The 72,089-nt window shown below is 43.2% G+C and overlaps 1 protein-coding gene across 2 annotated transcripts; it reads right to left on the bottom strand.

Moving 5' to 3' along the window:
• Window positions 1–33,173: 33,173 nt before the first annotated feature.
• Window positions 33,174–35,829, bottom strand: LOC127300885 (uncharacterized). Of its 2 annotated transcripts, none has more exons than XM_051331092.2 (7): window positions 35,699–35,829; window positions 35,274–35,377; window positions 35,145–35,186; window positions 34,419–34,589; window positions 34,152–34,325; window positions 33,691–33,903; window positions 33,174–33,597 (listed from the first exon to the last, which is right to left on the bottom strand). In XM_051331092.2, the coding sequence occupies exons 1-7, from the start codon at window positions 35,712–35,714 to the stop codon at window positions 33,313–33,315; spliced, it is 1,005 nt and encodes a 334-aa protein (XP_051187052.1). In that variant the 5' UTR covers window positions 35,715–35,829; the 3' UTR covers window positions 33,174–33,312. The 2 variants fall into 2 exon arrangements, with proteins under 2 accessions (XP_051187052.1, XP_051187046.1); XM_051331086.2 differs by having other exon boundaries at window positions 35,615–35,826.
• Window positions 35,830–72,089: the final 36,260 nt, after the last annotated feature.

Below are 72,089 nucleotides of genomic sequence, written 5' to 3'. Positions count from 1 at the left end.
GTTCCTTGTTCACACTAAGCTACTGACTGGTTTGTTCAAAAAAGAGAAGAAGCTGAAGAGCTTCAATATCTTCTTTGATGTCCCCATCAGGACTCACTTGTGTTACATTGCAAATTCATATGCACGCAATTGCCTTTGGCAGTCGCATCCATATGTGTTACGCAATCTAGCTCAATCTTTTTGAGCTTGACATTGTGGTCCATATCTTGAGAATCTATCGACTTTACCTTGGTGGCAACTGTTGAAAATTTCTAATTGGACATGATAAGTCTGAAATATCTTTACACCTAACCTAAGCTGAATCTCAAGCGGCAATGATGGTTGGTGTTTCTCAAGGATTTTTGGGATAGGTCTCTTTGTAAATCCGGAAAGATTGATGTCGTGGTTAACACAATTAGTCGGAAGACCTAATGCCAAGATTCTTGAAGTAACAAGAATAACCACTCTCCATAAGGATCTTGTGCGACTTATTCTAGGAGTTGCCCTTATGATGTCTTTTCAATTCCGAAGTCTGACCTTCACTTGATGACCTATTGAAGGCTGGTCAATAGCCTAATATTGGTGTCTAGAACATCAAGGAGAATATTACAAACAAAGTTGTTAAATGTCTCTCGGTCAATCCCTCGAAATCATTTCTCCGGTGACAACAACTTTGTTCGGAGAAATTCCACTCCCCGCTAATCCTTGTTACTTCCCTATCCAGTACCCTTCCCTTTCCGTTGGTTAGTACCTGAAGTTCCAATCAATTCACATGTTGTGTGAATTCGTCAGCCATCTAGGCCCAGTCTTTTGAGTAGACAACAACAGTTTCATGTACCCATGCCAGAAAAGTGACTATGATTCTTAAATTCAAAGTAGCTCTGGTTGGTAATCTTCTATGCTTCTACGAGTCACCCTCTCTAAGAGTGCCTCGTCATGGTATCAAAGGCAGTTGAACTCCTCGCTACCTTGTCCCTTTCTAATCTTGTCAAGCGTGGAGCAATTGTCTACCAAAATTTGAAACTTCTTTTGTCTCCTCCGTTACCTTGATGTGTTTCATGTTTGTTAGCTCAAGAGTTGTTTTTAAACACTCCTTCCATGAGTTGACCATGCGATACTCGATCTTCTAGAGATCTTTCAGTCTAGAGTTATTCCCTCTTTCCTTTAGGTGTAGTTGAGAAACAACCTCAAGGGAGGAAAAATGAAGCGCTTCATTCATGGTGTTGTGGGTCAACTTCTTCATGGTGTCGTGGATCAACTTCTTCAACAAAGAAGATCATCGTGGTATCGACAATCTCGTTGAAGACCGGTGTAACCATTGTTACCTTCTCTTTTCCTACCTTAGGAATCTCGGGGACGAGATTCTTGTAAGGGGGGTAGAGTTGTAACATCCCTGTTTTGCCAAACCTAATTAGGAAGTTGTTTGTGCATTCATGAGCATCATTTAGAATGCATTAAGAAAAATTTGCATTTTAAAATGAAGTGGAAACCCTAACAATATGCAAATCTTCCTCTATTTTGAAATGGTTTCAAATGCTTTGAAAACTTTAAAACCAATGTGGGGAATATCCCAAAATGGTTTAGGAAAGACCCTTAATTTTCCCCTAAAGTTTTGACTTATTTCAACCATGAGAAGGTTGCAAAATGGACAAATAGTTTTGAGATGGTGCTGTTTTTAATATTTCCTGGTTTTTCCCAAAAGCCAGGGGGCTTTGTGCAAGATGCACTTTGTCTTCTACCTCTGCCAGGCAGACACCTGCGTGTCCAGCGCAGGGAGGCCGACGTCGGCCACCTCCTGCTGGCCGCCGCTGAATGAGGAGAGCACCCCGACCTCGCACGCCTCTCTCACCCCTATCCTCTCTCACGCGCGCCCCTCTCTCTGGCTCTTCTGCGCGCGCGGCCCAAACCCTAGTCGGCCAGACCTCGCCGTCGCCGCCGTTGCCGGCCACCCCGCGCCCCTCCGAGACGCTCCCGAGCTCCGCCGTGACGCCCTCGTCCTTCCCCGCCAACCAGAGCAGGCCGAGGCGCCCGGAATCGCGCCAATCGGACGGAGCCCGAGCCGCCGGCCACCGCACCTCGCCGCCGATTCCGGCCTCCCCCGCGCTCGCCGTCACCTCCAGAGGCACCAGGGTGAGCAGATGGTTCTCCCCATGCCCTTAACCCGCTCCAGATCGCTCTCTAGCGCCGCCGCCACGCGAACCTGCGAGCTTGGCCGCCGGCCATCGCCGTCGTGGTCGCTCCGGCGACCATTGGTGGGCGGCGCCGCCACCAAAAGGTCCAGCGCGACGCCCTGCGTCATTTGCCCCCGCTCCCTCGCCCTAATTCGGGCTCAATCGGCCGATTGCTGCAACATCTGCGAGCTCAAGGTCGTGCTGACGTCAGCATGACGTCAGCATGACGCAATAAAGTTTTTTCTATTTTCTGTTTATTTCAGTAATTGGTAAATAATTCATATTAAATCAGAAAAATATAAAATTATATATCAAATTGATCAGGAAAACATTTTCTATTTGTTTATACATGTTTCATACATGATTGAACCCATTAAATGTGGAGCTTAGTAGAAAACCCTAATACACCTCTCTCATATGTCGGGGTTCGATGCCGGAACCCCTTTAATCTGATGATGCACCTAGGGTTTACTCCATTCCATTAATGTGACATATCATTCATACTTGTATGCGCATTGCATCGATGCCATGTGTTGATTGTTATTTCTCTCTTTCTAGTATTTGCTTCTTCGCGATCGATAGAGCATGAGGATGAGACGACGAAGATCAACAACATTGATGATAAATTCCTATCCTCCGACGAACAAATCAAGTACAATATTATCGAAGATCCACTTCGGTTTGTTAGGGACAAAGGCAAGCCCTAGCCTGGTTCATACAAGTTTTACAAATGCTTTTACTCTGGTTCCTACATATTGCATACGGTTCAACTGTCTTTTATCGATAGGTAGAGTTACCCTATCTATTGCATGTTTCACCCTTGTAGCCTCAAATACATGATCCACTACTCCTAGCATAACTAGGTTTGGCATGTGTGCGTCGCGAGAGCCTTTATCTCTTTATGCTTAGCCATGCTTAGTTTGTTACGCTACTACTCCGGTCTTCAGACTGGAGCCTTACAATCAAATGAATCTAGTATGACAGGTTGACGTGGTAAGTGTAGAGATGTTGATAAACATGATTAAAGGCTCAGACGAGAGGCCACATTGGGATGTGGTGGGTTGTTTCGTTTCTGCCGACCCTAGGAACCGAGTTCTCGCCTCTTGAACCAAGACTGAGCGTACAACCACGCGAGGCCCTATTATGGTACCCTCTCGACTCACTAACTTGCCTAGTAGATTCCATGAGTCACATAGTTTGCGCGTTATTTGGACATATGCATCAAAAATGTTTGTGAAAAGGTGCATAGCATACAGGTAGGTAAGCGTGGCCGTGGTGGCTGGGGTTAGAGTCCCTGGGGAAACCCACCTCGCCTCACATCGTTAAGGACCGACTTCGGGACTTGACCCGTTACGGCGGAACAATCCTTAGCGCGTGACTCATGGTCTCGGCGACAGCAAGGTAAAGGTCGTGGTCAGCCACCCTCTGCCGGCTTTCCATGGAAGAGAGCTTATGATCTGGCATTAAGAGTCGGCTGGTGCGTGTGGGTAAAGTTGTGCACCCCTGCAGGGTTATGAATCTTTTCGAAAAGCCGTGTCCACGGTTACGGACGACTTGGGAACGGACGTGGAGATCATAGAGAACTTTAACCTAATCGTAAAACTTGGCAATCAATGTGTGTTTACGGATACCTTCTCCGGGTGTTGAGGGGGTGTTCCGAGGATAGTGGTTCGAGACGATGAAGATTGGTGGATACAATATGATGATCAGTAAATCTAGAGATATCGCTCTCTCTTATTCCTTTTTAAAGGTTCTGAGTAGTCGAGCTTCTTCTCCCTCTTGTCTTACAAAGGAAAATTGGCTTTACGCAAAAGAAGCTCCACATAAAGCCCGCATACCCGCTTTGCTAAAAGGTTGTACTAAGTCTTGCTGAGTCCTTGTACTCAGCTTTGCATGCTTTTGTTTCAGACGAAGTCGCTCCAACAGATGGTGGTTTCTAAGTCGACATCGACGAGTAGCTTGGGGTTCCCAGGTGGCAGCCTGGAATCTATGGGCTGGGACGTCGCTGTTATGCTCCTGGCCTCTTAGGACTTTTTGATATCTTGCTATGTCTAATAGCGTAACTTCGCTTCTGTTGATTGATGTATGTTAGGTCAGTGACCTCTGCTTGTAATGCTTTGGTTCTTCGCTCAGTTATGAGCTTGTATTACTTTTTGAGTCGTAGAGTCACTGTTGTGTTACCGATTCTCTCACTGTAGTCTCTCGAGCTCTAGGTTAGGCTTATGTCAGACGAAGATCTGGTATTTGTCTAACCCTGATCCCGGGGGTGCCACATAGGTGACCCTCCTGCAGAAACTGAAACCGATGAAGTAAAAGCTGTTTACGCGACTCGGAAAGCTCGGTACTCTCAAGTTCAGTGTGCCATCCTGTGCAGTCTGGAATCCGATCTTCAAAAACATTTTGAGCACCACGATCCTCATGAGTTGATGAATGAGCTGAAAGCTATATTTGAGACTCATGCGGCCGTGGAATGCTATGAAGCATCGAAACATTTCTTCAGCTGTATGATGGAAGAAGGCAGCTCCGTTAGTGAGCACATGCTCGCCATGACCGGGCATGCAAAGAAACTCAGTGACTTGGGAATAGTGATTCCTAATAGACTGGGGATTAATCGTGTCCTTCAATCACTGCCACCAAGTTACAAGAACTTTGTGATGAACTACAATATGCAGAACATGAACAAGGAGTTACCTGAACTCTTTGGCATGCTAAAAGCTGCTGAGATTGAGATCAAAAAAGAGCACCAAGTGTTGATGGTCAACAAGACCACCAGTTTCAAGAAACAGGGCAAGTCTAAGGGAAAATTCAAGAAGGATGGCAAGAAAGCTGCCACGCCTCCTATGAAACCTAAGAACGGCCCTAAGCCTGATGCTGAGTGCTATTACTGCAAGGAGAAGGGACACTGGAAGCGTAATTGCTCCAAGTATCTCGCTGATCTGAAGAGCGGCCTTGTCAAGAAAAATAAAGAAGGTATATCTGATATACATGTTATAGATGTTTATCTCACTGTTTCTCGTTCTAGTACCTGGGTATTTGATACTGGTTCGGTTGCTCATATTTGTAACTCAAAACAGGAACTAAAGAATAAACGAAGACTACTGAAAGATGAAGTGACGATGCGCGTTGGAAATGGATCCAAAGTCGATGTGATCGCTGTCGGCACACTTCCTCTACATCTACCTTCGGGATTAGTTTTAAGCCTAAATAATTGTTATTTTGTACCCGCGTTGAGCATGAACATTATATCTAGATCTTGTTTAATGCAAGACGGTTATTCATTCAAGTCTGAGAATAATGGTTGTTCTATTTTTATGAATAATATCTTTTATGGTCGAGCACCTGAAAAGAATGGCTTATTTCTGTTAGATCTCGATAGTAGTGATACGCATATACATAACATTAATGCTAAGCGAATTAAATTGAATGATAATTCTACTTATATGTGGCACTGTCGTCTTGGTCATATTGGAGTGAAACGCATGAAGAAACTCCATACCGATGGATTACTTGAATCACTTGACTTTGAGTCACTTGATAGATGCGAAGCATGTCTAATGGGAAAAATGACTAAGACTCCATTTTCTGGTATGATGGAGCGAGCTACTGACTTATTGGAAATCATACATACCGATGTGTGCGGACCAATGAGTGTAGCATCGCGCGGTGGTTATCGTTATGTTCTAATCTTCACAGATGATCTGAGTAGATATGGGTATATCTATTTCATGAAACATAAATCCGAAACTTTCGAGAAGTTTAAGGAATTCCAAAGTGAAGTAGAAAATCAACGTAACAAGAAGATTAAATTTCTACGATCTGATCGTGCAGGTGAATATCTGAGTTATGAGTTTGGCATGCATTTAAAGAAATGCGGAATACTTTCACAATTGACACCACCGGGAACACCACAATGAAACGGTGTGTCCGAACGTCGTAATCGAACTCTCTTAGATATGGTTCGTTCTATGATGTCTCTTACTGATTTGCCGTTATCATTTTGGAGTTATGCATTAGAGACAGCCGCATTCACTTTAAATAGAGCACCATCAAAATCCGTAGAAACGACACCGTATGAATTATGGTTTAATAAGAAACCTAAGCTGCCGTTCCTTAAAGTTTGGGGTTGCGAAGCCTATGTAAAGAAGTTACAACTGGACAAGCTAGAACCCAAAGCGGAGAAATGCGTCTTCATAGGATACCCTAAGGAAACTATAGGGTACACTTTCTATCACAAATCCGAAGGCAAAATCTTTGTTGCTAAGAACGGAACCTTTCTTGAGAAAGAATTTCTCACTAAAGAAGTGACTGGAAGAAAAGTAGAACTCGATGAGATTGATGAATCTATACTCGTTGATCGAGTAGCGCAGTCGGAAGTTGTACCTGTACCGCCTACATCGGCAACAGAGGAAGCTAATGATAATGATCATGAAACTTCGAACGAGGAAACTACTGAACCTCGCAGATCGACAAGGGAACGTGCCACTCCTGATTGGTATGATCCTTGTCTAAATGTCATGATTGTGGATAACAATGATGAGGACCCTGCGATGTATGAAGAAGCGATGATGAGCCCAGATTCCAACAAATGGCAAGAAGCCATGAAATCCGAAATGGGATCCATGTATGATAACAAAGTATGGACTTTGGTAGACTTACCTGATAGCCGAAAGGCTGTCGAGAATAAATGGATCTTCAAGAGAAAAACAGATGCTGATGGTAATATTACTGTCTATAAAGCTCGACTTGTCGCAAAGGGTTTCCGAAAAATTCAAGGAGTTGACTATGATGAGACTTTCTCACCTGTAGCGAAGCTAAAATCTGTGAGGATTTTGTTAGCAATAGCTGCATTTTTCGATTATGAGATTTGGCAGATGGATGTCAAAACGGCGTTCCTTAATGGAGACATTGAGGAAGAGTTGTATATGGTACAACCCAAAGGTTTTGTCGATCCTAAAAATGCTGACAAAGTATGCAAACTTCAGCGTTCAATCTATGGACTGAAGCAAGCATCAAGAAGTTGGAACCAACGCTTTGATAAGGTGATCAAAGACTTCGGGTTTATACAGCATCATGAAGAGGCCTGTATTTACAAGAAAGTGAGTGGGAGCTCTGTAGCATTCCTGATATTATATGTAGATGACATATTATTGATTGGGAATGATATAGAACTATTAAGCAGTGTAAAAGGTTATTTGAATAATAGTTTTTCAATGAAAGACCTTGGTGAAGCATCATATATATTAGGCATCAAGATTTATAGAGATAGATCAAGACGCCTAATAGGGCTATCACAGAGTACATACCTGGATAAGATTCTAAAGAAGTTTAGAATGGACGAAAGTAAGAAAGGGTTCTTACCTATGTTACCAGGCAAGGTCTTGAGTAAGACTCAAGGACCGGCTATGGTAGAAGAAAGAGAAAGGATGAGTAATATCCCCTATGCCTCGGCAGTAGGATCTATCATGTATGCCATGCTATGTACTAGACCAGATATAGCGCATGCTGTTAGTTTGACTAGCAGATATCAAAGTGATCCAGGAATGGAACACTCGACAGTGGTCAAGAATATCCTGAAGTACATGAAAAGAACTAAGGATATGTTTCTTTGTTATGGAGGTAACCAAGAGCTCGTTGTAAATGGTTACACCGATGCAAGTTGGAACACTGATCCTGATGACTCTAAGTCACAGTCTGGGTACATGTTTATATTGAATGGTGTTGCAGTAAGCTGGGCAAGCTCGAAGCAGTGCACGGTGGCGAAGTCTTCAACGGAATCAGAGTACATAGCGGCTTCAGAGGCTTCATCAGAAGCGGTATGGATGAAGAGGTTCATTGTAGAGCTCGGTGTGGTTCCTAGTGCATTGGACCCATTAATAATTTACTGTGATAACATGGGTGCCATCGCCAATGCACAAGAGCCAAGGTCACACAAGAGGCTGAAGAATATCAAGCTGCGTTACCACTCGATTCGCGAATACATCGAAGATGGATAAATAAAGATTTGCAAAGTACACACTGATCTGAATGTAGCAGATCCGTTGACTAAAGCTCTCTCCCTAGGGCAAAGCATGACCAACACCAGAATGCCATGGGTGTTAGGTATATTACAATGTAATCTAGATTATTGACTCTAGTGCAAGTGGGAGACTGAAGGAGATATGCCCAAGAGGCAATAATAAAAGTGGTTATTATATATCTTTATGTTTATGATAAATGTTTATATGTCATGCTATAATTGTATTAACCGAAACATTAGTACATGTGTGATATGTAAACAACAAAGAGTCCCTAGTATGCCTCTTAACTAGCTTGTTGATTAATGGATGATTAGTTTCATAATCATGAACATTGGATGTTATTAATAACAAGGTTATATCATTGTATGAATGATGTAATGGACACACCCAATTAAGCGTAGCATAAGATCACGTCATTAAGTTATTTGCTATAAGCTTTCGATACATAGTTACCTAGTCCTTATGACCATGAGATCATGTAAATCACTTATACCGGAAAGGTACTTTGATTACACCAAACGCCACTGCGTAAATGGGTGGTTATAAAGGTGGGATTAAGTATCCGGAAAGTATGAGTTGAGGCATATGGATCAACAAGGGATTTGTTCATCCCGATGACGGATAGATATACTTTGGGCCCTCTCGGTGGAATGTCGTCTAATGTCTTGCAAGCATATGAATAAGTTCATAAGAGACCACATACCACGGTACGAGTAAAGAGTACTTGTCAGGAGACGAGGTTGAACAAGGTATGAAGTGATACCGATGATCAAACCTCGGACAAGTAAAATATCGCGTGACAAAGGGAATTGGTATCGTATGTGAATGGTTCATTCGATCACTAAAGTCATCGTTGAATATGTGGGAGCCATTATGGATCTCCAGATCCCGCTATTGGTTATTGGTCGGAGTGAGTACTCAACCATGTCCGCATAGTTCGTGAACCGTAGGGTGACACACTTAAAGTTGGATGTTGAAATGGTAGAACTTGAATATGGAATGGAGTTCGAATATTTGTTCGGAGTCCCGGATGAGATCCCGGACATCACGAGGAGTTCCGGAATGGTCCGGAGAATAAGATTCATATATAGGAAGTCATTTTATGAGATTTAAAATGATCCGGAAGGTTCTATGGAAGGTTCTAGAAGGTTCTAGAAAAGTCCGGAAGAAACCACTATGGAAGCCGGAGTCCCAAAGGGACTCCACCTCCATGGCCGGCCAACCCTAGAGGGGGAGGAGTCCCAAGTGGACTCCCCCTATGGGGGCCGGCCACCCCCCCACATGGAAGGGGGGAATCCCACCCCAAGTGGGATTCCCACCTTGGGTAGGTTTCCCTATCACATGGAAGGTTTTGGGTTCGGGTCTTATTCGGAGACTTGTAGTCCAACACTTGGGGCTTCCACCTATATAATGAGGGCCAAGGGGAGGGGGCCGGCCACCCCAAACAACCACCAAGGTGGCCGCACCCCTTAGTGGCCGGTGCCCCCCTCTCCACAAACCCTAGCCGCCCCGCTCCTCCACTTCCCGCACGCTTAGCGAAGCTCCGCCGGATTTCTCCACCACCACCGACACAACGCCGTCGTGCTATCGGATTCAAGAGGAGCTACTACTTCCGTTGCCCGCTGGAACGGGGAGGTGGACGTCGTCTTCATCAACAACCAAACGTGTGACCGAGTACGGAGGTGCTGCCCGTTCGTGGCACTGTGATCAAGATCTTCTACGCGCTTTTGCAAGCGGCAAGTGAACGTCTACCGCAGCAACAAGAGCCTCATCATGTAGGCTTTGGAATCTCTTCAAGGGTGAGACTCGATAATCCCCTCGTTGCTACCGTCTTCTAGATTGCATCTTGGCTTGGATTGCGTGTTCGCGGTAGGAAATTTTTTGTTTTCTATGCAACGTTATCCTACACAGGGTGCCTGTCCAAGGTGATAGACCGGACGTCGCTGACATGATGCCTTCTGAGCGCCGGTGAAAGGAGCGCCATGACCATGCTAGCTCCAGCTCCTCTAAGCACCCACATCATGGTGTCTCACGGTTCTTCTCTGGCTTATGGCAGATGTGCAAGAATACCAATGATGTTGCACATCAAAGTCTTGTTATGAACCAAGAGACGAGAAGGCGCCAAAATGAGTTCATGGCTGCTAGGAATGCACCTGTTCCTCCTCCTGGTCCTGAGTTGGAGCCCATTCATGCACCTAACTGGGAGATGCCTCCCATCTCTGATCAGATGTTCCAGAACTTCGATCCCACCTTGTACGCTTTTGGTGGTCCTCCTCCTAGGCCGGCCCGTGCTCCTATTGATGATGATGCTGACGAGGATGAAGGTGATGCGGATGCGCGTGATGATGGCGAGAGCTCCTATTCCATTGGGCATGAGTTCTCTTGATGGGTACGCTAGCATCTCTCCTCTTTTCTTCGCCTTTTTGGTGTTCCGATGCCAAAGGGGGAGAAGAGAGTAGAGTCTAGGATTCACGGGTGTTTCTTTGGATGTCACAAGCCATGGGTGTTGCTTTATTTGATTCTTATATGGCGTGTGCTTATTTGCTTTTATCGTTCCAAGAACCATTTGCTATTTTTAAGTGATTCGTGTATGGACATGTACCTATATGCTTAAACTCTATTATGTGTGCTACTCTATGTTAGGATGATTATGTGTGCTATGCTTATATATCTTGATATGCACATCTCCATACCATGCTTGTTTCCTAAAGATATTGGGGGAGCTTCTCATGATCCACAAGTGTTGCACTTTGCATTCAAACGCAAATTCTCCAAGTGCACACTTTATGGGGGAGCCGTCTCAGTATCTTATATGGAATCAAGGTTTAAAGCTTATCATAATATCTATATATGACTCTAGCTCGGTTTGTCATCGTATACCAAAAAGGGGGAGATTGTAAGGGTATTTTACCCTTATCCATTATTTTGGTAACTATGACACCGTGCTTGTGTATTTGGACTAATACATGTCTACAAGATGATTCTCAGGTATTAGCCAAAGAGGTATAATGGTGTATCAATGGAACAAGAAGGCAACGGGAGACCCCCCCCCCCACTTCGACGAAAAATCAACGGGGTTTTTCCAGAACCTGGTCGGTCCCAGAAACGGTCAGACCGGCCCTGGCACCGGACGGCCCGGAGCAGACCGGACCTAGCGCCTGTGCCATCCGGGAAGGATCCAGTAAAGACTGGGCGAGCACCCGGTCAGCGTCCGGTCACCAGCCCGGTTTGGACCGGCCAATCCGGTCCATGGCCCGGTCGGACCGGGTTCCAGACCGGCCGCACCGGTGCACAACCGGACTTTGCGCTTGTGCCATCCGGGCTCCATCCAGTAAGCTTCAGCAGCCCATCCGGTCGAGACCCGGTCCCAGCTCCGGTTGAAACCGGATGGTCCGGTCACTGGCCCGGTCTGACCGGACTATGCACCGGGCAGTCCGGCACCAAATCCGGTCGACCGGGTTCCTCGAAGAAATTGATGACGTGTCAAGTGAGCAACGGCCAGATTTCGAAGAACACTATAAATACCCCTTCTCCTACCTTGGAAGGGGTAGGCACTACACTACAAGCTGTTCTTGAGCTCTCTCTCTCATACTCCATTGCTAGAAACACCAAAAGCCTCAGATCTCCCTCCTCCTCCACCCAAACTCAAATCCCTCCGGGGAAACGTTAGAGGAGGACCCGATCTACTGTTCTACCAAGCCAAATCTCATTCCCCCTTGTATTCATCGAGAAGCTTGCTTCCTAGGGTTCCTTGGAAACCCTAGGTGGGCAAGAGGAGTCCGGAAGCATCCGGGCTGTGGATTTGCTCCGGGCAAGATTGTGAAGGTTTGGAGGCTACCTCAAAGTCTACCACAAGTGAGTGAGCTATTCCTTCGTGGGATAGGCTCCGGAGAATAGGGTGAGCCTTCTTGGCGTGGGGAATCCTTCGTGGGACCTCCACCCCTCCAAACGTGACGTACCTTCTTGCAAAGGAAGGGAACACAGGAATACATCCTCGTCTCCGCGTGCTATCAGTTATCTCTAACCGAACTCCTTACTTGTGATTTAACTACCTGTGAGAGCCTTCGTGCTCGAGTTAGTTGTATCCTCATATAGGTTGTTTCACCTAGTTTGCATTTAGGCTCACCTTCATATTCCGCAAAGCCTAATATTGCAAAGAAAGAATTAAAATCTGTAGAAACCTATTCACACCCCCCCTCTAGGTTTACCATCTCTATACTTTCAAATTGTTTCTGCAAAAATATGGTATGGTCACTTTGAGTGATCATGGTCTAGTTTAAATAAAGGACTATATGGCTAGTTTAGTTAAGTGATATTGTCCAAAACTATTATGCAAATTATATGAAGTGTTTTACTTAATTTAAATCTTGTCCCAAGTACTTTCATATGAAGTTTGGACCACTGGTAAAATTACTCTCGCATGAAATACTTGGTGATATTAAATCATAATTAGCATTGTTAAATAGTATGAGGTATTCTACCTCATTTAAATCATTTTCCCAAATGATGATGATGAATGGTTGACTTAGGTCAACATGATTTCATGCATGATGGTTTGAGGAAATTAAATCTTAAGAAGATTCAATGAGAGGAAATTATTTCCTCAAACACTAAATGGAAACTATCATTTACATATGTAATGAGAGGAAATTATTTTCCTCAAGAAAGAAACCAATGCACCTAATTGTGTGATGTGTGTGATTAGAACAGTTTGTGTGAAGTCATCTTGTGCTTAGTATAGCTCTTGAACCTTGTTGAGTGATTATACCTCGTATTCAAATTTAGACGCTAGCACCGGAGAATACCAGGAAGAGGAAGGAGTCTACCAAGAGGAGGAAGAGGAGAACTTTGACCACTACCAAGGCAAGCTAATATTCTTGCAAAGTGCAAAGCCCCTTTGGGGCAAGGCACCATTAGTCTTACCTTTCTTACCACAATCCTATCCCAAGTTTTTACCATACAAGTTTTTACCTGTTTTATTAAAGAGTTACTTTTATAGTTAACTTTGGTCTAAGTTAAGAGTATTACTAGAGTAGCAAAGTTAGTCTCAAAGCTAGCCAAGCAATATAGCACCCCCCATGATTAGTGCTAGTGCTAAATACTAAAACTTGACTACTCTAGATGGGAACATGTGACTTGAAATGAATTTGAAACCTTGGAATGATGAGTCATTACATTGAATGATTTTGAAGGTGAATATGACTTAGAGAAGATGGTGATTTTTGATTAAAACTGATATTTGTTTGGATGCGATACCTTTCCAATTCTTGAGTACCCCCACAATACCTGATTATGGGTAGGGCTTAACTGGAAATTTATACATCTTAGTATGGGTTCCCTCTGAACAAACATCATAGGGGTTATGCCGAGGCTGCCTCCGTTGTTGAGAAATGATGTGAATTGAGGTGAATTGTACGGCCAAGCCCTGTGCAGTTCCCAGGTTGACTGTTGGTCTTCACTGGGAGGCCAAGCTCATGGGGAGAGGTGCCTATACTAGGGTTTGTAAGTGAAAGGTTATGGTTGATGATCCGCGTACTGTGTTACGATGATTCGGGGTTATCCCGACGGATGAAATCAAATGTTGTGGCACAAGTGTGCAACCTCTGGAGAGTGTAAACCTATTCGAATAGCCGTGTCCACGGTTACGGACGGTTGGAAAGGCCATACCGTTTCCGGTGTCAGATTCTTAAAAATGTTGGTGAAGTGAAGGTTGAATGGTGACTTGTTTTTGAATCACAACTGAGTTTTGGGAATGACACTAATGTTCCCACTTGAGTTAGTTAGCACATGAATAAGTCTTTTCTCAAATACTTGGGAACTAAAATTTGGCTTTATGCAAATTAAACTAGAGCTTAGCACCCCCTTACTAGAATTGTTAGCACTTACACTAGTATTAGTTTGCGAGTACTTAAAGTACTCACGGCTTTGTCCCTGTCTATTCAAATGGCCAGAGTATGAAGATGAACAGAACTACCAAGGAGATGACCAGCAGGACGCCTACGACAACTAGGAGTCTTCCAACGTCAAGCGTTGGCCTGTGGACTAGAGAGTCCATTTCTATTTACGCTTCTGCTATGAACTTGTGTTTGTTCGTTGATCAATAGATCAACTATTTGTGTAATATGGATCATGTGATTCAAGTTGTAAGACAATATGGTTTGTAATGAATGATGACTATGATATTCGACTGTTATGCCTCGCAATAACAATATTCTTGTGATTGCGATGAATGACATAATAGGCATCTGGACTTAGAAATTCATATCTCTACTATATTAAATGGCTAGAGGTAGTGTCCCATGGTACGTCGGCTAATCCCACGCTAAAGAAAACCCGGGACAAAAAAATCGTGATGAGGCCGAAAAAATCAGGCAGTTTCCTTTTACACCCGACTCCAGCACAACGTTCTCAACTCCCCCTTCAATCTCTCATCGGCGCGATGCCGCCGCGCCTACCCTGGTCTCCCCCACCAGAGCGCCTCCACGCCCACCCTGCTCTTTCCCCACCGGCCCGAGGCCGTCGCGCCGCCCCACCGACCCTGCTCCTCTCCCGCCAGCGCAAGGCCACCGACGACCCTCCCCTTCTCCCGCTGGTGCGAGACCACATCGGGCTCCTCCCCTCCCATTGATCGCTCGTTCCCATGGGAGTCCACAGCGTGCAGCTGGGCAGGGCAATCTATTGAGTAGATAAACATGACCCGAGCCTCTCCGCCTGGCACACCTCTGTAGAATGGGATACTACTGGCAGTTCGACATCCATTGAGTGTTTTTGTTTTGATTTGTAACATCGATGACTATTGAGTCAGATTTGATTCTGAATTTTTAAGTTGCAGTAGTCTTTTGTACTAAACGGTATGAAATTGAGATGCTGATTTTTTTCAAGGAGTCAAGATTCAGCATACTATTACAGTTGCCTTTGAAGCGAAGGTTGATTACATTGCTGAACCGCGATCTCTATGGAGAAGTCTACCGTCATCACGTTTACATGTAAGCTTTCGGTTTTTTGTGCCAGTTTAACATAAGAATCATGTCATATATTCTGTGATTGCAGTTATTTTCATTTTATAGGAAGACACTATACTGGAGGCTGAAATGTTGGCTTGATCTTTGACGGAGCACTTACAAATGGCGTGGCCCTTCTGAGTTCTGACTAATAACTTGTTGAAATATTGGGCCTACACTTAGTGGCCCATACTAGATTTCAGATTTTCCTATAAATCTCAAAGCCCACATAGTGGAAGCCTTGTGAGTTTGAGCCCAAGTTGGTGGCATCTCACTAGGGAGTGGCAAGAGGTGGGAAGTTTAGTCCCACATGGAAAGTTGGGAGGAAGTTAGACCACCTTATAAGGTGGGTTGTTCCACCACTAGTAAGTGAGTGAGAATAGGAGTGCTACACGCGCGCGCTCCTCCTCCTCCTCGCTCGTCTCGACTCGACTCGACACGACACGTCACGACGCGCGCGCCGCGCTCATGGTGAGTGGATTGAGCCTCGAGCCGCGCCGCGCTCGTGGTGAGTGGATTAAGCCTCGAGCCGAGACTTTCCTTAGTGGGCTATCTGTAACCGACTCGAAACGTTCGTGCGACGTGGGCGTGGCCCACGTTGCCTAGGGTTTCCCGAGCCTATATAATCTCTTGCCCGGCTACCGCAGAATCATACTGAATACATGAGTTAGGGTTTCCACCTCTCTCTGCTTGCGCCGCCATCGTAGCCTACTCCATCCCGCGCGCCGACGTGCATCGGCGAACGGGAGAGCAGGTCTCCGGAACCGCTCGTCCTTGCGATCCTGTACGGGAGAGGGCGAATTAGGTTTTTGGGAAGCGCTCTGCGCGACTGCTCAAGCTCTTCATCATGGGTCGCCTTCCGTCCAAGTCGGGCGGTGCTGCCTACCGTCGTCTTCAACGCCATCTACTTCGACCCGTCGTCCCTGTCGTCAACAACGTTGTCATCAACAACGTTACTGCTGCGACATCATCTGCTACACCTCCACCGCCACCTCCACCAGATCGGTACGTGCGACATATCTCGATCTGTTTAGCGATGGATGTTGTACTGTTTGCTCTGCTACTGTTCATGTTGATCACTACATCTAGTATGTTTGAGTTTCACATGTTAGTAGTTACTGTCGTCATGCTTAATATTCTGGAATTAATCATGGAAATTGTGCCTAATTATCCAACAATCCAAAAACCTAATTGTAGGCAATTTCCTGAGTTAACAATGGCTGGTTTTTCCGATGCACTGAGGCCGGATAAGTTTACCGGTGTGCACTTTAAGAGGTGGCAGTATAAGGCCATGCTCTGGCTTACTCATCTGAAAGTGTTCGAAGTTACTGATGGTTTACCTGAAGGAACTATATCTGACCAAGATCAGAACAAGTTCAAGGAAAACAATACTCTCTTCGTCGGATGCGTTCTGAGTATTCTTGCTGATCGTCTGTGTGATGTGTACATGCACATAACAGATGGTAAAGAGCTCGGGAGGCACCGAATGCTAAGTTCGTGCAACCGATGCGAGCGATGAACTGTACATCATGGAGAACTTCCATGACATCAGGATGGTTAACAACCGTTCTGTAGTCGAACAAGCTCATGAGATACAGTGCATTGCGAAAGAGCTTGAACTCCTTAAGTGTGCCTTACCTGACAAGTTTGTGGCTGGATGCATCATCGCTAAGTTGCCCCCTTCATGGAGGAACTTTGCCACAACTCTCAAACACAAGAGACAGGAGATATCAGTTGAAAATCTGATAGCATCTCTTGATGTTGAGGAGAAAGCTCGGGCTAAGGATAATACTGAGAAAGGAGAGGGTCAGTCTAGCGCCAACATGGTGCAGAAGAAACCCTACAAAGCAAGAACAAAGGGAATAACAAGCCCTCCTTCAATAAGCCTATGAAGACTACAACCTTCAAGAAGAAGAAGATGATAAACAAAGCAGATCTGAGCTGCTTTACATGTGGAGAGACTGGCCACTTTTCTAAGGACTGTCCAGAGGGCAGACCGCAAGAAAAAGGCGAGGCAAGTCAACACGGTGACCGCTAGCAATGCTGATGGGTACGGTAATCTCTTTACTGTTCTTTCGGTATTTCAATCTCCATGTTGGTGGATTGATACAGGTGCTAATGTTCATGTGTGTGCTGACATATCCATGTTCACTTCTTACCAGGTCGCCCGGGATTCTTCCGTCTTGATGGGGAATGGGTCACATGCTTCTATTCGTGGTGTTGGCACGGTAGATCTGAAGTTCACTTCGGGGAAGATCGTGCACCGAGGAACGTGCAGCATGTCCCTACTATGAACAAGAATCTCGTTAGCGGCTCCCTTCTATGCAGAGATGGGTTTAAGGTTGTTTTAGAGTCGAATAAAGTAGTTGTTTCCAAGTTTGGACAATTTATTGGTAAAGGCTATGAGTGCGGAGGCTTGTTCCGCTTTTCGCTTTCTGATTTCAGTAATAAGTCTGTGAACCATATATGTGGCAATGTTAGTGATGATACCAGTGTTTGGCATTCTCGTTTATGTCACATTAATTTGGTTTAATGTCTCGGCTATCCAGTTTAAGTTTAATTCCGAATTTCACCATTGCCAAAGGTTCTAAGTGCCATAGTTGTGTGCAATCAAAGCAACCTCGGAAGCCTCACAAGGCGGCCGAGGAGAGAAACTTGGCACCTCTAGAACTCATACATTCTGATCTATGCGAGATGAATGGTGTGTTGACAAAAGGTGGAAAGAGATATTTCATGACATTGATTGATGATGCGACTAGATTTTGCTATGTTTATTTGTTGCGAACTAAAGATGAAGCTTTAGACTACTTTAAAATTTATAAGGCTGAAGTTGAAAATCAACTAGAGAGAAAGATCAAGCGTCTTAGGTCGGATCGTGGTGGCGAATATTTTCCTAAAATCTTTGATCAATTCTGTGAGGAACATGGCATTATTCATGAGAGGACGCCTCCCTATTCACCCCAATCAAACGGGGTTGCCGAGAGGAAAAACCGCACGCTGACTGACTTGGTGAATTCCATGTTAGCCACTGCTGGTTTATCAAAGGCATGGTGGGGGGAGGCTTTGTTGACTTCATGTCATGTCCTGAATAGAGTTCCTAACAAGAATAAAGATAAAACCCCTTATGAGGAGTGGGTTGGGAGAAAACCATCACTTTTGTATTTGCGCACATGGGGATGTTTGGCGAAAGTCAATATTCCAATTACTAAGAAGCGCAAACTTGGACCAAAGACAGTGGATTGTATCTTTCTAGGTTATGCTCCTCGGAGTGTAGGATATAGATTTTTAGTAGTTCAATCCGAGGTACCTGATATGCATGTTGATACTATTATGGAATCTCGTGATGCAACATTTTTTGAGAATATGTTTCCTATGAAAGATATGCATAGCATTGCTAGAATTTCTACTGAGATAATTCCTGAGTCCAGTACATCTAATGAGTATTTTGAACAATCACATGAGAATGTTACTGAGAAGGATGACAATGAAGCTCCTAAACGGAGCAAGAGACGAAGGATTGAAAAATCCTTTGGTGATGATTTCATTGTGTACCTTGTGGATGATACTCCCACGTCCATTGCAGAGGCATATGCATCTCCAGATGCAGATGACTGGAAAGAAGCTGTCCATAACGAGATGGACTCGATTCTTTCTAATGGAACTTGGGAGCTATCAGAACGACCCCATGGATGCAAGCCTGTGGGCTGCAAATGGGTGTTCAAGAAGAAGCTAAGACCTGATGGTACTATTGAAAAGTACAAGGCGCGGCTTGTAGCGAAAGGCTACACACAGAGAGAAGGCGAAGATTACTTCGACACCTATTCACCTGTCGCTAGACTTACCACCATTCGAGTACTACTATCCATGGCTGCCTCCTATGGTCTTATCGTTCATCAAATGGACGTAAAGACAGCTTTCCTTAATGGAGAGTTGGAAGAGGAAATCTATATGGATCAGCTTTGATGGGTTTGTAGTAAAAGGTGAAGAAAGAAAGGTGTGCAAGTTGTTGAAATCTTTATATGGCCTGAAACAAGCACCTAAGCAATGGCATGAGAAGTTTGACAGAACTTTAACTTCTGTAGGCTTTGTTGTCAATGAGGCTGACAAGTGCGTTTACTATCGCCATGGTGGGGGCGAAGGTGTTATACTATGTTTGTATGTAGATGATATTCTGATCTTTGGTACAAACATGAGAGTAATACACGAGGTCAAGTCTTTCTTGTCAAAGAGCTTTGATATGAAAGATCTGGGAGAAGCTGATGTGATTCTGAACATCAAGCTGATTAAGAATGAGAGTGGGATTACTCTAACGCAATCTCATTATGTTGAGAAGATCTTGAGCCGGTTCGGCTATATTGATAGCAAGTCTTCTCCAACACCTTATGATCCCAGTGTGACACTACGCAAGAACCGGAGGATTGCCATAGATCAATTGAGATATTCTCAGATCGTTGGCTCACTCATGTACTTAGCGAGCGCGACTAGACCCGACATCTCTTTTGCTGTTAGCAAGTTGAGTAGGTTCATGTCAAACCCGGTACTGATCATTGGCATGCACTTGATAGGGTCATGCGCTACCTATGTGGTACAATGAGTTATGGGATTCACTATTCAGGCACCCAATGTGCTTGAAGGATATAGTGATTCGAATTGGATCTCGATGTAGCTGATCCGTATGCCACAAGTGGGTATGTATTTACCTTTGGAGGTGGCGCAAGATCATGGAGATCTTGCAAGCAAACCATATTGACGAGGTCAACTATGGAAGCAGAACTTATCGCTTTAGACACAACCACCGTTGAATCGGAATGGTTGCGTGAGCTCTTGATGGACTTGCCTGTTGTTGAAAAACCTGTTCCGGCAATCCTTTTGAATTGTGACAATCAAACTGTAATTGTCAAAGTGAACAATTCTAAGGATAACGTGAAGTCATCAAGACACGTCAAGAGACGTTTGAAGTCTGTCAGGAAATTGCGAAACTCCGGAGTAATAACTGTTACATATATTCAAACAGACAAAAACCTGGCAGATCCCTTTACAAAGGGACTATCACGTAATGTGATAGAAAGTGCATCGAGGGAGATGGGTTTGAGACCCGTTGATGTTACACCATAGTGGTAACCCAACCTTTGTGATCGGAGATCCCGTGAATTAGGACCTGGGAAGAACAAACTAGTGGTTTAATTGAGGAGAGTATTTTGTAACCCTCTCTATGTGAAGATGCACAACTCTCAATTGCTGTAAGGCAGGTTGGCAACAAGCCTTAATGTGTTTATGTTGGCTATATTAGCAAAGATGCTGTCCTACAGAGCATTCTTGAAATAACACACCTATATGAGTCTGATTGTTAAACGTCGCAATCTATGAGATTTGGGTGATCTCTAGTAAACTCATGAAGAGACCACGAAGTATGACGCATATGCTTCACCCGCGGGGTAGGCTACTGGCAGCCATGTACTGGTCATGACTTTGAGTGAAACCCTGTTCACGCAAAACTTGCAATTCAAGGCTTAGTCCATTGTTCAAGTGTGAATGGATGTAGCTTAAGGTTCTAGGCGGAAGTTCAACTTAACAGTCTCCGCTGAAACACTGGTATATAAACAAGCAGTGAGTATTGGTAAATCTCTAAATGGGATTTGAGATCTGGTGGGGGATTGTTGAAATATTGGGCCTACACTTAGTGGCCCATACTAGATTTCAGATTTTCCTATAAATCTCAAAGCCCACATAGTGGAAGCCTTGTGAGTTTGAGCCCAAGTTGGTGGCAGCTCACTAGGGAGTGGCAAGAGGTGGGAAGTTTAGTCCCACATGGAAAGTTGGGAGGAAGTTAGACCACCTTATAAGGTGGGTTGTTCCACCACTAGTAAGTGAGTGAGAATAGGAGTGCTACACGCGCGCGCTCCTCCTCCTCCTCGCTCGCTCGTCTCGACTCGACTCGACACGACGCGACGCGCGCGCCCGTGGTGAGTGGATTGAGCCTCGAGCCGAGACTTTCCTTACTTTTTGCAGCTCAGGAAAACGAACAGAGTCCTAGATGGACGTGTCGCAGTTAGTCGGCTCGGGTCGCTCCCGGATCGTGGGCTATCTGTAACCGACTCGAAACGTTCGTGCGACGTGGGTGTGGCCCACGTTGCCTAGGGTTTCCCGAGCCTATATAATCTCTTGCCCGGCTACCGCAGAATCATACTGAATACACGAGTTAGGGTTTCCACCTCTCTCTGCTTGCGCCGCCATCGTAGCCTACTCCATCCCGCGCGCCGACGTGCATCGGCGAACGGGAGAGCAGGTCTCCGGAACCGCTCGTCCTTGCGATCCTGTACGGGAGAGGGCGAATTAGGTTTTTGGGAAGCGCTCTGCGCGACTGCTCAAGCTCTTCATCACGGGTCGCCTTCCGTCCAAGTCGGGCGATGCTGCCTACCGTCATCTTCAACGCCATCTACTTCGACCCGTCGTCCCTGTCGTCAACAACGTTGTCATCAACAACGTTACTACTGTGACATCATCTGCTACACCTCCACCGCCACCTCCACCAGATCGGTACGTGCGACATATCTCGATCTGTTTAGCGATGGATGTTGTACTGTTTGCTCTGCTACTGTTCATGTTGATCACTACATCTAGTATGTTTGAGTTTCACATGTTAGTAGTTACTGTCGTCATGCTTAATATTCTGGAATTAATCATGAAAATTGTGCCTAATTATCCAACATAACTAACATACTGTATTTTACTTGATGGGCATTGTATTCATATTGTAAGACCGGTTTGGAAACCATACCTGATTGAAACGTTCAGGTTAGTTCTGTTTTCTTAGTTAGCACGATTTTTATGTTTGTGAAATCCTTTTATTGTTGTTCCAAGGTCAATTGAGTTCCCCTGCGTACATGGTTACTTATATGTTACCTTTTAGTTCTCTTGAATTTGTTTTTTGAGAATTTTGTGTATGCCCCTTTATCTCATAGGATGTGACTAGGACAAAACCCGTGCGTTGCTACAGCGTCATAATTTATACATGCAAGTTTTGAATTTAATTATTTATAAAATTATGTGTCTATTTATTGGTACTCTATTGCTTTGAAAAATCAATTATGTTTACTGTTTTTAGAGGAATACATGACCTTTTGACTATTGGATTAGGTGATTAGCATAGGAAGAAAATATGTATAAAACACACCACCTTTGGTACTATTTGGATTATAGGAAGGTTGATGTATAAAGCAGGCACCTCTGTGCCTCCTAGCAGACTAAGAAATATGGTAGCATAGACTCATAGTTGATGTTTGAACTGGATTGATATCGTCCATGTAGTGAACTTAAATGCATTACCTATAGCTGATCTTTTGTTGTCCCTATTGTATCCATCGAGATGATTTGCACATTCTTTTTTTCCAAACACTCGTACGTGTTCCATCAGCTATACTGGAGTAACCTTGTACGTGCTCCATCGGCAGCTTTGCTAGGTTTTTTTTTTCTTTTGACATGAGCTTCCCTAGGTACTGCTGTTTGCCTAGAGAAACGCTGTCCAGCGGTCAGAGTTCATAGGGTTGAGATTCACACACAAAGCTCTCGTGAGTTCTAGGCCCGATGGTTTGGTTTGGCTTCAGTTTAATTTCCTTCGCTGCACCTCGACAGCAAGCATCATATATCCACATAAAAAGAGCGACATGTGGTCTCGTCATGGCCCGGTACCTTGCCACTTTGGGACTCGTATGAATGAAAATTCAGTATTTTCTACTTGATGACTCATATTAGAAAACAATGAGACAATTTCATTCCTATGATGCGGTTGTCTCCTGCAATACATGAACTGCCTGGGTGGAGAGTGCTGACCAGTTCGAGTTGGCCATGGCGTCAGGCAAACAAATAACCGGCATCAGAAAATTGATAAAAAGACAGTGAAATCACCTCCGCATTGAAAGCTGATAGGCTCTGGCTGCTGCGGATCCATCGGGGAGAGGGGAGAAGCTCGAGCAAGAACAGGCATTGTCGACCTGTCCCAGCACATGGCAAGAACAACAACCTACAGCCACTCGGGCATTTACACGAACAATTCTCGTGCCTGCTCAAACAACCGCATCGGACACAGAGCAGGAGAGCAGCACGGCCCTCACTGTGTTCCAATGCCTCAACGACGCAAGAAACCTGCCTGGGACTCACCCAAGGCGCGGATGGGCAGCCACCCGCCAGCCAGGAGACACGGCGTCCCCGTTTCTCCAACGGGAAAGCGACGTCCTCCCATGGCCGAACTTCCCTATCTCGCGGGCGATGCGGCTAGCGATCCCCTGACGCCTGGACAACCTTCCCCGTGCGCCGAGTCGCTCACGGACTCCCGTGGCCTCCCGCTATGGCCGAGCTTCCCCCGTTCGCACGATCCTCAGCCGCTTGGAACAACTTCCCCGAGCTCTGCGTGATCTACAATTGTGACTTTGACGGTGGTGACCGTGACCGCGCAGTAGAGGCCGGGGCGGCCGCCCCTGCTCGACCGTCCACCACTGAGTGGAGCGGTGCCGCCCCTCTCCCGTACAGCGGTGGGAGGAAGAAGAGTTCGGTTGGATCTTGGACTAATATATCGAACAGTTATTTTCACTTAATAATGGCATTGGTGGGTAATTTCCTAGAACGTTAGGGGTAAATAAAAACGGACGAACAAGAAACCTTATTTTTTTTATTGTTAGGTAAAGAATCGGGTGTATGACTTCTTGTCATAGGATGTTACCGAGGATCAGACAAAATATTATTTTCAAAGTTGATATCACATAATTTTGGTTCAAATATGTGATACTGGTTGGATGCTTAAGGGATAGGAGAATGCCCGTGCGTACATAGCTGTAGTAGTGACGTACATAGCTGAATGCCGGTACATGTACGTCAAATATGTTATATCACATAATTTCTGAAACTATACTGCCGATGTATTGTTTATAGACTTGGAGCACTTAGCATGACGGGGTAGATAAGAGCTTGATATTTAAAGTAGAGTGGATGACTGGATTCCAAGACATTCTTGTGTCAAGTGGAGTCACCATTGATTTGGGAGCTCAGCACTACCGAAGTGTGGACTCCAAGCCACAACTACCAGCCAAGCTTATCTGCCAACTTGGCCTCTGTTTGTATCATTGTCTCGCGTAGCTTTTTGATCAATGATTTGGTAGGAATTATCATTTTGATGTTTCTCTATCTTTTCCATGTGGATATGAGGGAGACACCGCTGAAAGAGGACACAAAGCTGTTGAACACCATCAAGAAGTTGAGCATAGACATTATGCCATATGAACTATGAAGTGGGGCTCGTATCGGTAGGCGCTGGAATGGGGGAGGTAGCACTGCAACAAGGAAACGACGCCATGCTTGTCGATGGGGGATTCTATCCCCAGAGACGAACGACGAGCCTCAGATCCCCTCTGCGTCTTCCTGATAGAGAGCAAAGACAAACCTCTTCTTCTCATCCTCAGTGACACAGGTGTTCCGCTTCCCGGCATGGCAGCAAGAAACTCGAGCAAATTTGATTCACGATGCAGACCTGGAACATGCAGCTGCCTCTGCCTCACCTCGCCACGCCTGTCCCTGGAGTTACACCAGCGGCACACCAGGTTACTAATGGCTTATCATGTTCTCCACATTTCGTTTCTCTTATTACACCAGAAGCATCTTCTTTCCATGGTACTGTTGCATGTTCATGTTATGTGGCTGCTAGGGTTTGGGAGGGAGAGAGAGGGCTGCGAGGGCGCGAGAAGGCCGGCCGGGGGCCTTTTGCCCACGGCCGGGCAAGAGGGAAGGGATTTCCTTCTTAATTCTTGCTTGATTAGATTAATACATCTCCTCTCCTTATATAGAGAGGTTTACTTGACTCTCAAGCAAGACTTACTTGACCCCTAAGCAAACCATAAGACTAACGGGCCCAAGCCCATGACGTACTCTAACACTACACCCCACCTGGACATGCAGCTCGTCCTTGAGTTGCAACCTAAACAAACCATGACTCGACACAACACAACCCTAACACCTAAATACGAGCCTTTTACATCTCGGCTTGTTTTATTACTCTCAACCTGAAATAGACTAGGACGCTTTATTGTTGACCCCTAAACATAAAGTGGCACCATCCGCCCGTCGGACGTGCACCTGTACAACCACCTGGATCCCATGGAAACCAGCGGGACAAAAGGAGCCTGCGCGGCGGCCGGCGGCGGAATGCAGTGGTGCTACGCGGTGCGCTCCTGTCGGTGACTCCATGCCTTCTCCCCGCCGGATGATTGTCGATGGCGCAGACTTTGAGGTCGCTGCCCGCGGGAAAAACAACATGTCCGCCGCCCGTGGGGGAAACCGCACGCCCAAGATCCCCAACGCAGCGGACGAGATCGAGGTCCGTGCGCAACGAAGCGCAACTTGGAGGAGCTGCAGCTGCAGATCACGCATCTCCCGCACACGCCGACGCACTAGGAGGCCGCGCGCAGCAGCCTGCAGCCTCACCGCCGCCGACACGTGGCGGATAGCGATCCAAGCCGGAAGCGGTGACGGCGACGGAGGGAAACGGACCTGGTGGAAGGGCATCCCGGGCGGTGTCGATGTAGAGCCCGGGGCCAAGGTCGCTCCCACACCGCCGAAAGGCAGGGACGGCGTCGGTGGCGGCAGCAGCCGCTGTTGCGGTGTTGGTGGCGACGGTAGCTGCTGCTGCTGTTGCAGCTGCCCATCGAACGGCAGGGATAGCGTCGGTGAGGACAGCAGCTGCAGCGGCGGCGTTGTTGGCGGCGGCAGCTGCTGTTGCTGCTGCAGCGTCCCGGTGGGAAAGAAGGCGGCTGGCTGCTGGAGAAGAGGGACCCCCGGCGCCGAGGTAGGGCCCGGCCCGGAGATGGTGGACAGCGGCAGTGGGGATTGCAGCAGCCCGGCGTCGGGTGGCGGCGACGACAGCAGCAGCGTCGGCTGCAGCGGCCCGGCGATCGCGGCGGAGGCCGCCTGGTGCGTCGGCTGCCACGGCAGCAGCGCCGCCGGCGGTGGCGGCCCGTAGGGACCGGCCAGGAAGAGGCAGATCTCCTGGACAGCAGTGGTGAGATCGCGGAGGACTGCGGTGATCTCCGCCAGGGAGAGAACGGCGGGGACTTCGGAGTGTGGCGGTGGCGGGTGGGAAGAACTTGGTGGAGGACTGGACATGATCGAACCCGGGAAAGCTGATACCAAGTGTTATGTGGCTGCTAGGGTTTGGGAGGGAGAGAGAGGGCTGCGAGGGCGCGAGAAGGCCGGCCGGGGGCCTTTTGTCCACGGCCGGGCAAGAGGGAAGGGATTTTCTTCTTAATTCTTGCTTGATTAGATTGATACATCTCCTCTCCTTATATAGAGAGGTTTACTTGACTCCCAAGCAAGACTTACTTGACCCCTAAGCAAACCATAAAACTAACGGGCCCAAGCCCATGACGTACTCTAACAGTTCAACACAGTGCCAACTGGAATAATTTGATGGTGATATCTTCAGATGTTTAGTTTGTAGTTTTTACAGGACCCCAACGCGCCCAAGCACGGCCGCGGCCTCCGGCTCAAGGCCAAGAACTTCGTGATCGAGACCGTCACCAAGGCCACCACAGAATTTCCAAAAGCGGCTGCGGCCGCCTCCATGGCCAAGAAGGCCAAGGTCGTCATGGAAGCAAAACTCGCCCCGGCTGACGTATCCGGCAGAACCCCTGCCTAGCGCGGCTGCCCACCCAAGCTCTGGCTCTGGAATCTGTCTCTGGTTGCGACGCTGGTAAGATCTTAGGCAGGAGTAACCGTGCTCTTCGATTTGTGATTCGTACTAATCTGTCTGGTACAGGATGTATGATGGCCTCAAATTTCTTTGTTATGTGCTTTTAATAGAAATTATTCTACTACGTTTTTGCGTTGTACTTAAACTGTAGTGGAATTTGAATGATCAACTAATACTCAACATTTTCCTGCCATTGAAGTTTAGTTTCAAATGTTGGAGTACTGGTCTGTCATCTTGTAACAGGATGGATGAGGTACTGAAATTCCTCTTTCATGCCTTCAAAAGAAAATTTCTAATTAGGTTCTTCTTGCATATTGAACTGTAGTGGCAAGTAGAATTCGTTTAGTACTTAGATATGTTACTCTACATCATCTCGATCTTGATATTTTGGGTAATAAAAAACCAGACTGTTTTTATGAGAAGAGGGTACTCAACCGAAGGTTGGATAGATCTTGTGAAATTCCATTTAAGACTGACTATATGCAGATACTTACGGATTTGTTGCCATCATATACTAACTATATATGATGGATCATTTTTAGATTATAGTTTGGATCACTGAATTGTACTTGTTATTTTGGTACTTCATAACGGGAGAGCTCACAAGGAACGGGAGCATGTATTGAAAATTATCCTATCTTATGTTACGTTATCTCTCATGGGCTTGCCCTGGTTCAATTTCAACGAACTTCCATCTCATCTCTTCCAAGAATTGGCGACTCAGCTATCTTCTAGCATTGGAAGGTTTTCATAGAAGAGGGATTTTACTCAGTTGTATCATTCATGCTATTGGTTACCATTGACGTGAGCATCGAGGAATATTTTTTTAAGGTTTTCTAGCATTTTCAGTTACTTTTTGATCTAATAATCATAATAATCTATGAAGTTGTGGATAAGAGAAGATCAGAATTTGCACAAGGCTCCAACATTGCAGGTGTGTCTTTTTACATCATGGTTCTTCTGTATTTGCCTTACATTTTTTTCCACATGGAATCAGATATTTACAAGTACCTGGGTGAGCAAGCAATCCAATACCTGGGTAAATAGAAAAACTTAAATATACAAATAAACTACTGGACTAATAACAGAGTTAACTCTAAACAATCCATCAAAACAGTGGATAGAGATCTGATTACAATTTTTTGTTCTGGAATGAATTTAAGATCTTCTATTGAAATGCTCCGAACATCCCAATATTAGTCCATGAATGATCCCAATCTCACTGGTAGAGAGGGCGACTCACTGCTGCTATTTTATCTTTATGGCAGGAATCTCTTTTATGGGTCTGTCGAGATATCTAGAAGTTGTTTCTCCACATTCTTAATATTGTGTAATAGAATTTTTTTCCCTAAACACGAAGGTTCTTATGAACTAACATTTCTGTGACTACATACATCATAAGTGTCTCAACTTTTGTTAGAACTGCTTTTGGAACTACATGATTCTTTGAAGGAGAATTAATTTGCATTTGTTATGACACGGATTTGAAAATTGGCAGTGTTTTGTGGAAACTTTGTTTGACGAAGGATGTTGGAAAAACAAGAGATTGTACTAACTTTGCAGCTTCTTACTCCAATGGGCTAATTTATCAGCTGGGTGTTACTCTTTGTCACAACGGAAATTGTCAATAATCAAGCTTTGTATTGTCAAGCTTTTTCGGCTGATGCCAAGATGACTGTTGGGGTTGGGTGCAGTGATTCAAAAATTCATGAGAAGCCGTAACAAGAAGTGGTGCTGATGAGCCTCAGTTGTGATGGAAGTTGTTAGGAATAATGTCCCGCAAAAAGTTAGGAATAATGACGTTTAAACAAACTTTCATAGGTGACATGGTATATTTTTGGTTTAGTTTTTTATCTGCTCAATGAGATTGAGGTATGTGATATGTTTTTGAAAACTTGATCATTTTCCTTTTGGGTTCATGATTTCAGGAACCCTTTGTATGTCCTGGTCCATTAAAATTCTGGTTCTACACGCTGGATGATGTCTCTACATCTGGTGATGGTCCTAGATGATGGTGGCAGGCCTCATCGGCCGTGACCGCTCATTCGACGTGCTGCACCTTGAAACATGAAGGCAACATCAGATCAGTTCCAGATTTAAAGGACACACCGGAGAGACAACGAGGGACTCCCATGGCCTTCTGCTCTTTCACGTGGTCGTTCTGCCTTTGAAGCAACGACAGTGGTGGGGCCAGACCAAGTAACTCCTCCAGCCCCTTCCCCTCTCGATTACTGATGGTGGCATGCTACGGTACGTTGTGTTCGCAGGTGGCTCCATGGAGGTGCTGAGAAAGATGACAAGCTCTCTGAGTGGCAGAAGCGGTACGGTGTCCTTGTGATTCAGAAACTCTGGATCATGTTAATGTTTCTGATGGCATACTAGGTAAGGCTGTAGTGGCATCAACGTGACTATACAGTGCACTTTTCCACTTTTGATTTTTATGTGATTTGCTTGATATGTTTTAGGCCTTAGAAATTATCTTTCGCTTTGTTTGGATGCACAGAATTGGTCCTATAATTGAATTGGACTGAGAATTCCAAATCTAGGATGGAAATGAATTGACTTTAAATTCGATTCTGTTGTTTGGATACGTTTGAAATTTGATGTTAGAATTAAATGGTGTATCCAATTTCAATTTCTGTTTGGATGTATAAACCATTGAATTGGACGAATTAAGTTAGCTAGCACCATAACTTATACATGCATGTCACTCGAGTACTCGACTAATCAAACATGATCAACTCTGATACAAAGCTAGCTAGCACCGTAGGTATTTATACGTACTGTATGGCACTGGACTAACTGAACATAGTCATCTCGTGATACAAAGCTCTAGCTAGCACCATAGCTAATGGTTCCAACGGAGGCCTGCACGTACAAAACGAACACACGCACACGCACGACCGCGGCTGTCATTCCGGCGAGACGCGCACACTGTCGGTGTTGCAGTTTGCTTCGGGCGTGGTCCATGCAAACCTAGAATACATATAGGTTCAGACGCGCAGTTTGCAGTTTGCTTCAGAGCTTCAGAAAAAAATGGAAACCTAGAATGTACAGAAGTGGCAGATCCTAGAAAAATACGCAATTTGCAGTTTGCTTCAGACGCGCAGTGTACGCACGACCTGACAGTGTATGCGACGAACAACTTCCCCGCCATGAACACCCTGCCAGAAACCAGTTCCCAGAAAACACCGCCGCCATTGCCTTAACGCCGAAGTACCACCAATCGCCGCCGTTCCACCTCCAGCCACCGTTCCCATCCCGCTATTCAAACTGATTTGGGGCGGGATCATGGAGGGGCGACCAGGGCCGGGTAGGGACAGCGAGAGGACGGCCGGGTGAGGAGAGGCATAGAAGGGCGAGGAGGCTCACTGTCGCCGGCGATCGAGGGAATCGAGAGTCCTCGCGGAACTCCTCGTCTGCGAACGAGTAGGCGACTATGCGGGGAGGAAGATTCCACGCCAATACGGAGCCTCGACCCTCCGAATTGTTCCTTTGATAAAAAACGCTTCGGAGGTGGGGGCTGGAATTAGGCTGAGTTTCCGGACACTAATTTCACGTGCATCCAAACAGGGGAATTATAGACCCTAATTCCAATTCCCAAATTCTAGGCCCAATTCACTGCATCCAAACACAGGGTTTGAGAAAATAGTTCTTGGTTTGTATATGAAGTGTGTGATTGCAGTATGGAAGTGTCTATTTATAATCCGGAATATATTATACTAGGATTAAAGGTTGCTGCTGAACTCAGTATTCTCTCGGTTAGATATCTGCACTTGAGTTCAATAGTAGTACTTCGTTGCAATGAAATGTTAGAACCAGGTTTATATGAGGTGATTCGAATGGTAGCATATATTGGTTATCCTATTTTTTTTTGGTACGGATACCATGTGAGAACTGTATAATGATTTTGACCATCAACATGTCCAACCATGGTAGCCCACATGTGAACCATCTCATTGGCTTCTTACAAGATAACACCTTAGCATCCCTTCATGTTAAAATGATTAGGTACATCATGCTGAGCCGACTTTTTGATAATGTCCCTCCAGTGAGAAATCATCTCTACCAGGCTAAGTTAGTTAACTAATGTTTTAACCGTTAACAACATGGCATGATTTGTTGTTTGCAAAGTTCATCATGATTCAGTGAATATGCAAGGAATTTTGTTGTCTGAATCCACCACCTCTTCACTCCTTCCCGTCGGTGGTGTTGTTGCCGCCAAGGTCCACCGCCAGCTTGCTGCTTAGAAGAGACCTATGCAATTTCTTTGCACACTGTCAAGGCCCAAACCACATAGCAAGCGCTGCGTCCATTGAGGCCCGAGGTTGACTCCTCTATTGGGTCTGATTTGCTTCTAGAAAGGACAGAGATCCACCATGGCCGATGTGTGTCAAGCAGCTCACCCCGGCGAACTCCTGGGCTTGCCTGACTGTTTCCATTCTGAGGGCCTCTATTGTGTGCCAATGGGAGGCTTGGTATGTTTTGTAACCTACCTACGCAGTTGTCATAGTTGCCCGTAACAACCATACTAATCTCTTGTTTGTGTTATTAGTTTAACAAAATCAACTGCAGTCACCTTAGCCTTAATTAGCAAATTTTGCCCATAGCTGGAGTTTACATAGTTCGCATTTATATCTACATTGTAATATCTCTTTCTTGAATGCCTGCATTTCCTAAGATCGCATTTTTTAATTTCTTATATCATGTGAATATGTACATACTACTTATCTCCATTTTTCTTGAGACAGGCTAAAGATACACAAACGGATAGATAATTGGTTGGTAGTCTTGCCATTTGGAGTATGAAATACCGGTTTAGGGCAGTATTTAGATGTCAATTGCTTAATTTGTATTTTTCCTGCGTGTAAAAGCTACCTCTTAGCTGTAATAGGCCTTTTTTGTCATGCTATTATTGTTGTTCGTTGTGGAGCATCCCCATGAGCAGGTGGTCGCAACTGCGGCTCGGGAGCTCAGCTTGTTCCTCTTTCCTTCTCACCAGCGTGAAGGAAATTGGGGGCAGGAGGAGGTGGCAGGTGGGAGTGACACAGTTATGGCTCCTGTTCGAGGGCCAGCTCATGACATTGGCCACAGAAGCCCTGGTCGTCTCTGTGGTCGACGATTGGTCTACGTGGAGATTCCCACAGGGATGCATGGCGGCATACCGCGAGGATGACACGACGGACACCAGCTCCTGCCCCTTTGCAACCCTCGTTGGTTTTGTGGTTGACGGTTCTCCAGTATGTTTTCGTGCTTGTCATACGCCCCTGTGAAACCAAAGGAGCCCAGAGATCGAATGCTAAATTGGATGAAGCATTCTCTCTGTTATAGAGGATCCAATACTATATTCACTTGATCACTCGCCTCCCAGTTTTGTTGCATTTGTCTATTTTATGTAATGGTTGTAGGCTTAGTTCTGCTTCTACTTGTGAGTTGTGACCTCCCGTGAAGGCGTGAACTTGTGGTTTCATGATGAAATGTAGCTGGGGGCAACCTTTTTTTTCAAAAATGAATGGTTCAGCTTTTCTATAACCCTGGTTTTGACCATCGATTCACCCTAATGTATGTTTGTGTTTCTGTGTTTCATGATAGATAGATACAATAAATTGGAGGGTTATTAGTGCAGTTACAAGAAGGCAATCAAACTTTGAAGATTCGGCTGTATCTGAAGTGCACAACTGAACATATGTTTATTTGATCAATCCAGATATGTATGTGTCGAAAGATGTCACCGAGAGCGTTGCAAGCTTCTTTTTATTGTTTGTCTAGAATAAATAGTGTGTAGGACATAAAATTGCTATTATTAAATCCTCACGCAAGTAAACAATACGGATGATTTTTTTTTACTTATCTTCTTGTGGCAAGCTATATTAATTCAGATGGGGTTGTTGTCATGCATCCAAGAGTAAAATTCCAAGAATTTTGTGGCTCGCACATCTTACCACTAGCACTACCTTGGTGAGAACTTGTTTTCTCGTTGCAGCATCATTTCAATTAATCAAGATAATACACTGTCATATAATAATTTGGAGTCGATATCAAAACTCCAAGTTATGTTTCTAGCAAAGAAGCTAACAAGTCCTGCATTTCAGGGATAGCAAAGGATAATATGAATTTGCTCTTTTCTTTGCTAGCTAGATTTTCTTGTGTTTAGATAATCAAGTTACTCTTGGCTAGGGAATAGTGAGTTCAGTGGGCATGTGTTGATTGAACAAGTGCCCCCCTGCCAGGCTGAGCCGATATATTATACATTGATCTAATATAGGGCGAATTTTCAAAAATAAATTATTTATCTAGACAATGCACTGCTATGTAACCATATTATTTATAAACATGAATTTCCAAATGCATCGGATTCACATGTGCGACAAAGTAAGAAATCTTGAGGAACCGTTGCAACGTACGGGCATTCAACTAGTGCTTAATAATTGTTGTTGCTCGTAGCTGTGAGGATAGTGGTCAACTTGCTTCTTGGAGTCAGGATCATTTGCTGAAATCTTCTCCTGCTCTTCTTCAGTATTCAGTTCTGCTTTAGCTTTCTTAACCAAGATGCGCAAGTCGTACAGCAATTCTGCCTTAAGCATGCGGAGAGAAACAACGTCATCATAGATTTGCAAGATAGTGTCCTTATTTATTGTCTGTTGATATAGAGATGCATCACGTCTAATCACAGTAAGCTCATGGCTTGAGAAGATCTGAAACAAACATACTTCAGTACACAGCTAAAATGAAAACTGTCCAGCATATGTATACTATACAACTTTTGCACACACAAAAATAAGGATCACCTTGTAAGGAGGACCAAGTTTAACTCTTCCTTGAGGATCAGCCACCATCTTCAAAGCTGTTGCAAGTTTGAATAAATTCCAGTCTTTTGTATCAAGCGCAGATACCTTCTTCAACCTCTCATCAAACCTTTTGCACAAGAACCTCAAATGTGCGTTTTCACGTATATCAGTTTCATACACCTTGGCAGTCTTCTTAATAATACATTCATTAAGCTGGGTAAAAAGTAGCATTGCTTAATCACAACAAAGAACATAGGCAAGAAAAATCCAGAAGATGAATAAAACAAATTGAGATTCTCAAATATAGTTTATGATAATAGTGTTTCTATGAAAACCTTTCATCACTGGCAATAAAGTATTAGGAGAGCACAATCAACCAGACAGGAACATTACATGACAAGATAATGATAAAACAGAAACTAATGCATAACAGAGAACAGAAGGACAAGCACTAAGCTCACCATCTCTTTCTTGACATTAAGGTTGTATCGATTTAAGACCACGTTCAATCCTAGGCTGGGAAGCAAGTCATCCTTACTAATCGGAGACTGTTCTTGAGGCACTAGAGTATGCATGAGATTCTGCATACCCCACATCACCTCCTTCACAGCTTCCTCATAATGACAGTTTAGCCCCTGAAAAAGAAAATGGTAATATGTACTGTGCACACAAGCATAAACAACTAGGGAGATAAGCCATAAAGCTCTACTTAAGACACTTATACAAACCAGTAATTTTTTTATCAAGTCTTTATATGCAAGGCTTCCAACAACTAGTGTCTCGTCAGCGTCGCAGTGCGTCCAGAGCATCTTGGTCAGGCCCACATCTATTGTCTGGGCAGTAAGGTTAATGACGTTGCGCGTGTCCTCGAACTTTCGGAACTCATGCAGCCGGAAAATCTGAGAAACAAGGGCAAGCATGTTTAGAACAAAAAAACAAAGCTTGTCAAATAGCGATATTATTGAATGTGCTTCAGTTCTGCTAGGAGGTGAGGTAATTCAGTAGGACTGTCTCAGCCACAAATATATAGCCGTGCTCAAGTCTTAACCTGCTCACGTAGTTAATTCAGTGGAACTCTTAACCTGCTCATGTATTAATGTAGTGCTCGCTGCTTAGTTCTTTTTTCCTATCATGGCCTTCTCGGCCATAGAGGGATCACAGTATCACGTCACATGTGGAGCAACAGCACAATAAGGTGCACAAATTCCTAAATAATTCATAGAAATTTTTGTTACAAGTGAATTTAGTAACCCTAGTAAGTTGGACAAACCCAACAGCATGCTACAGTTATAGGCTGTGTTTTTTCTTATAGTTCTCACTTTGAGTTAATACTGACAGAGAAAGAACAATAAGCCGTTGCAAATATTGTACTCCCCCTCAGCCCAAATTGCAAAAAAAAAGAAAGATGGAAGCCTGCTGTAAGTAACTAATAGGAAAATGGTGGCGTTACTAACCCTTTTGTGCCAGAATTTACCCACGAAGTATATCCAGATGTGCTGCAGAAAAATAGAATAGGTTAATTGGATTGTGTCATTGACTGTAAATATGGAAGTTAAAGGAAGAAAAAACAAATCAAGCAGTACCTTAATATCCTTCTTAAGATAGTGCTCGTCAAAAGAGAAAATTGCGAAGCCAGAGGGTGTCTCGAATAGCAGCTTGACTAGGCCAGGAATCTTGTAGGTTTGTCCTGTAGAAGATAAATCAAGCAAACAGAAGTAAGCGTACAACCAAGCGGCGGGGTCTGAGGATGTGAGGCGGGCTTTGGATTCAACGGAGGCGGATGGCAAGGGTTTTCGGGGCTGCGGAGAAGCGGCGGTTGCCCTATCCACCGCAGCCGCGAGATAGAATGCGAACTCAGCCGGGCCTCCTCACGATCCACATGTAGAGCAAGACACGGGCTCCGATCTAGGGTTTCAAGTCTTACCGTCACGATTCAAGATCTTCTCCGACGTGCATGTATGCGCGTTACCGAGAGATGGAGAGGGAGGGGAGGTTGAGGCCGCCTCACCTATGCCTGTAGCCATCGTGCGCGCTACCGAGAAATCGCAGGTGAAGAGGTGCGCGGCGGCTAAGAACGGCGAGTCTTTTTCTTCTGGAGATGAGTCCAGGTGGCCGGGACCGTGGGGTCGGGACCTCCTATCGACCCGGCGGTTGTGTAACCTAATCACCTCTACGAGTGAAATATGATTTTTAGGGCCGACAAGTTATAGGGTTCATGAGTAGTTGAGTTCTTAGAGCATCTCCACTCTGGATTAGACGTAAATTTGACGTGGGGAGGACTAGTTTCCCAGCCGCGATCTCAGCCGAAGACGCCGATCTAAATTTGAAAAACGGAAACTTGACAAAATATGGCAAAAAACGATTGAATTTAGACTAACTTTAGTGATATTTACTATATAGAGGGCGAAGTTCATAGATAGGGGCCGAATTCGACTATATTTCGAATTCGGCCAGGGGAATACAACTCTAAATATTAAAACACGGCGCTCTACATGCCCAAATGGCGGTAGGACACCGTGTAGTCGCCGTCGCCGCCGGCGCCATCATCGTCGGAGCCGTCGTCGTCGAACTGCGGCGGCGCCAACGCCGCCTGGCTGCTGCCTTAGCCGGCGTCTCCCCACCGGCCACTGGTGTGAGGCGGAGACGGCGATGGCTTGTACCAGTCGTCGTCGGACTCCTCGAGGTCGATGATAGGGACGGCGACGCCGGATGGAGGAGTCGCAGGCCGGCGGTAGCGAGCGACGTCCTCGAGGAGCCTCGCCTGCCGCTCCGCCTCCTCCTTCTCCCACTGCTCCCTCGACCAGGCACAGGCCTGGTCGAGGGGCATGGCGTTCTCGGCGGGAACGAGGTCCTGGAGGGACCTCGCCATGACGACCTCGAGGATGGCGGCGTCCTCGGCGCTTTTGGCCTCCTCCACCTTCACCTTCGCCGGCTTGCGCTTCCGCTCGCCGGAGGCGTCGGGTTCGCGCTTGGGGCGGAGCCGTCCTTGCGCCCTCGAGGGCTCACGGATGACGATCCCGCCGCTGCCGCGCGCGCGGGTGCTCGGCGGGGAAGATGGTTCCTTTTTCACCGGCGCCCAAGATGGCGCCGACCTGGAGATCGACCTCGACACCAAACCGGACGACGAGGAACTGGCAGCCATGCACCGTGGCTGCCAGCTACTTACCCAGCGGTGGCTGGCCGATGCCCTCGACAGCGGGGCATCTTCAGAAGGGGGAAGTTGCCGCCCTCGATGTGCTTGAGGACGGCCTCGAGCGTCCGGCCCGGCACGCTCCACCACCGCTTGCGTCCGGCGGTGTTGTTGCACGGAGGCGGCGGGCCGTCGTACGCGGGGAGCTCCTGCTCCCACCGGCGAAGGAAGTAGGAGTTCCACGCCGTCAGGTTGTCGGGGTGGTAGCGTGGCTCGGCGCGGTCCTAGTCCAACAATGTTAGTCGGGCCTCCTCGATGGCGGCTTCGAGGGCGCGTCCCTGGGGCGGCGGCGGGATTGGCACGCCGCCTGCACTTAGCCGCCACCTGATACGTCCATTTTGCATCACTATTTTATATCATAATTTACTGTTATTCATTGATATATTTCATATTTAGAGATGATACTTATGTTATTTCATCTATTTTGCATGTTTCATGATTATTGGAGAATCGCGCACCGGAGTCAGGCTTTTGCTGGAAAAAGCACCATCAGAATGCAATATTTCGGAAGATCAACAATTGACGGAAATTACACTGAAAATCTTATTTTTCCAGAAGACGGAGCTAGCCAAAAGGAGGAGCCGAGGAGGGCCGCCATGGCCCCCCCCATAGGCCTGGCCGCGCCGCCTTGTGGGGAGGGGCCCACATCCCCCTTCTGCCGCCTCTCCTTCGCGTACTTCTTCATCCCGAAAACCTAAGCTCCAGAGGATAATCGCGAAGAGTTACAGCCGCCTCTGCGGGGCGGAAAACACCAGAGAGAAAAGAGCTCTCCGGCAGGCTGAAATCTGCCGGGGAAATTCCCTCCCGGAGGGGGAAATCGACGCCATCGTCACCGTCATCGAGCTGGACATCATTGGGATCATCATCACCATCATCTCCACCGCTGCACCTCGTCACCGCTGTAACATCTAGGGTTGAATCTTGATTGTTTGATAGGGGAAACTCTCCCGGTATTGATTAGTACTTGTTATTGATGCTATTGAGTGAAACCATTGAACCAAGGTTTATGTTTAGATTGTTATTCATCATCATATCACCTCTGATTATGTTCCATATGATGTCTCGTGAGTAGTTCGTTTAGTTCTTGAGGACATGGGTGAAGTCTAAATGTTAGTAGTGAATTATGTTGGGTAATATTCAATGGTTTGATATTTAAGTTGTGGTGTTATTCTTCTAGTGGTGTCATGTGAACGTCGACTACATGACACTTCACCTTTATGGGCCTAGGGGAATACATCTTGTATTCGTTTGCCAATTGCGGGGTTGCCGGAGTGACAGAAACCTGAACCCCCGTTGGTATATCGATGCAGGAGGGATAGCAGGATCTCAGAGTTTAAGGTTGTGGTTAGATTTATCTTAATTACTTTCTTGTAGTTGCGGATGCTTGCAAGGGGTATAATCACAAGTATGTATTAGTCCTAGGAAGGGCGGTGCATTAGCATAGGTTCACCCACACAACACTTATCAAAACAATGAAGATTAATCAGCTATATGAAGCGAAAGCACTAGACTAAATTCCCGTGTGTCCTCAAGAATGTTTGGTCATTATAAGTAAACAAACCGGCTTGTCCTTTGTGCTAAAAAGGATTGGGCCACTCGCTGCAATTATTATTCTCGCATTTTACTTACTCGTACTTTATTTATCTGCTATATCAAAACCCCCTGAATACTTGTCTGTGAGCATTTACAGTGAATCCTTCATCGAAACTGCTTGTCAACACCTTCTGCTCCTCGTTGGGTTCGACACTCTTATTTATCGAAAGTACTACGATACACCCCCTATACTTGTGGGTCATCAAGACTATTTTCTGGCACCGTTGCCAGGGAGTGAAGCGCTATTGGTAAGTGGAATTGGTAAGGGAAACTTTTTCTGTACGTGCTGATTTTATTCCTGCTGCTATAATTCATTATGGAGAGATCTTCTCTTGAATTTCTATTTGGAAAATCTACTACTACTGCAAGGGTAGTGGATGAGGCGCCAGGTGAGAAAGAGGTTCCATACAAAATACCTATGAACATTATTGAACGTGTTGTGGATAACCGCTATGAAGGGGATGGAACTGTCCATCCTGGAGATCATTTACTGTTTTTACATGAATTGTGCGGTTTATTCAAGTGTGCAGGTATTGCTATGGATGAAGTTAGGAAGAAACTATTCTCTATATCGATGTCTGGTAAAGCGGCGCAATGGTATAAATTGTTGAAGAATAGGGATTCTCTTGATTGGAAGGATATTGTGCCTCTATTTTATTCTTAGTTCTATCCTCCAAGTGAAATTTACAAAGACCGGAACCGCATATATAATTTCTGGCCTCATGATGGAGAGAGTATTGCCCAAGCATGGGGGAGATTGAAGTCTTTAATGCTCAAATGCCCCACACATGAGCTTCCTGGTAATATCATCATTGATAATTTCTATGCAAGACTTTCTTTTCAAGATAAAACCTTGCTGGATACTTCTTGTTCTGGATCATTTACACGCAACAAAGAAGAGTTTAAAAGGGACCTTCTTGATCGGATTCAGAAGAATACTGAAGGATGGGAGAACGACAAAGATAGAGAGTCAGGTATAAATTATGATTATGAATGCATTGAAACTTTTATGGATACTGATAAATTTCGTAATATGAGTGCTACTTATGGTCTTGATTCTCAAGTCGTTGCAAATTTTTATAAAGCTTTTGCCTCTCATTTGAATTGCCTAGGAAGAATTTTGATAAGTATCATGAACCGTATAAAGATAAAATTGATTCATCTATAAATAAATGTGTTGTAATTGAAACTGTTGATCATATTCTTCCTGAAGCTTATATTGAAAAAACTCCTTTCCCTGCTAAAATGAAGGAGTATTCTGTTATAAATAGTGCGGTTAATAAAAGTGCAAAGAAACCTATAGAACCTGAAGAGAAAATAAAGGTTGAACCTGCTATTGCAATAGTTAAAGATCTTGTGACTGAAAATGTGGAAGATGGTCATATTATTTTCTGTGAAGATGCTTCTAATATTGTTTCACATCCTAATAAGTCTAGGAAAGCCAGTGTTCCTATGCTCTGTGTTAGAATTGGTGATCATTGTTATTATGGTTTATGCGATATTGGTGCAAGTATTAGTGCTATTCCTTATGAGCTTTACACGGAGATCATGCATGAAATTGGTTCTTGTGAACTTGAAGATATTGATGTGGTTATTCGGCTAGCTAATAGAGAAACTATCTCTCCAATAGGTATTGTTCGAGATGTGGAAGTTCTATGTGGTAAGATTAAATATCCTGCTGACTTTTTGGTACTTGGTTCTGCTGCTAGTAAGTCTTGTCCTATCATTTTTGGTAGACCTTTTCTAAATACTTGTGGAGCTGTAATAGATTGCAAGAAAGAGAAAATTGTGACTAAATTTGCTGCTGAATCTTATGAGTTTAATTTCTCTAAATTTGCCAAAACTCCTTATAAAGCTGATTTGCCTAATAATGATTTTAGAGTTGAACAATGTGCATCTATTGCTCTTGCTCCTAATAATCCTTTGCAGCAACATTTGGAGGATAGTGAGAGTGAAGTCTTTAGGGAAGAAAGGAATGAGCTTTATGAAATTTTCCTTCGTCAACCTATTCTTAAGCATGATTTACCGGTTGAAGATCTAGGTACAACACCACCACCAAAGGAAGATCCTGTTTTTGATTTAAAATCGTTGCCTGATAATCTTAAGTATGCTCATATTGATGATAAGAAAATATATCCTGTTATTATTAGTTCTAAGCTTTCAGAGTTTGAGGAAGAAAGGTTATTGGAAATATTGAAGAAACACCGAGGAGCTATTGGCTACACTCTTGATGACTTGAAGGGGATTTCTCCCTCTATTTGCCAACATGCCATTAATATGGAAGATGATGCAAAGCCTGTTGTTGAACATCAGCATCGTCTAATTCCTAAAATGAAGGATGTGGTAAGAAATGAGGTATTAAAACTTCTTGAAGCTGGTATTATATATCCTATTGCTGATAGTAGATGGGTTAGTCATGTGCATTGTGTTCCTAAGAAAGGAGGAATAACTGTTGTACCTAATGATAATGATGAGCTCATCCCTCAAAGAGTAGTTGTAGGGTATAGAATGTGCATTGATTATCGAAAAGTTAATAAAGTTACTAAGAAAGATCATTACCCTTTACCTTTTATTGATCAAATGTTAGAAAGGTTGTCTAAAAATACTCATTTTTGCTTTCTTGATGGTTATTCTGGGTTTTCACAAATTGCCGTTAAAACTAAAGATCAAGAGAAAACCACTTTCACTTGTCCCTATGGAACTTATGCTTATAGGTTAAGGAGATATGCCCTAGAGGCAATAATAAAGTGGTTATTATTTATATCTTTATGTTTATGATAAATGTTTATATATCATGCTATAATTGTATTAACCGAAACATTAGTACATGTGTGATATGTAGACAAACAAAGAGTCCCTAGTATGCCTCTTAAACTAGCTTGTTGATTAATGGATGATTAGTTTCATAATCATGAACATTGGATGTTATTAATAACAAGGTTATATCATTGTATGAATGATGTAATGGACACACCCAATTAAAGCGTAGCATAAGATCTCGTCATTAAGTTATTTGCTATAAGCTTTCGATACATAGTTACCTAGTCCTTATGACCATGAGATCATGTAAATCACTTATACCGGAAAGGTACTTTGATTACACCAAACGCCACTCCGTAAATGGGTGGTTATAAAGGTGGGATTAAGTATCCGGAAAGTATGAGTTGAGGCATATGGATCAACAGTGGGATTTGTCCATCCCGATGACAGATAGATATACTCTGGGCCCTCTCGGTGGAATGTCGTCTAATGTCTTGCAAGCATATGAATAAGTTCATAAGAGACCACATACCACGGTACGAGTAAAGAGTACTTGTCAGGAGACGAGGTTGAACAAGGTATAGAGTGATACCGAAGATCAAACCTCGGACAAGTAAAATATCGCGTGACAAAGGGAATTGGTATCGTATGTGAATGGTTCATTCGATCACTAAAGTCATCGTTGAATATGTGGGAGCCATTATGGATCTCCAGATCCCGCTATTGGTTATTGGTCGGAGTGAGTACTCAACCATGTCCGCATAGTTCACGAACCGTAGGGTGACACACTTAAAGTTGGATGTTGAAATGGTAGAACTTGAATATGGAATGGAGTTTGAATATTTGTTCAGAGTCCCGGATGAGATCCCGGACATCACGAGGAGTTCCGGAATGGTCCGGAGAATAAGATTCATATATAGGATGTCATTTTATGTGAATTAAAATGATGCGGAAGGTTCTATGGAAGGTTCTAGAAGGTTCTAGAAAAGTCCGGAAGAAACCACCAAGGAAGGTGGAGTCCCACGGGACTCCACCACCATGGCCGGCCAACCCTAGTGGGGGAGGAGTCCCAAGTGGACTCCCCCATAGGGGGCCGGCCACCCCCTCCATGGAAGGTGGAACTCCCACCTCAAGTGGGAGTCCTAGCTTGGGTAGGTTTCTCTATTCTATGGAAGGTTTTGGGTTCGGGTCTTATTCGAAGACTTGGAGTCCAACACTTGGGGTTCCACCTATATAATGAGGGGCCAAGGGAGGGGGCCGGCCACCCCAAGACCACAAGCTGGCCGCCCCCTTGAAGTGGCCGGCCACCCCCTCCCAAACCCTAGCCGCCCCCCTCTCCTCCATATCTCCCGCGTAGCTTTAGCGAAGCTCCGCCGGAGTTCTCCACCGCCACCGACACCACGCCGTCGTGCTGTCGGATTCAAGAGGAGCTACTACTTCCGCTGCCCGCTGGAACGGGAGGTGGACGTCGTCTTCATCAACAACCGAACGTGTGACCGAGTACGGAGGTGCTGCCCGTTCGTGGCGCCGGAGCGATCGTGATCAAGATCTTCTACTCGCTTTTGCAAACGGTAAGTGAACGTCTACCGCAGCAACAAGAGCCTCATCTTGTAGGCTTTGGAATCTCTTCAAGGGTGAGACTCGATACCCCCTCGTTGCTACCGTCTTCTAGATTGCATCTTGGCTTGGATTGCGTGTTCGCGGTAGGAAATTTTTTGTTTTCTATGCAACGTTATCCTACAGTGGTATCAGAGCCGTGTCTATGCATAGATGGTTGCACGAGTAGAACACAATGGTTTTGTGGGCGTTGATGCTCTTGTTGTCTTTAATTTGAGTACTTTGCATCTTTGTGGCATAGTGGGATGAAGCGGCTCGGACTAACTTTACATGACCGCGTTCATGAGACTTGTTCCTCGTTCGACATGCAACTTGTATTGCATAAGAGGCTTTGTGGGTGTCTGTCTCTCCTACTATAGTGAAGATTCAATTTACTCTTCTATTGACAACACTAGTATCACCGTTGTGGTTCATGTTCGTAGGTAGATTAGATCTCTATCGAAAACCCTAAACCACGTAAAATATGCAAACCAAATTAGAGATGTCTAACTTGTTTTTGCAGGGTTTGGTGATGTGATATGGCCATAATGTGATGATGAATATGTATGAGATGATCATTATTGTATTGTGGCAACCGGCAGGAGCCTTATTGTTGTCTTTAAATTTCATGTTGAGTAGTATTTCAAATTAGTTGTAATAGTTGCTACATGAGGTGAACAACCATGAAGACGGCGCCATGAACCTTGACGCTACACCGACAATGATGGAGATCATGCCCGTTGATGATGTAGATCATGTCCGTGCTTTGGTGATGAAGATCGAAGGCGCAAAGACTAAAGGGCCATATCATATCACATATGAACTGCATGTGATGTTAATCCTTTTATGCATCTTATTTTGCTTAGATCGCGACGGTAGCATTATAAGATGATCCCTCACATTAATATCAAGATAATAAAGTGTTCTCCCCTCGTATGCACCGTTGTACAGTTCGTCGTTTCGAAGCATCTCGTGATGATCGGATGTGATAGACTCAACGTTCACATACAACGGGTGTAAGCCATGTTGCACACGCGGAATACTTGGGTTTGCTTGACGAGCCTAGCATGTACAGACATGGCCTCGGGACAACGGAAACCGAAAGGTTGAACACGAGTCATATGGATGATATGATCAACATGTTGATGTTCACCATTGAAGCTACATCATCTCACGTGATGATCGGTTTTGGTGTAGTGGATTTGGATCGTGTACCACTTAACAACTATGAGGGATGTTTTATTAAGTGGGAGTTCATTAGTAATTAGATTAAAACATGAACTAATTATCATAAACATAGTCTGAGTAGTATTTTGAATTAATTTTGTAGTATTGGCATCCGTTTTCTACCATGCGCTAGTCTTGTAATTGAGATAGAAATACTGTTAAAATTTGACAAGAAACTTTACGGATTGGTACCGTATTGTTAAAGAATCAAGAATTGATTAAGTCCTATTGCAAACTTTTAGTAAACCTCATATTGTTGATTCAAAGAACTATGGTTTCAATTAGTACCTAAAGTTATCTTGTCTCCGTGAAACTTGAAGTTCAAATCTGTTTGAAAAGTAAGGAGCTGAAAATTTAGTTTTCAGAAATAATCAAGGTATGAGATATATGTGATATCTAAGACCTTACTGCAAGATGATAGAATATAAATTTGGTGAGACTACATAAACTCATAAGTTTTATGGGAATGTATGAAGGTTGAAGACGCCAGGCGTCACAATCCTCCAACTATTGGGGCACTAATAATATTCGCATATCCATGAAGTTATCATCCTTAGTATGCACCGTTGCTAAGACTCATCGTTTCGAAGCATCACGTGATGATCGGGTGTTATAGATTCTACGTGTGCATACAACGGGTGCAAGCCAGATTTGCACATGCGAATACTAATATTAAACTTTATGAGCCTAGGATGTACAGACATGGTCTCGTAAAGTCATCATGATACAATGGATAAAATTATGAGTGAAATTGTTCATCATATTACAAAGTTACTAATAGTGAAATCCGGAACACTTGTCATATGATGATCAACTTCAAAGGAAGAACCTAAAGGTTATTGGTATTTGACCAACAAACCTAGAAGTTATTGATGTTGAAGTGTTTTTCTGAATAATGAGGAAAGCTAAAAGAGAAACTACAAAAGATTATTGGCAGAAAGAAAGAAAAGACTAGAAAGTCTAGCTCAGGTGTATATAAATGATATACATGTTATGGATGTATTCCTCGTTTGGTCACACAATGAAATTCTTGGATATTTGTACCATATTGGTTGGTATGAAGTGTCATACAAAACAACGCAATACAAGAATACAATGGTCTAAGTGACTGACAAGGAATATGATAGGAATACACGTCTGGAACAAAATAAAGTGTTATTATGTTCGTCGTTGGCATTCTATCTAGCCCTTAGGGTTTATAATAAAGAACTTAATAATTGTTATTTTGCTCCGGTCAAATTAAAACAATGAGTTGTTCAAATTATGACATTACTCCATATACGATGGATAAGTTATTATAAATCTTAATGGTGAAACACACACACATAATACTGACGCTAAAATGCCATAAGGCAAATGATTTGAATTCCACTTATTTGTGGAACCGCCATTTAGGTCATGTTAGAAAGGAACGCATGAAGGAACTCCATGCAAATGGATTTTTGGAGTCATTTGATTTTTTGAATCGTTTGGCGCTTGCAAATTATTTCTAAAGAGAATGACTAAAATAACGCTCATAGGCCAAGAGTTGAACGGGCAACTAACTTAATGGAAACATACATGATGATGTATGTGGTTCACTAGGCATAGTTGTGTGCGGGAGATTCTTCCACTACATGAAAACTTCCAACAAATGAATTGAGTATATATATGTGGATATATTCGATAAGGAAGAAGTTTGAAACATTTGAATAGATTCAAATAAATTTCAGCATGAAGTGGAAATCATCGTAATAGAAAAGTCAAATATCTATGATTGGATCATAGTGGGAATATTTGAATTACGAGTTTTAGCGAACATCTAAGAGAGTTATGAAGTTGTTCTACAACTCACGTTTCTTGGAATATCATAGTGATGATGAAGTATCTGAAAGACGTATCCAAACCTAGTTGGATTAATAATGAGATAAAATGATGCATTGTATTTTTGTGGATTATGCTTTAGTGACTACCGCTTTTACTCTAAATAGAGCATCATCATGATCCGTTGAAATGACACCATACAGGTTATGGCATGGGTATAAACCCTAATAGTCCTTTCTTTAAATTTTGGTCTAAAAGTTTACAACCAAAATCGGATGAATGTCTTTGTTGGTTATCCCAAAGAATTGATTGGGAATTCTTTCCACTATGAAGTAAACAACAAAAGTGTTTGTTAATGTTACTTGCTTATTTCCAAGAAATTGTTTTCTAGCGAAGCATTTGAGTGGGAGGACAATAGAATTTGATAAGGTTAGTGAACCTGAGCATAATGATCAGAGTAGCGCAGCATCAAAAATTGGTTCCGGAAGCGGCCACGACGATCATGGCTCCCATGACTACAAAGTGTTATAGCCATGGAGATCGAAGTACATATTGAACCTTGTAGGTATGGTTTACTTTGTGATCAAATAAATGATTTGTGGACAAAGGATTGATTTTGAACAATGATAAACCAACTACAAACAAAGAAGTTATGATGGGCCCTGACTCCGTTAAAATGGCTATACGCCATGAAATCCAAGATAGATGAATACTTTTTGAAAGTAAATGCATCTATAAAATTGATGGACTTGGATGAAATATCCTTGAAGAAGCTTGACTTGTCGAAAAGTTGTTTACGACAAAGTTCAAAGAGTTGACTACGACAAGATTAGATCTTCCGTAGCAATGCTTATAGTCTATATGGATTATTCTAGTAATCACTACATATTTCTTTTATGAGATATGTTAATAGGATGGCAAAATATATTACTTATCAGAAGTGTGTATTAAAGGTGTATACAATATACAACCAAGAGTTTTGCTGATCCGTGGAATACTAGATAGATATACAAACTTCAATTTGATGAAGTGAGTATCGTGGAGTTGGAATCTTCACCGGATGAAATAGTCAAATAATTTTTGATTTCATCAGAGACGATGAAGAGGCTTGCATTTGCAAGAAATTAAGTGGGAGCGCTGAGACATATTTATAATACTTATGTAGATGACATATAGTTGGTTATAAATGATGTAATTATATACTTGATTAAAAGGTTTCATTGAGAAATTAAACTTCAATGAAAGGATATGGACTGAAACAAATTTTGTGTCAAGATCTATGAAGATAGATTGAAACACATAATATGTTTAAGTCAAAGTACATAGAATGGATATTGAAATAGTTCAATATAGAAATATTAAGAAAATGTTCTTATCATGTGAAGTTTTAACAAGACTTAAGTGTATCTGACACTCAATGAGTAAAAACACATGAGTGATTATAGATCACAAATGATATGTACACAATCAGATGTCATGTGCTCTTAAAAATGTTATGAGCATGTACCAGAATGGTTCATGTGATGATCATTGAAAAACAGTAAGAATATTCTTGAATACTTAAGAAGAATCAAGGATATATATATAGTTTTGTATGGAGAAATGACAAACAAATCGCTGTAAGGTGTTGCACCGATATTTGTTTTGTCACATATGAAAATAAAATTTCAATCTCAAATTAGACTAAGTGTTGTTTAAAAGGTAGCACAATGAGCTAGAAGTTGTCTATGCTAGATTTAGAAGAGTTCTAAATATTGTGACGGATTCTACAAAAGAAGGCAGAGTATGTCATTGTTTTGACAAATGACTGAGGATGTTGAGTCAAGAAGTTCTTTGAGAACTTGGTGTAGTTCCGATAGTGTCAGAACTTTGAAGCTATATTGTATGTGACAATATTGTAGGATAACGTTGCATAGAAAACAAAAAATTTCCTACGGCGAACACGCAATCCAAGCCAAGATGCAATCTAGAAGACGGTAGCAACGAGGGGATTATCGAGTCTCACCCTTGAAGAGATTCCAAAGCCTACAAGATGAGGCTCTTGTTGCTGCGGTAGATGTTCACTTGCCACTTGCAAAAGCGCGTAGAAGATCTTGATCACGATCGGTTCCGGCGCCACGAACGGGCAGCACCTCCGTACTCGGTCACACGTTCGGTTGTTGATGAAGACGATGTCCACCTCCCCGTTCCAGCGGGCAGTGGAAGTAGTAGCTCCTCTTGAATCCGACAGCACGACGGCGTGGTGTCGGTGGCGGTGAAGAAGTCCGGCGGAGCTTCGCTAAGCTACGCGGGCAATATGGAGGAGAGGGGGGCGGCTAGGGTTTGGGAGGGGTGGCCGGCCACTCTATGGGGGGCGGCCAGCTTGTGGTCTTGGGGTGGCCGGCCCCCTCCCTTGGCCCCTCATTATATAGGTGGATCCCAAGTGTTGGTGTCCAAGTCTTCGAATAAGACCCGAAACCAAAACCTTCCATAAGAGGGGAAAACCTAGCCCAACTAGGACTCCCACCCAAAGGTGAGATTTCCACCTCCCATGTGGGGGGTGGCCGGCCCCCTATGGTGGAGTCCACTTGGGACTCCACCCCATCTAGGGCTGGCCGGCCATGGAGGTGGAGTCCCATGTGGACTCCACCTTCCTTGGTGGTTTCTTCCGGACTTTTCTAGAACCTTCTAGAACCTTCCATAGAACCTTCCGCGACATTTTATTTCACATAAAATGACATCCTATATATGAATCTTATTCTCCGGACCATTCCGGAACTCCTCGTGATGTCCGGGATCTCATCCGGGACTCCGAACAAATATTCGAACTCCATTCCATATTCAAGTACTACCATTTCAACATCCAACTTTAAGTGTGTCACCCTACGGTTCGTGAACTATGCGGACATGGTTGAGTACTCACTCCGACCAATAACCAATAGCGGGATCTGGAGATCCATAATGGCTCCCACATATTCAACGATGACTTTAGTGATCGAATGAACCATTCACATACGATACCAATTCCCTTTGTCACGCGATATTTTACTTGTCCGAGGTTTGATCTTCGGTATCACTCTATACCTTGTTCAACCTCGTCTCCTGACAAGTACTCTTTACTCGTACTGTGGTATGTGGTCTCTTATGAACTTATTCATATGCTTGCAAGACATTAGACGACATTCCACCGAGAGGGCCTGCAGTATATCTATCCGTCATCGGGATGGACAAATCCCACTGTTGATCCATATGCCTCAACTCATACTTTCCGGATACTTAATCCCACCTTTATAACCACCCATTTACGCAGTGGCGTTTGGTGTAATCAAAGTACCTTCCGGTATAAGTGATTTACATGATCTCATGGTCATAAGGACTAGGTAACTATGTATCGAAAGCTTATAGCAAATAACTTAATGACGAGATCTTATGCTACGCTTAATTGGGTGTGTCCATTACATCATTCATATAATGATATAACCTTGTTATTAATAACATCCAATGTTCATGATTATGAAACTAATCATCCATTAATCAACAAGCTAGTTAAGAGGCATACTAGGGACTCTTTGTTGTTTACATATCACACATGTACTAATGTTTCGGTTAATACAATTATAGCATGATATATAAACATTTATCATAAACATAAAGATATAAATAATAACCACTTTATTATTGCCTCTAGGGCATATCTCCTTCAGTCTCCCACTTGCACTAGAGTCAATAATCTAGTTTACATTTGTAAAGATATAACACCTTGGCCTTCTGGTGCTTTATCATGTATTGCTCACGGGAGAGGTTTTTAGTCATCGGATCTGACACGCTCAGAAACGTATGTATTTTGTAATTCATTTGCGTCTCAACGCATCACTCATTTCCAAATGAGTTGGCATTAAATATGTTTGATCTTCTGGTGGAACCTTAATTCCGCTGTCTGAAATATGTCACTTATATTGTCACACACAATATAGCTTCAAAGTTCTGACTCTCTCGGAACTACACCAAGTTCACAAAGAACCTCTTGATTTAACATCCTTTGTCATTGTCAAAAACAATGACATAATCTGCCTTCTTTTGTAGAATCCGTCACAATATTTAGAACTCTTCTAAATCTAGCATAGACAACTTCTAGCTCATTGTGCTACCTTTTAAACAACACTTAGTCTAATTTGAGATTGAAATTATATTTTATATGTGACAAAACCAATATCGGTGTAACACCTTACAGTGATTTGTTTGTCATTTCTTCATACAAAAATATATATATATATCCTTAGTTCTTCAAAAGTACTCAAGGATATTCTTACTGTCGTCCAATGATCATCATATGAATCATTCTGGTATATGCTCATAACACTTTATAGCACATGATATCTGATTGTGTACATATTATTCGTGATCTATAATCACTCATGTGTTTTTACTCATTGAGTGTCAGATACACTCAAGTCTTGTTAAACCTTCACATGACAAGAACATTTTCTTAATATTTCTATATTGAACTACTTCAACATCCATCATATGTACTTTGACTTAAACTTATTTATGTGTTTCAATCTATCTTCATAGATCTTGACACTAAATTTGTTTCAGTCCATATCCTTTCATTGAAGTTAATTTCTCAATGAAAACTTTTTAATCAAGTATTTAATTACATTATTTATAACCAACTATATGTCACCTACATAAAGTATTATAAATATGTCTTAGCGCTCCCACTTAATTTCTTGCAAATGCAAGCCTCTTCATCGTCTCTGATGAAATCAAAAACTCTTTGACTATTTCATCTGGTGAAGATTCAAACTCCGCGATACTCACTTCATCAAATTGAAGTTTTGTATACCTATTTAATATTCCACGGACCAGCAAAACTCTTGGTTGTATCTTGTATACACCTTTAATACATACTTCTGATAAGTAATGTATTTTGCCATCCTACTAGAATAATCCATATAGACTATAAGCATTTCTACGGAAGATCTAATCTTATCGTAGTCAACTCTTTGAACTTTGTCGTAAACAATTTTTCGACAAGTCGAGCTTCTTCAAGGATATTTCATCCAAGTCTATAGATCCATTTACTTTCAAAAAGTATTCATCTATTATGGATTTCATGGCGCATGGCCATTTTAACGGAGTCAGGGCCCATCATAACTTCTTTGTTTGTAGTTGGTTTATCATTGTTCAAAATCAATCCTTTGTCCACAAATCATTTATTTGATCACAAAGTAAACCATACCTACAAGGTTCAATATGTACTTCGATCTCCATGACTAAAACACTTTGTAGTCATGGGAGCCATGATCGTTGTGGCCGCTTCCAAACCAATTCCGATGCTGCGCTACTCGATCATTATGCTCAGGTTCATAAACCTTATCAAATTATATTGTCCTCCCACTCAAATACTTCACTAGAAACAATTTCTCGGAAATAAGAAACATTGACAAACACTTTTGTCTTTGTCTCGTGGGAAGAATTCCCAATCAAATCTCTGGGATAACCAACAAAGACATTCATCCGATTTTGGTTGTAAACTTATTTACTTATGCTATGCATACCAAAATTTAAGAAAAAACTATCAGGTTTCTTACCTATGCCATAACTCGTATGGTGTCATTTCAACGGATCATGATGATGCTCTATTTAGTGTAAAAGCGGTAGTCACTAAAGCATAATCCACAAAAATATAATGGCGTCATAATATTTTTATCTCATCATTAATCCAACAAGGTTTGGATACATATCTTGAATACTATATCATCATTATGATATTCCAAGAAATGTGAGTTGTAGAACAATTTCATAACTCTCTTAGATGTTCGCTAAAACTCGTAATTCAAATATTTCCACCATGATCCAATCATAGATATTTGACTTTTCTATTACGATGATTTCCACTTCATGCTGAAATTTATTTGAATCCATTCAAATGTTTCAAACTTCTTCCTTATTGAATATATCCACATATATATACTCAATTCATTGTTGAAAGTTTTCATGAAGTAGAAGAATCTCCCGCACACAACTATGCCTAGTGAACGACATACATCATCATGTATTTTTCCACTAAGTTAGTTGCCCGTTCAACTTTTGGCCTATGAACGGTATTTTAATCATTCTCTTTAGAAAAGATTTGCAAGCGTCAAATGATTCAAAAATCAAATGACTCCAAAAATCCATTTGCATAGAGTTCCTTCATGCGTTCCTTTCTAACATGACCTAAATGGCGGTTCCACAAATAAGTGGAATTCAAATCATTTGCCTTATGGCATTTTTAGCATCAGTGTTATGTATGTGTGTTTCACCATTAAAATTTATAATAACTTATCCATCGTTCATGGAGTAATGTCATAATTTGAACAACTCATTGTTTTTATTTGACAAGAACAAAATAACAATTATTAAGTTCTTTATTATAAATTCTAAGGGCTAGATAGAATGCCAACGATGAACATAATAACACTTTATTTTTGTTCCAGACGTGCATTCCTATCATATTCCTTGTCAGTCATTTAGGCCATTGTATTCTTGTATTGCGTTGTTTTGTATGACACTTCATACCAACCAATATGGTACAAATACCCAAGAATTTCATTGTGTGACCAAACGAGGAATACATCCATAACACGTATATCATTGATATACACCTGAGCTAGACTTTCTAGTCTTTTCTTTTCTTTTCCGCTGCATATCTTTTGCAGTTTCTCTTTTAGCTTTCCTCATTATTCAGAAAAACACTTCAACATTAATAACTTCTAGGTTTGTTGGTCAAATACCAATAACCTTGAGGTTCTTACTTTGAAGTTGATCATCATATGACAAGTGTTCTAGATTTCACTTATTAGTAACTATGATGAACAATTTCACTCATAATTTTATCCATCAATTCATGACAACTTTTTGAGACCATGTCTGTACATGCTAGGCTCATAAAGTTTAACCTTGGTATTTGCATGTGCAAATCTAGCTTGCACCTGTTGTATGCACACGTAGAATCTATCACACCCGATCATCACGTGATGCTTCGAAACGACGAGTTTTAGTAACGGTGCATATTAAGGATGGTCACTTCATGGATATGCGAATATCGTTAGTGCCCCAATAGTTGGAGGATTGTGACGCCTTGCGTCTTCAACCTTCGTACATTCTCATAAAACTTATGAGTTCATGTAGTCTCACCAAATTATATTCTATCATCTTGTAATAAGGTCTTAGATATCACATATATCTCATACCTTGATTATTTCAAAACTAAATTTCCAGCTCCTTACTTTTCAAACAGATTTGAACTTCAAGTTTCACGGAGACAAGATAACTTTAGGTACTAATTGAAACCATAGCTCTTTGAATCAACAATGTGAGGTGTACTAAAAGTTTGCAATAGGACTTAATCAATTCTTGATTCTTTAACAATACGGTACCAATCCGTAAAGTTTCTTGTCAGATTTTAACAGTATTTCTATCTCAATAACAAGACTAGCGCATAGTAGAAAACGGATGCCAATTCTACAAATCAATTCAAAATACTACTCAGACTATGTTTATGATAATTAGTTCATGTTTTAATCTAATTACTAATGAACTCCCACTTAATACAACATCCCTCATAGTTGTTAAGTGGTACACGATCCAAATCCACTACACCAAAACCGATCATCACGTGAGATGATGTAGCTTCAATGGTGAACATCAACATGTTGATCATATCATCCATATGACTCGTGTTCAACCTTTCGGTTTCCGTTGTCCCGAGGCCATGTCTCAGACATGCTAGGCTCGTCAAGCAAACCCAAGTATTCCGCGTGTGCAACATGGCTTACACCCGTTGTATGTGAATCGTTGAATCTATCACATCCGATCATCACGAGATGCTTCAAACGACGAACTGTTACAACGGTGCATACGAGGAGAACACTTTATTATCTTGATATTAATGTGAGGGATCATCTTATAATGCTACCGTCGCGATCTAAGCAAAATAAGATGCATAAAAGGATTAACATCACATGCAGTTCATATGTGATATGATATGGCCCTTTTGTCTTTGCGCCTTTGATCTTCATCTCCAAAGCACGGACATGATCTCCATCATCTTCGGGCATGATCTCCATCATCGTCGGCGTAGCGTCAAGGTTCATGGCGCCGTCTTCATGGTTGTTCACCTCATGTAGCAACTATTACAACTACTTTGAAATACTACTCAACATGAAATTTAAAGACAACCATAAGGCTCCTGCCGGTTGCCACATACAATAATGATCATCTCATACATATTCATCATCATATCATGGCCATATCACATCACCAAACCCTGCAAAAACAAGTTAGACGTCTCTAATTTGGTTTGCATATTTTACGTGGTTTAGGGTTTTCGAGAGAGATCTAATTTACCTACGAACATGAACCACAACGTTGATACTAATGTTTTCAATAGAAGAGTAAATTGAATCTTTACTATAGTAGGAGAGACAGACACCCGCAAAGCCTCTTATGCAATACAAGTTGCATGTCGAACGAGGAACAAGTCTCATGAACGCGGTCATGTAAAGTTAGTCCGAGCCGCTTCATCCCACTATGCCACAAAGATGCAAAGTACTCAAACTAAAGATAACAAGAGCATCAACGCCCACAAACCATTGTGTTCTACTCGTGCAACCATCTATGCATAGACACGGCTCTGATACCACTGTAGGATAACGTTGCATAGAAAACAAAAATTTTCCTACGGCGAACACGCAATCCAAGCCAAGATACAATCTAGAAGACGGTAGCAACGAGGGGATTATCGAGTCTCACCCTTGAAGAGATTCCAAAGCCTACAAGATGAGGCTCTTGTTGCTGCGGTAGATGTTCACTTGCCGCTTGCAAAAGCGCGTAGAAGATCTTGATCACGATCGGTTCCGGCGCCACGAATGGGCAGCACCTCCGTACTCGGTCACACGTTCGGTTGTTGATGAAGACGACGTCCACCTCCCCGTTCCAGCGGGCAGCGGAAGTAGTAGCTCCTCTTGAATCCGACAGCACGACGGCGTGGTGTCGGTGGCGGTGAAGAAGTCCGGCGGAGCTTCGCTAAGCTACGCGGGCAATATGGAGGAGAGGGGGCGGCTAGGGTTTGGGAGGGGTGGCCGGCCACTCTATGGGGGGCGGCCAGCTTGTGGTCTTGGGGTGGCCGGCCCCCTCCCTTGGCCCCTCATTATATAGGTGGATCCCAAGTGTTGGTGTCCAAGTCTTCGAATAAGACCCGAAACCAAAACCTTCCATAAGAGGGGAAAACCTAGCCCAACTAGGACTCCCACCCAAAGGTGGGATTTCCACCTCCCATGTGGGGGGTGGCCGGCCCCCTATGGTGGAGTCCACTTGGGACTCCACCCCATCTAGGGCTGGCCGGCCATGGAGGTGGAGTCCCATGTGGACTCCACCTTCCTTGGTGGTTTCTTCCGGACTTTTCTAGAACCTTCTAGAACCTTCCATAGAACCTTCCGCGACATTTTATTTCACATAAAATGACATCCTATATATGAATCTTATTCTCCGGACCATTCCGGAACTCCTCGTGATGTCCGGGATCTCATCCGGGACTCCGAACAAATATTCGAACTCCATTCCATATTCAAGTACTACCATTTCAACATCCAACTTTAAGTGTGTCACCCTACGGTTCGTGAACTATGCGGACATGGTTGAGTACTCACTCCGACCAATAACCAATAGCGGGATCTGGAGATCCATAATGGCTCCCACATATTCAACGATGACTTTAGTGATCGAATGAACCATTCACATACGATACCAATTCCCTTTGTCACGCGATATTTTACTTGTCCGAGGTTTGATCTTCGGTATCACTCTATACCTTGTTCAACCTCGTCTCCTGACAAGTACTCTTTACTCGTATCGTGGTATGTGGTCTCTTATGAACTTATTCATATGCTTGCAAGACATTAGACGACATTCCACCGAGAGGGCCCAGAGTATATCTATCCGTCATCGGGATGGACAAATCCCACTGTTGATCCATATGCCTCAACTCATACTTTCCGGATACTTAATCCCACCTTTATAACCACCCATTTACGCAGTGGCGTTTGGTGTAATCAAAGTACCTTTCCGGTATAAGTGATTTACATGATCTCATGGTCATAAGGACTAGGTAACTATGTATCGAAAGCTTATAGCAAATAACTTAATGACGAGATCTTATGCTACGCTTAATTGGGTGTGTCCATTACATCATTCATATAATGATATAACCTTGTTATTAATAACATCCAATGTTCATGATTATGAAACTAATCATCCATTAATCAACAAGCTAGTTAAGAGGCATACTAGGGACTCTTTGTTGTTTACATATCACACATGTACTAATGTTTCGGTTAATACAATTATAGCATGATATATAAACATTTATCATAAACATAAAGATATAAATAATAACCACTTTATTATTGCCTCTAGGGCATATCTCCTTCAAATATGAGTGACTTATTTCAGACCGCGGAATTAAGGTTCCACCAGAAGATCAAACATATTTAATGCCGACTCTTTTGGAAATGAGTGATGCGTTGAGACGCAAATGAATTACAAAATACATACGTTTCTGAGCATGTCAGATCCGTTGACTAAAACCTCTCCCGTGAGCAAAACATGATAAAGCACCGGAAGGCCAAGGTGTTATATCTTTACAAATGTAAACTAGATTATTGACTCTAGTGCAAGTGGGAGACTGAAGGAGATATGCCCTAGAGGCAATAATAAAGTGGTTATTATTTATATCTTTATGTTTATGATAAATGTTTATATATCATGCTATAATTGTATTAACCGAAACATTAGTACATGTGTGATATGTAGACAAACAAAGAGTCCCTAGTATGCCTCTTAAACTAGCTTGTTGATTAATGGATGATTAGTTTCATAATCATGAACATTGGATGTTATTAATAACAAGGTTATATCATTGTATGAATGATGTAATGGACACACCCAATTAAAGCGTAGCATAAGATCTCATCATTAAGTTATTTGCTATAAGCTTTCGATACATAGTTACCTAGTCCTTATGACCATGAGATCATGTAAATCACTTATACCGGAAAGGTACTTTGATTACACCAAACGCCACTGCGTAAATAGGTGGTTATAAAGGTGGGATTAAGTATCCGAAAAGTATGAGTTGAGGCATATGGATCAACAGTGGGATTTGTCCATCCCGATGACGGATAGATATACTCTGGGCCCTCTCGGTGGAATGTCGTCTAATGTCTTGCAAGCATATGAATAAGTTCATAAGAGACCACATACCACGGTATTTAGTAAAGAGTACTTGTCAGGAGACGAGGTTGAACAAGGTATAGAGTGATACCGAAGATCAAACCTCGGACAAGTAAAATATCGCGTGACAAAGGGAATTGGTATCATATGTGAATGGTTCATTCGATCACTAAAGTCATCGTTGAATATGTGGGAGCCATTATGGATCTCCAGATCCCGCTATTGGTTATTGGTCGGAGTGAGTACTCAACCATGTCCGCATAGTTCACGAACCGTAGGGTGACACACTTAAAGTTGGATGTTGAAATGGTAGAACTTGAATATGGAATGGAGTTCGAATATTTGTTCGGAGTCCCGGATGAGATCCCGAACATCATGAGGAGTTCCGGAATGGTCCGGAGAATAAGATTCATATATAGGATGTCATTTTATGTGAATTAAAATGATGCGGAAGGTTCTATGGAAGGTTCTAGAAGGTTCTAGAAAGTCCGGAAGAAACCACCAAGGAAGGTGGAGTCCCGGTGGGACTCCACCACCATGGCCGGCCAACCCTAGTGGGGGAGGAGTCCCAAGTGGACTCCCCCATAGGGGGCCGGCCACCCCCTCCATGGAAGGTGGAACTCCCACCTCAAGTGGGAGTCCTAGCTTGGGTAGGTTTCCCTATTCTATGGAAGGTTTTGGGTTCGGGTCTTATTCGAAGACTTGGAGTCCAACACTTGGGGTTCCACCTATATAATGAGGGGCCAAGGGAGGGGGCCGGCCACCCCAAGACCACAAGCTGGCCGCCCCCCTTGAAGTGGCCGGCCACCCCCTCCCAAACCCTAGCCGCCCCCCTCTCCTCCATATCTCCCGTGTAGCTTTAGCGAAGCTCCGCCGGAGTTCTCCACCGCCACCGACACCACGCCGTCATGCTGTCGGATTCAAGAGGAGCTACTACTTCCGCTGCCCGCTGGAACGGGAGGTGGACGTCGTCTTCATCAACAACCGAACGTGTGACCGAGTACGGAGGTGCTGCCCGTTCGTGGCGCCGGAGCGATCGTGATCAAGATCTTCTACGCGCTTTTGCAAGCGGCAAGTGAACGTCTACCGCAGCAACAAGAGCCTCATCTTATAGGCTTTGGAATCTCTTCAAGGGTGAGACTCGATACCCCCTCGTTGCTACCATCTTCTAGATTGCATCTTGGCTTGGATTGCGTGTTCGCGGTAGGAAAATTTTTGTTTTCTATGCAACGTTATCCTACAATAGGTGTATGCCTTTTGGTTTATGTAATGCTCCTGCTACTTTTCAAAGATGCATGTCTGCTATTTTTCATGGCTTTTGTGAGAAGATTGTAGAGGTATTCATGGATGATTTTTCTGTCTATGGGAATTCCTTCGATAATTGCTTGCGAAATCTTGATAAAGTTTTGCAGAGATGTGAAGAAACTAACCTTGTTCTTAATTGGGAGAAATGCCACTTTATGGTTAATGAAGGAATTGTATTGGGACATAAAATTTCTGAGAGAGGTATTGAAGTTGATAGAGCTAAAGTTGAAGCAATTGAGAAGATGCCCTATCCAAGGGATGTTAAAGGTATTCGTAGTATTCTTGGTCATGCTGGGTTTTATAGGAGATTTATTAAAGATTTCTCTAAGATTTCAAAGCCTCTTACTAATCTTCTTCAAAAAGATGTACCTTTTGTTTTTGATGATGATTGTAAGGAAGCTTTTGAAAACTCTAAAGAAAGCCTTGACAACTGCTCCTGTAGTTGAACCTCCTGATTGGAATTTACCTTTTGAAATTATGTGTGATGCTAGTGATTTTGCTGTAGGTTCTGTCCTTGGACAGCAAATAGATAAAAAATTGATTGTTATTCATTATGCTAGTAAAACTATTGATGCTGCTCAAAGAAATTATGCTACAACGGAAAAAGAATTGTCAGCTGTAGTCTTTGCTTGTGACAAGTTTAGACCTTATATTGTTGATTCAAAAGTTACAATTCATACTGATCATGCTGCAATTAGATACCTTATGGAAAAGAAAGATGCTAAGCCAAGGCTTATTAGATGGGTGCTTTTGTTGCAAGAATTTGATTTGCATATTATAGATAGGAAAGGTGATGATAATCCTGTTGCTGATAATTTGTCTAGATTGGAAAATATTGCTTATGATCATGTTCCTGTTAATGATAGTTTTCCAAATGAACAATTGGCTGTAATAAAGGTGAGCTCGCGAGATAGTCCTTGGTATGCTGATTATGCTAACTTTATTGTTTCCAAGTACTTGCCTCCAACCTTTTTAGCTCAGCAAAGGAGGAAATTCTTTTATGACTTAAGGCATTATTTTTGGGATGACCCACACTTATATAAAGAAAGAGTGGATGGTATTATGCGAAGATGTGTTCCCGAATATGAACAACAAGAGATATTGAGTAAGTGTCATGGTAGTGTTTATGGAGGACATCACGCCGGAGATAGAACCACGCAAAAGGTTCTACAATCGGGTTTCTATTGGCCGACCCTCTTTAAAGATGCAAGGAAATTTATTTTATCTTGTGATGAATGTCAAAGGGTTGGTAATATCTCCAGACGCAATGAAATGCCTATGAATTATACTCTTGTTATTGAACCATTCGATTGTTGGGGATTTGACTTCATGGGGCCTTTCCCTTCTTCAGAAGGTAACACTCATATACTTGTTGCTGTTGATTATGTTACTAAATGGGTGGAAGCCATACCCACAAAAAGTGCTGATGGTGAGACCTCTTTAAGAATGCTTTTAGATATTATTTTTCCTAGATTTGGAGTTCCTAGATATCTTATGACTGATGGAGGTTCTCATTTTATTCATGGTGGTTTTAGAAAAACTCTTGCTAAATATGGTATTAAGCATAGGATTGCTTCTGCTTATCATCCTCAAACTAGTGGGCAAGTAGAACTAACAAGTAGAGAGATTAAATCTATCTTGCAAAAGACTGTTAATAAATCTAAAAAGAATTGGGCTAGTAAATTGAAGGAAGCACTATGGGCTTATAGAACTGCTTATAAAAATCCTATGGGGATGTCACCTTATAAAATGGTTTACGGGAAAGCTTGTCATTTACCTTTAGAACTAGAGCACAAAGCTTATTGGTCTGTAAGAGAACTAAATAAAGATCCTAAACTTGCCGGTAAGAAGAGATTGCTACAATTGAGTTCTCTAGATGAATGGAGAAGTGAAGCTTATGAAAATGCTAAACTCTTTAAGGAGAAAGTTAAGAAATGGCATGATAGAAGAATTATCAAAAGAGAATTTAATGTTGGGAATAAAGTCCTATTGTATCAGTCTCGTCTCAGATTTTTTGCATGGAAATTGCTCTCAAAATGGGAAGGACCATATGTCATTGTGGAGGTGTATCGTTCAGGAGCAATTAAAATTAGTTCTCTGCAAGGCGATGCCACACAAGTAGTGAATGGACAAAGACTCAAGCATTATATCTCTGGAGACTCTTATAATGAAGATTTTGATGTTATTCAAGTGGTGACTCCGGAAGCTTTCATCAAAGGCCAAATTGACAGTTCTGCAGAGTTCGACTTTGAATAGGTAACAGTACTGGTAATAAAAAGTCAGCGTTTAACTTTCCGAACAATGTTTTTGCTGTTTTTGGAAAATATGAGAAATTACGAGATCGAAACGGAGTGGAGGAGACGCACGAGGGAGTGCCCCCATAGGCCGGCGCGGGCCCCATCCTGGCTGCGCCGCCCTATGAGGATAGCTCCTCGTTGTCCCTTTCCGACTCTAGTTCGACCTGATACTTTCCTTCTGTCGTGAAAAATTTCTGCTATATAATCCCCCGGACCCCTGGAGGTCCGTATATTGTTTTCTCGGCGTGTTTTGTTTCGAGCTATTTTCTGCCAGGATCCGCTTGATCTAGAGCCACCATGTCTTCGTCGGGAACTCCGAAGGACAGCTTCTTTGAGGACGTCGTCAACCCGTACATGAACGAGCTGAAGATGCACCCCAAGGAATTGCTGCTCGTAGATGGAGAGTTGCAGATTGAAGATGTCTGGGGTCCTAAAGGAGAAGGAAGCTTGGAAGACAGGATGGAGAAACTAGAACAAGAGGTCTTCAACTACAAGAAGATGGCTGAGCGTGAAGTGGACATCTTCCACAAGATTGTGTCTGAACTTATTGATGGGCACAAGAAGGAGACTGCAAGGCTGTGGGACGACATCCTTTCGCTTCACGACACCACCAACAAACTCCAAGCTCAACTCTATGATGTTCAGAATCAAAACTGTGAGTATGAAAACAGGTTTAAACACATAAGCTATGCTGCTAGTTTCAGGATTCCTGAGACCAAGATGTCGTTTGTTGATAGAGAGCCTCTTCCTTGGAAGTCTGATGATGGGAAGAATTCATCACCACCGCCGAAGGAGTAATTCATCATTGGTATTGGCACCCCCTTGGTTTGTTCCAAGCTTGGGGGAGTGACGCGGTATCACATCATCACTATCTTTTACCTTTTTACTATCAAGTAGTGTCATATCATGAGTAGGGAAGTTATCATATAAGATGGGTTGCAGTGTGGAAGTATCTCTCTTTTAGTTGGTTGTCTATGTATCCTTTGGTGTGAGTTATCGTTATGGAATATTAATGAGAAGTCTTATCATTTACATATTGCACATCTTATTTTAGTTTGCAATCTCTACTATATGATTGATCTTGTTGTTAGTATTGGTATCACTTTGGGAGCATTGAGTAAATCTATTTGGTTTTGGCAAACTTAGCATTGGTCAATAGCAACAACAACACTTTGAGGTTTAAGTAGAAAAGAGAAATACATGTAGATATGTTGTTTCATTATCTTTCTTTCTTGTTAGCTCTTAGCTTATTATTCTGAAGTTAAAATTGTTTGTGCTTACAAGGAAGATGCATGATTGTTTCTATCACATGTGTATTTGTTTGTTTCCCTCCACTCTTATGCTTGCTAATCAACCTTGCTAGCCAAAGACCTGTACTGAGAGGGAATGCTTCTCGTGCATCCAAACCTTAACCCAAACCTATGCCATCAGTGTCCACCATAACTACCTACTATGCGGTATTTCCTGTCATTCCAAGTAAATACTTCATGTGCTACCTTTAAACAATTCAAAATTTATCATCCTTATTTGTGTCAATGTTTTATAGCTCATCAGGAAGTATGTGGTGGTTTATCTTTCAATCTTGTTGGGCAGACTTTCACCAATGGACTAGTGGCTTCATCCACTTATCCAATAATTTTGCAAAAAGAGCTGGCAGCGGGGTTCCCAGCCCCCAATTAATTAACTTTCAATGATAATTCTCTTCACATGTTTTGCTCTGATTCATCAGTAAGCAACTTAATTATGCAAATAGACACTCCTCCATGGTATGAGATTGTTGGAAGGCACCCGAGGATTCGGTTAGCCATGGCTTGAGAAAGCAAAGGTTGGGAGGAGTGTCATCAATAAATAAAAAACTAAAGTACATGTGTAAACAAAAGAGAAGAGGGATGATCTACCTTGCTGGTAGAGATAACGTCCTTCATGGGAGCCGCTCTTTGAAAGTCTATTTGGCAAGGGGGTTAGAGTACCCACTACCATTCGTTGACAACAACAAACACCTCTCAAAACTTTACTTTTATGCTCTTTATATGATTTCAAAACTGAAAAAAGCTCTAGGACATGATTTAATCCCTGCTTCCCTCTGCGAAGGGCCTATCTTTTACTTTATGTTGAGTCAGTAAACCTATTTCCCTCTATCTTAAGCAAGCAATTGAGTTGTTGTGATCAAACCATTTATATTGTGATCTGCTTAATCATGCCTTTTACTCTTCCTTGTTTAGTACAAGTTTTATCTGAATGAATATAGCTTTGAAAGTTATCAATGATTATGAGGAGATTATTATGATTGAGTATGCAAGTTGTGCCTTATAAGCTTTAATATAAGAGCGCTGCTCGACAGATAAGTACAATCTGTTAATTGTTCTCTGACCAAGAACGAAGTTTGCCATCACCAATTATGATTTCTTATGCACCTTTATTTGTGATTACCGTCTACTTGTTTCAAGTTGAATTATATGAGGAAGTTGTTCACTAGAATGTCTTGTGTGAATTAATATGATGCTTCTTGTCCGTATTTGGTTTATCGACTCTTCACTCCATAAACATGTGGTCTTGTTTACTGAGTTCAGTTTCGCTTGGGGACAAGCGAAGTCTAAGCTTGGGGGGAGTTGATACGTCCATTTTGCATCACTATTTTATATCATAATTTACTGTTATTCATTGATATATTTCATATTTAGAGATGATACTTATGTTATTTCATCTATTTTGCATGTTTCATGATTATTGGAGAATCACGCACCAGAGTCAGGATTCTGCTGGAAAAAGCACCGTCAGAATGCAATATTTTGGAAGATCAACAATTGACGGAAATTACACTGAAAATCTTATTTTTCCAGAAGACGGAGCTAGCCAAAAGGAGGAGCCGAGGAGGGCCGCCATGGCCCCCCATAGGCCGGCGCGGGCCCAGGCCTGGCCGCGCCGCCTTGTGGGGAGGGGCCCACATCCCCCTTCTGCCGCCTCTCCTTCGCGTACTTCTTCATCCCGAAAACCTAAGCTCCAAAGGATAGTCGCGAAGAGTCACAGCCGCCTCTGCGGGGCGGAAAACACCAGAGAGAAAAGAGCTCTCCGGCAGGCTGAAATCTGCCGGGGAAATTCCCTCCCGGAGGGGGAAATCGACGCCATCGTCACCGTCATCGAGCTGGACATCATTGGGATCATCATCACCATCATCTCCACCGCTGCACCTCGTCACCGCTGTAACATCTAGGGTTGAATCTTGATTGTTTGATAGGGGAAACTCTCCCGGTATTGATTAGTACTTGTTATTGATGCTATTGAGTGAAACCATTGAACCAAGGTTTATGTTCAGATTGTTATTCATCATCATATCACCTCTGATTATGTTCCATATGATGTCCCGTGAGTAGTTCGTTTAGTTCTTGAGGACATGGGTGAAGTCTAAATGTTAGTAGTGAATTATGTTGGGTAATATTCAATGGTTTGATATTTAAGTTGTGGTGTTATTCTTCTAGTGGTGTCATGTGAACGTCGACTACATGACACTTCACCTTTATGGGCCTAGGGGAATACATCTTGTATTCGTTTGCCAATTGTGGGGTTGCCGGAGTGACAGAAACCTGAACCCCCGTTGGTATATCGATGCAGGAGGGATAGCAGGATCTCAGAGTTTAAGGTTGTGGTTAGATTTATCTTAATTACTTTCTTGTATTTGCGGATGCTTGCAAGGGGTATAATCACAGGTATGTATTAGTCCTAGGAATGGCGGTGCATTAGCATAGGTTCACCCACACAACACTTTTCAAAACAATGAAGATTAATCAACTATATGAAGCGAAAGCACTAGACTAAATTCCCGTGTGTCCTCAAGAACGTTTGGTCATCATAAGTAAACAAACCGGCTTGTCCTTTGTGCTAAAAAGAATTGGGCCACTTGCTGCAATTATTATTCTCGCATTTTACTTAATTGTATTTTATTTATCTGCTATATCAAAACCGCCTGAAAACTTGTATGTGAGCATTTACAGTGAATCCTTCATCGAAACTGCTTGTCAACACCTTCTGCTCCTCGTTGGGTTCGACACTCTTATTTATCGGAAGTACTACGATACACCCCCTATACTTATGGGTCATCAGCGAGCGGGGTATTTAGGCGGGGCTGGAGCCGGCGATTTAATGCCATGTGGATGGTACGCGTCCGCGGCGAGCTGACCGGCGGCAGCCTTTACTCCGCGCGGAAGACGATGCGTCTGTCGTTGACCGGCCGGGTCCATCTCTCGCGCGGAAGCCGAAGCGAAAGCGCGGGAGAGAAATCTCGGTGTTTCGCGTGCTTTCGCTTCGTCCGGAGTCCCCGAGCGCGCCTCGGGGGACCGGGGATGGCGTGGGCTCGCCGGATGTATTTAGGCCCAAATTCAGAGAAAAACGAGGAATCGGGGGCGCGACTGGGCCGAAATTCGCCGTCCGGATGAGAAAAACGGCGCTCGGGGGCCAAGTCAGGGAGACGAGTGGGGATGCTCTTAGGTTTCACTGAGTACTTTCGAATACATTATAGGTGCAGAAAGACGAAAGGGGGTTTACAATTCCAACAAAATTCTACTTTGCTAGCCTTCTTATAATTGGATTACCAAATCCAAAAATGGACACAACTTTTACAAATTGGCCCTCAAACACGAAAAATAAAAGCAACCAGGTCCTTATACCTCAGTCTGCCCTCGCCGCAGACCTCTGCATGCTCACCGTGGGGCCACACATCGCAGGGACACCGATTGCTTCGGGCGTTTCCGCAAACATACTTGCCTAGCTCCACGCTTCCGGCGGTAACCATGCACCTCCATCATGCCGCACCTCCCCGTCGACAAGCTGACAGATGCAGAGCGGCACCTCGTGCGCCCCTACCACGTGTGTGCGCCGGGGTCGCGGGCGAGATGGTGATCCCGTGGCAGAAAAGAGGACTTCTTCGAGCACGATCAGCTCCAGGTCATCGGTGGTCATGTCCCGCGGCCGAGTGGGGTGCTAGCGTCGCCGGAGTGGCAGCATCAAGCCATGCGCGAGCGGGGTCGTCGTGGAGTAGGAGGAGGCCGTGGAGGGGCAATGGAGGCCAGAGAGACCGCCACGAGGAAGTGGGGCTTGAGCGGAAACTTTCGGCTCAGTGGTCGGCCTCTACCAACTCGTTTTGGCAATTTTTGGAGCCTAGCTCTCGTTTGGCACAAACGCTAAAAGAAGAAAGAAAATTGCTTGGCTTCCTATTTTTTGGGAACTGCTATTTCTTTAGGCTGGTCATAGTGCATAGTATCATATACTAGTATCATGCATATGATACTTGTCTATGATACTATCTCTATAGTGGGTGGTATTATAGTGTAGTATCATAAACTTGTAAATTTATTATTTTGTAGAATCCTAATGTAAATTTATGTACAAGATCTATTTGGTATTTAGTTTTCTCGTAACGTGCGGTATGATACAGTATCTACCTATGTTAATCTAATTCTATCTCTCCTCATTAATTAGATGTCACACCATTATTTTTATTGGCCTAGGATGCATGATACTACCTATGATACTAACACTATGGCCAGCCTTAGACGCCCGCGATCTCTTAAATCTTAGTCACCTTGTTAGCCATTAGATTTTGTGTGTTGAGATATAATGCATGATGTTGTAATTTCGTGTCTCACGCTTCCGTTCTAGGCGGGCTGCATGTTGATGCTTTGCCGTGGGCTGGTGGATCTCCTACTTGGCATGAACTATGTAGGCTTTCTGGCATATAGGCATGTGGCCTTCTCTTCTCTTTTTTTTGGATTAGTGGTTGTTTGTGTGTGTTTTTCTTGTCGTGTAGCTTGCATAACCGTTGTTGACTGCTTTGCAAAAAAAAACATTGTACAACCTAGGAGGTCAGCGATAGTCGATGTGTGGATTCAGTTACATATGTTGTGTAACCGGAGGAAAATTATTACGCATACTATGCAACTAAAAAGTAGACACGAATTTCGGGGAGGATGTCAAAAAAGTTTTGTTTAGTATTGGGGACTTGAAGGCTCCTGGGCCAGATGGGCTACATGCTCTGTTCTATAAAAAAAAGTTGGCACTTGGTGGGAGATGACATTATACATGCATTTCTTAAGGCGATAAATGACAAGGTGATCCCTACTAGATGGAATGAAACAATTGTGGTCTTGATTCCAGAAATTGATGACCTATAGGAGGTATCATAGTTTCGACCTTTATCTCTTTGCAATATTGTCTATAAGATTATTTCTAAGATGTTTGCAGCTAGATTAAAGGTTATTCTTCCAGAAATTATATCCCCTACCTAGAGTGTGTTTGTACTAGGTAGACTCATTTCTGATAATGTGCTAGTAGCATATGAGTGTATTCACAAGATAAAAAAAGAGGGGAAGATAGGTTTTTTGCGCAGTAAAGCTTGATATGCTTAAAGTCTATTACAGAGTTGAGTGGACTTTTCTTCGTAATATGATGATCAGGATTGGTTTTCACACCCATTGGGTTGACTTGGTTGCTAGAATTTTGCCTTGGGCCTTAGCCCATGTCCCAATACAAATTCTGAAATTCTCTTGGCCCATATGGGAATGGCAAGGGGTAGGACTTTGCTAGTTGGGAGAGAGTTGGAGTGGTATATAAGGTGGGCTGTTGTAGTCCTAGTAAGTGAGTGAGAAGAGAGAGAGCCCTAGCGCACTCCTCCTCCTCCGCCGCCCGCCTCGCCACGCCTCGCCTCGCCACGCACGCCACGACGCGCCGTGCTTTGCTGTTTGGTAAATTGATTGTGTAATCAATTACGAGTCATTAACGGACGTTAACATAGCTATTTTCGTTCCGGTTTTTCTGAATCGTGGACTCGTATATGGGTTGCATCCCACGACCTTCCCGAACCGTACTATATAAGCGCGGACGCAAACCCTAGCCTGTACAAGACACCATATGCGACCGTCTCTTTTCAGTTCATTGCACCGCCGCCTTTGTCTTCCTCATCCCGTCCTTCGGCATGCACCAAGCGGCGGGACAGTAGGCCTCCGGAACCCTGCCTCTCGTTGACCTGTACGGGTGAGGGGTAATCAGGTTTTTGGGGAGCGCTTACGCGCGACTACTGGCAACACGATGTCGTCTGACAACGACTTCCCGAACGTCGACTTCTTCCCGGACATCGACAACCTCTTCGGCAACCTCAACATGGGCGACAACCAGGATGATGTTGCCGCCAACATCACTGTTGCTGCGGCTGCTGCCTCCAACGTTGGACGGTACACGTTTCTGTCCTCCTCGTTTCAGATCTTACTAGAGTTTCTGATATTGTTGTTTGGAGTAGATGCGATAGGTTTATCTTGTCTAGATGTTATATGTTCATCTATTCTGTTGATCTGCATGATTAGTTCATCTGCTGTTTATGTAGTCATGATTTATCAACTGTTAGTTCGGATTAATTCATATGATAAATTTCTTATATATTCGACAATCCAAAAACTTGATTATAGGCAAATGAATTCAAGTGGCATTGCCGCTGCTACTAGGCCGCCTCTATTTGATGGTTAAGAGGTGGCGCACGAGGGCAGTTCTCTGGTTTCAAAACCTGAACTGTGATAACGCCCTTCTTGGCAAACTTGAGGGTGATCTTTCTCCTTCTCAAGAGGAAGGTTACAAAAAAGTCGATGCCATGTTTAAGGCGGCTCTCTTTAGTATTCTTGCGGACAACATTGTTGACCCGTACATGACTTTTGAGCATGGTAAGGATGCGTGGGATGCACTCGAGGCTAGATTTGGGGTCTCGGATGCTGGCACTGAGTTGTATGTCATGGAGCAATACTATGACTACAAGATGACTGGTGAGCGCTCCGTTGTTGAGCAAGCTCATGAGATACAATCACTTGCCAAAGAACTTGAGCAGATTAAGTGTACCTTACCGGACAAATTTGTGGCCGGTGGAATTATTGCCAAGCTTCCTCCTTCATGGAGGAACTTTGCTACTTCTCTCAAACATAAGAGACAAGAGTTTTCCGTTTCAGATCTCATTGGGTCTCTTCATGTGGAAGAAAAGGCGAGAGCAAAGGACACACATGCTCGAGATTTTGAGGGAGGTTCTAGTGCCAATGTGGTACAGAAGAAAAACTTCCAACCCCACAAGTTCAAGAACAAGAACAAATCTGAAGAGAAAGGCAAGTTTGATGGCAAGAACAAGGCCTCACACTCAACCAACTTCAAGAAGAAGACTGGTAAAAAGAAAGGGGCATGCCACGCCTGTGGTGAGCCTGACCATTGTACTCCTAATTTCCCTAATCGCTATGATAAGCGTGGGAACGACGGCAAGACCGATAATGTTGTTATTGCTAGCGATACTGAGATGAAGGACGCTAGGTACGGTATTTCCCCTTTTGTCCTTTCAGTATGTAACTCTCCTGATTAGTGGATTGATACGGGTGCCAATACACATGTATGTTCGAATGTTTCCATGTTTTCTTCTTATCAGGTCGCAAGGACTTGCTCCGTGCTGATGGGAAACGACTCACGTGCTTCTGTTGATGGTGTTGGTACGGTAAATCTGAAGTTTACTTCGGGGAAGACCATCCAGCTGAAGAATGTGCAGCACGTTCCCTCCATCAATAAGAATCTCATCAGCGGATCGCTCTTATGTCGAAATGGTTTTAAGTTGGTTTTTGAGTCCAATAAAGTTGTAATTTCTAAGTATGGAAAATTTGTTGGAAAAGGCTATGAGTGCGGAGGCTTGTTTCGCTTATCTTTATTAGAGTTATGTACTCAAATTATTAATCATGTTAGCAATGATAGTGAGTCCAATATATGGCATTCACGACTTTGTCATATTAATTTTGGGTGCATGACACGGCTAGCCAATATGAATTTAATTCCGAAATTTACTACTGTCAAGAGTTCCAAGTGTCAAGTGTGTGTGCAAGCTAAGCAACCTGGGAAATCTCAGAAGACTGGTGAGGTAAGAGATTTGTCACTGCTGGAACTGATACATTCAGATTTTTGTGAGATGAATGGCGAGTTGACCAAAGGTGGAAAAAGATACTTCATGATGTTAATTGATGACTCCACTCGATATTGTTATGTGTACCTTATGAAATCTAAAGATGAAGCTTTTAATCACTTCAAAATCTACAAAGCTGAAGCAAAAAAACCAACTTGATCGAAAGATTAAACGGCTTAGGTCTGATCATTGTGGAGAGTATTTTTCCAATGAGTTTGATTCTTTTTGTGCGGAGCATGGTATTATCCATGAGAGGACGCCTCCCTACTCACCTCAGTCTAATGGGGTGGCCAAAAGAAAGAACCGTAGTCTAACTGATTTGGTTAACGCCATGTTAGATACATCGAGTCTATCCAAGGTATGGTGGGGGAAGGCGATAATGACCGTGTGTCATGTCCTAAACTGTGTTCCGACAAAGAACAAAACCATTACTCTATTTAAGGAGTGGGTAAGGAAAAGGCTAAAACTCTCCTATTTACGTACTTGGGGTTGCTTGGCGAAAGTGAATGTGCCAATACCCAAGAACCGCAAGCTTGGATCAAAAATCGTGGATTGTGTTTTTCTGGGATATGCATTTCATAGCATTGGCTATAGATTTTTGATAGTGAAATCTGAGGTATCCGACATGCATGTTGGTACAATTATGGAGTCGAATGATGCAACTTTCTTTAAGGACATCTTCCCCATGAAAGACAAGTCTAGCTCATCAAATCAGGAGATGCCTAGGTCATCAAGTCAGGAGTTAGTTACAATTCCTGAACCTACCATTGAGATACAACGCTATGATAATCTTGTGGAGGACAACAATGAAGCTCCCAAAAGAAGCAAGAGACAGAGTACTACAAAGTCCTTTGGTCATGATTTCATTGTGTACCTCGTGGATGATACTCCCACTTCTATTTCAGAAGCCTATGCATCTCAGGATGCTGACTACTGGAAGGAAGCTATCCGTAGTGAGATGGATTCCATCTTAGCTAATGGAACTTGGGAGGTTACTGATCGTCCTTATGGGTGCAAACCTGCAGGATGCAAGTGGGTGTTCAAGAAAAAGCTTAGGCCCGATGGTACTATTGAAAAGTACAAGGCACGACTTGTGGCCAAGGGTTATACTCAGAAAGAAGGCGAAGACTTCTTTGATACATACTCACCTGTAGCTCGACTAACCACTATTCGAGTACTACTTTTCTTGGCTGCCTCACATGGTCTTATCGCTCATCAAATGGATGTTAAGAGAGCTTTCCTAAATGGAGAGCTCGATGAGGAAATTTATGTGGAGCAGCCTGATGGATTTGTAGTAGATGGTCAAGAAGGAAAGGTGCGTAAGTTATTGAAGTCTGTGTATGGTCTTAAGCAAGCACCTAAGCAGTGACATGAAAAGTTCGAAAGAACCTTAACCGCTGAAGGCTTTGCTGTAAACGAAGCTGACAAGTGTGTATACTATCGCTATGGTGGGGGCGAGGGAGTTATCCTTTGTCTCTATGTTGCTGACATATTGATATTTGAGACCAGCCTTATTGTCATTAAGGAGGTAAAAGAGTTCTTATCTTGTTGCTTTGAGACGAAGGACATAGGAGTAGCTGATGTAATCTTAAACATCAAGCTTCTCAAGGATGACGATGGTGGGATTACATTGTTTCAATCCCACTACGTGGAAAAGATATTGAGTCGCTTCGGGTATAGCGACTGCAAGCCTTCTCCAACGCCTTATGATCCTAGTGTGCTAATTCGAAAGAACAAAAGAGCTGCTAGAGATCAATTGAGATATTCTCAAATAATTGGCTCGCTTATGTATTTACCAGCGCCACGAGGCCTAACATCTCCTTTGCTGTAAGAAAATTGGCTCGATTTGTATCAAGACCTGGAGATGTTCATTGGCATGCTCTTGAGAGTGTTGTGCTATTTGAAAGGCACTGCGAGCTATGGTATTCACTATACTGGGTATCCGAGGGTACTTGATGGTTATAGTTATTCCAATTGGATTTCTGATGCTGATGAGACTAAATCCACGAGTGGTTATTTGTTTACACTTGGTGGTGGCACTATTTCCTGAAAGTCTTGCAAGCAAACCATCTTAACAAGGTCAACAATGGAAGCATAACTCACATCACTAGACACTGCCACTATTGAAGCAGAGTGGCTTCGTGAGCTCTTGATGGACTTACCTGTGGTTGAGAAACCAATACCCGCTATTCCTATGAACTGTGATAATCAAACTGTGATCATCAAAGTAAACAGTTCTAAGGATAATTGATACGTCTCCAACGTATCGATAATTTCTTATATTCCATGCTTGTTTTATGACAATACCTACATGTTTTATACATACTTTATGTCATATTTATGCATTTTACGGTACTAACATATTAACGAGATGCCGAAGAGCCAGTTGCTGTTTTCTGCTGTTTTTGGT

The sequence above is a fragment of the Lolium perenne genome, chromosome 1, assembly GCF_019359855.2.
Source record: "Lolium perenne isolate Kyuss_39 chromosome 1, Kyuss_2.0, whole genome shotgun sequence".
Classification (NCBI taxonomy): domain Eukaryota; kingdom Viridiplantae; phylum Streptophyta; class Magnoliopsida; order Poales; family Poaceae; genus Lolium; species Lolium perenne.
Note: the sequence above shows the minus strand (reverse complement) of the source record. Positions and strands in the feature narration are given on the sequence as shown.

Bases quoted from the DNA above. Each gene is read 5' to 3' on its own strand.
- LOC127300885 (XM_051331086.2), bottom strand. From the start codon at position 35,714: ATGGCTACAGGCATAGGTGAGGCGGCCTCAACCTCCCCTCCCTCTCCA. The intron at 35,187-35,273 runs GTACTGCTTGAT...ATTTTTCTGCAG, and splicing joins ATCTTAAGAAGGATATTAAG to CACATCTGGATATACTTCGT. The intron at 33,904-34,151 runs GTGAGCTTAGTG...CTTTTTACCCAG, and splicing joins TTAATGTCAAGAAAGAGATG to CTTAATGAATGTATTATTAA.